General features: G+C 37.7%; 1 protein-coding gene and 1 long non-coding RNA gene across 2 annotated transcripts; both read left to right on the forward strand.

Annotated features, from left to right (window-relative positions):
* Window positions 1–7,067: 7,067 nt before the first annotated feature.
* LOC110696772 (pescadillo homolog) lies at window positions 7,068–16,683 on the forward strand. Its single transcript, XM_021874117.1, has 12 exons — window positions 7,068–7,294; window positions 7,391–7,476; window positions 7,832–8,080; window positions 8,160–8,285; window positions 8,399–8,483; window positions 8,799–8,909; window positions 9,184–9,277; window positions 10,818–11,059; window positions 11,602–11,709; window positions 12,891–13,012; window positions 14,512–14,731; window positions 16,070–16,683. Exons 1-12 carry the CDS (start codon window positions 7,271–7,273, stop codon window positions 16,370–16,372), a joined length of 1,770 nt encoding a protein of 589 aa, XP_021729809.1. The 5' UTR covers window positions 7,068–7,270; the 3' UTR covers window positions 16,373–16,683.
* Window positions 16,684–17,377: 694 nt separating this feature from the next.
* On the forward strand, window positions 17,378–19,371 carry LOC110696536. The gene is made up of 3 exons (XR_002506311.1): window positions 17,378–18,705; window positions 18,792–18,866; window positions 19,313–19,371. It is a non-coding gene; the product is annotated as an uncharacterized LOC110696536 (long non-coding RNA).
* The last annotated feature ends 52,718 nt before the right edge of the window (window positions 19,372–72,089 follow it).

Consider the following 72,089-nt stretch of genomic DNA (forward strand, 5'->3'; position numbering starts at 1 on the left):
CGCGCTACACTCTTTTTCCCTTAACCATGATTTTGTCCCACTGGATTTTCCTGATAAGGTTTTTGATGAGGTAGCATCTCAAGTGTATTAGGAAGAATGATGTACTCTTTTTCCTTCACTAGATTTTTATCCCACGGGGTTTTTCCTAGTAAGGTTTAAACGAGGCACAATCTTCAATATGAACATCCAAGGAAATATTTATGCGCATTAGCATCATATATTAGAAGATTATGGACATCTAAGGGGGAGTGTTGTAAAATATATATTTATGTATGTCCATTATACCTTTGTAACCACCTTAACATAATTAGGACTTTTTACCAAATTGAGCTTTTTTGGCAAAGTATTTACCAAATTGGTCTCGTGGCAAAAGTATTTCCCAAACTAAGCTTTTAGGGTAAAACGCTGTCTCGGACAGCGTTTTACACCCAGTTTTTTTTTTTAAAAAAAATTCAAGACATAAAACTCTGTCTTAGACAGCGTTTTATGGTTAATTGACTTTTTTGTATGTATTTTGCTAAAATATATTGGAATACATGTATTTTGTGTATGTAAAAAGTAAAACGCTGGCGTTTAAGTAAAAAATGCATCACTTATATTCTTATACCTAGAAGCACAAATAGCTTCCTATGAAAGGAAAGCTAAAATACTTTCAACAAGCAGTACTACAATGATATACTCATGAATATTTCGAAGGATCAGAGCAAGAAAAAATAGCTTAATTAGAACAATAGTTACAACCCTACTACACCAGTAGTAAAATAGCTTGCATGAGTTCTATCTCACTTTGGGAAATAAAAAATTGACATTAAATCTACTCATCTAGTTTATATTGTGTTCTTACACCAATGTATGATGAGAATTTGTCATACTAGCCAATGCGCTCAAGAATTTAACAAATATCACAAGCATTTTTGGTGGATTAGTTCTAAGAAGGTTTTAAGTTTTTCATACTACATAACATTGACAATCATAGTGAAACAGAGTAAACTAACAAATTATCATAGGGGCCAAGCTAATTAACATAGTAACATCAAAATACAAACACACCAACTAAATTAATCACAACAAAATTATTCAATAAAACCGCACATAAATCACACAAAAAAAATGGTAAAATGACGCAAAAAAATAAGAGTCAAACAATAATAATCAAGAGTAGCACTGAAATTACGTAATATCGCTGAAATTCGAACACTGAAATCACTGGAATTCGAACATTAAAATCGTTGAAATTCGAACCTTAAATCCGGTTGAAAATTCTAGCCCTCAAATCGCTGAAGTTTGAACCCTAAAATCGCTGGAAAAATATTGAAAATCAAATCAAAAAATCAAAATCGACTTGAACTCATTCGAAATCAAAATCCCAAAAACATGTTTCAAAATCGATATTAAATTGAAATTTACATACCTTAACAGATTATCACAAAAAATTGATGAGCAAAAGCAAATAAATTGAAGAGCAAAGAAATGGAAGAGCGTAGAAATGGAAGAGTGTAGAATAACATGGAGGAAGAGAAAGAAAATCTAAAGAGGAGAGAGAAAATCTCAGCGGTTGGATTTGATCTAATCTAGCGGCTGAGATTTGTCCTCACATAAGGTGTGAGTTCTCAAATAAAGGGTGGTTCGCACCGGATCTCGACCCTATATATATATATATGACCTCTAGAAGAAGGTACAAGTAAGTCAAATATATATAAATGAATAAGAACCGTAATATTTTATATGAAGATATGTGTTATTATAAAGATATATTTATTTGGAATTTTGGCAAAAACATTGGTACATAAGAAAGAGATATATTCATCATTACATTCGATGTGTATTATTCTCATAAGTCAGATGACAAAGAAGATGATTTAACAATTCAAGTGAAGAAATGAAGACTCAAGTAAAATTTGAAAAATTAATTATCAATGAAGATTTTGCTGCTACACAGTGAAGTTCCTTGTGTTAGTCTTCGACTCATTGCATTGACGATCTTAGGTGATGTAAAAGTTAGGGGGAGAAAATACGCGCTACACTCTTTTTCCCTTAACCATGATTTTGTCCCACTGGATTTTCCTGATAAGGTTTTTGATGAGGTAGCATCTCAAGTGTATTAGGAAGAATGATGTACTCTTTTTCCTTCACTAGATTTTTATCCCACGGGGTTTTTCCTAGTAAGGTTTAAACGAGGCACAATCTTCAATATGAACATCCAAGGAAATATTTATGCGCATTAGCATCATATATTAGAAGATTATGGACATCTAAGGGGGAGTGTTGTAAAATATATATTTATGTATGTCCATTATACCTTTGTAACCACCTTAACATAATTAGGACTTTTTACCAAATTGAGCTTTTTTGGCAAAGTATTTACCAAATTGGTCTCGTGGCAAAAGTATTTCCCAAACTAAGCTTTTAGGGTAAAACGCTGTCTCGGACAGCGTTTTACACCCAGTTTTTTTTTTTAAAAAAAAAATTCAAGACATAAAACTCTGTCTTAGACAGCGTTTTATGGTTAATTGACTTTTTTGTATGTATTTTGCTAAAATATATTGGAATACATGTATTTTGTGTATGTAAAAAGTAAAACGCTGGCGTTTAAGTAAAAAATGCATCACTTATATTCTTATACCTAGAAGCACAAATAGCTTCCTATGAAAGGAAAGCTAAAATACTTTCAACAAGCAGTACTACAATGATATACTCATGAATATTTCGAAGGATCAGAGCAAGAAAAAATAGCTTAATTAGAACAATAGTTACAACCCTACTACACCAGTAGTAAAATAGCTTGCATGAGTTCTATCTCACTTTGGGAAATAAAAAATTGACATTAAATCTACTCATCTAGTTTATATTGTGTTCTTACACCAATGTATGATGAGAATTTGTCATACTAGCCAATGCGCTCAAGAATTTAACAAATATCACAAGCATTTTTGGTGGATTAGTTCTAAGAAGGTTTTAAGTTTTTCATACTACATAACATTGACAATCATAGTGAAACAGAGTAAACTAACAAATTATCATAGGGGCCAAGCTAATTAACATAGTAACATCAAAATACAAACACACCAACTAAATTAATCACAACAAAATTATTCAATAAAACCGCACATAAATCACACAAAAAAAATGGTAAAATGACGCAAAAAAATAAGAGTCAAACAATAATAATCAAGAGTAGCACTGAAATTACGTAATATCGCTGAAATTCGAACACTGAAATCACTGGAATTCGAACATTAAAATCGTTGAAATTCGAACCTTAAATCCGGTTGAAAATTCTAGCCCTCAAATCGCTGAAGTTTGAACCCTAAAATCGCTGAAAAATATTGAAAATCAAATCAAAAAATCAAAATCGACTTGAACTCATTCGAAATCAAAATCCCAAAAACATGTTTCAAAATCGATATTAAATTGAAATTTACATACCTTAACAGATTATCACAAAAAATTGATGAGCAAAAGCAAATAAATTGAAGAGCAAAGAAATGGAAGAGCGTAGAAATGGAAGAGTGTAGAATAACATGGAGGAAGAGAAAGAAAATCTAAAGAGGAGAGAGAAAATCTCAGCGGTTGGATTTGATCTAATCTAGCGGCTGAGATTTGTCCTCACATAAGGTGTGAGTTCTCAAATAAAGGGTGGTTCGCATCGGATCTCGACCCTATATATATATATATATGACCTCTAGAAGAAGGTACAAGTAAGTCAAATATATATAAATGAATAAGAACCGTAATATTTTATATGAAGATATATGTTATTATAAAGATATATTTATTTGGAATTTTGGCAAAAACATTGGTACATAAGAAAGAGATATATTCATCATTACATTCGATGTGTATTATTCTCATAAGTCAGATGACAAAGAAGATGATTTAACAATTCAAGTGAAGAAATGAAGACTCAAGTAAAATTTGAAAAATTAATTATCAATGAAGATTTTGCTGCTACACAGTGAAGTTCCTTGTGTTAGTCTTCGACTCATTGCATTGACGATCTTAGGTGATGTAAAAGTTAGGGGGAGAAAATACGCGCTACACTCTTTTTCCCTTAACCATGATTTTGTCCCACTGGATTTTCCTGATAAGGTTTTTGATGAGGTAGCATCTCAAGTGTATTAGGAAGAATGATGTACTCTTTTTCCTTCACTAGATATTTATCCCACGGGGTTTTTCCTAGTAAGGTTTAAACGAGGCACAATCTTCAATATGAACATCCAAGGAAATATTTATGCGCATTAGCATCATATATTAGAAGATTATGGACATCTAAGGGGGAGTGTTGTAAAATATATATTTATGTATGTCCATTATACCTTTGTAACCACCTTAACATAATTAGGACTTTTTACCAAATTGAGCTTTTTTGGCAAAGTATTTACCAAATTGGTCTCGTGGCAAAAGTATTTCCCAAACTAAGCTTTTAGGGTAAAACGCTGTCTCGGACAGCGTTTTACACCCAGTTTTTTTTTTTTAAAAAAAATTCAAGACATAAAACTCTGTCTTAGACAGCGTTTTATGGTTAATTGACTTTTTTGTATGTATTTTGCTAAAATATATTGGAATACATGTATTTTGTGTATGTAAAAAGTAAAACGCTGGCGTTTAAGTAAAAAATGCATCACTTATATTCTTATACCTAGAAGCACAAATAGCTTCCTATGAAAGGAAAGCTAAAATACTTTCAACAAGCAGTACTACAATGATATACTCATGAATATTTCGAAGGATCAGAGCAAGAAAAAATAGCTTAATTAGAACAATAGTTACAACCCTACTACACCAGTAGTAAAATAGCTTGCATGAGTTCTATCTCACTTTGGGAAATAAAAAATTGACATTAAATCTACTCATCTAGTTTATATTGTGTTCTTACACCAATGTATGATGAGAATTTGTCATACTAGCCAATGCGCTCAAGAATTTAACAAATATCACAAGCATTTTTGGTGGATTAGTTCTAAGAAGGTTTTAAGTTTTTCATACTACATAACATTGACAATCATAGTGAAACAGAGTAAACTAACAAATTATCATAGGGGCCAAGCTAATTAACATAGTAACATCAAAATACAAACACACCAACTAAATTAATCACAACAAAATTATTCAATAAAACCGCACATAAATCACACAAAAAAAATGGTAAAATGACGCAAAAAAATAAGAGTCAAACAATAATAATCAAGAGTAGCACTGAAATTACGTAATATCGCTGAAATTCGAACACTGAAATCACTGGAATTCGAACATTAAAATCGTTGAAATTCGAACCTTAAATCCGGTTGAAAATTCTAGCCCTCAAATCGCTGAAGTTTGAACCCTAAAATCGCTGGAAAAATATTGAAAATCAAATCAAAAAATCAAAATCGACTTGAACTCATTCGAAATCAAAATCCCAAAAACATGTTTCAAAATCGATATTAAATTGAAATTTACATACCTTAACAGATTATCACAAAAAATTGATGAGCAAAAGCAAATAAATTGAAGAGCAAAGAAATGGAAGAGCGTAGAAATGGAAGAGTGTAGAATAACATGGAGGAAGAGAAAGAAAATCTAAAGAGGAGAGAGAAAATCTCAGCGGTTGGATTTGATCTAATCTAGCGGCTGAGATTTGTCCTCACATAAGGTGTGAGTTCTCAAATAAAGGGTGGTTCGCACCGGATCTCGACCCTATATATATATATATGACCTCTAGAAGAAGGTACAAGTAAGTCAAATATATATAAATGAATAAGAACCGTAATATTTTATATGAAGATATGTGTTATTATAAAGATATATTTATTTGGAATTTTGGCAAAAACATTGGTACATAAGAAAGAGATATATTCATCATTACATTCGATGTGTATTATTCTCATAAGTCAGATGACAAAGAAGATGATTTAACAATTCAAGTGAAGAAATGAAGACTCAAGTAAAATTTGAAAAATTAATTATCAATGAAGATTTTGCTGCTACACAGTGAAGTTCCTTGTGTTAGTCTTCGACTCATTGCATTGACGATCTTAGGTGATGTAAAAGTTAGGGGGAGAAAATACGCGCTACACTCTTTTTCCCTTAACCATGATTTTGTCCCACTGGATTTTCCTGATAAGGTTTTTGATGAGGTAGCATCTCAAGTGTATTAGGAAGAATGATGTACTCTTTTTCCTTCACTAGATTTTTATCCCACGGGGTTTTTCCTAGTAAGGTTTAAACGAGGCACAATCTTCAATATGAACATCCAAGGAAATATTTATGCGCATTAGCATCATATATTAGAAGATTATGGACATCTAAGGGGGAGTGTTGTAAAATATATATTTATGTATGTCCATTATACCTTTGTAACCACCTTAACATAATTAGGACTTTTTACCAAATTGAGCTTTTTTGGCAAAGTATTTACCAAATTGGTCTCGTGGCAAAAGTATTTCCCAAACTAAGCTTTTAGGGTAAAACGCTGTCTCGGACAGCGTTTTACACCCAGTTTTTTTTTTTAAAAAAAAATTCAAGACATAAAACTCTGTCTTAGACAGTGTTTTATGGTTAATTGACTTTTTTGTATGTATTTTGCTAAAATATATTGGAATACATGTATTTTGTGTATGTAAAAAGTAAAACGCTGGCGTTTTACTTAAAGAATTAAACGACAAAAGTATTATTCCCAATTAAACGTAGCTGCAATTCGATATAAGTCCCGCAATATTGTACGGAGGCAAACGCTGCCTCAGGCTGCGTTTTATTTTATACAATAAAACACTGCCTGAGGCAACGTTTATTGGGATTTTTTTTATATAAAATATGAAATACGAAGTTTAAGAAAAAAAAATCTGGGTATAAAACGCTGTCCGAGACAACGTTTTACCCCAGAAGCTTAGTTTTGGAAATACTTTTGCCACGAGACCAATTTGGTAAATAATTTGCCAACAAAACTCAATTTGGTTAAAAGTCCACATAATTATTTATCTTGTAACCCTCATTTAACTCTCTTTAGTTTTATCATCTACTTTGTAACTTTTGCATAAATATGACTCTTTATTGCTTTAGGGCGTTACTATACTCATATGTATAAACATTGCCTAATGAAGAAATTGATCCGACAATAATACTCTCTTCAACTTCCTCTTTTGTTCTATGTTTAATAATGTCCTCTATTTCATAACAGTTTTGTTGTTTATTAGGTGTTGTTGGATTTATTAGATTAGGGTTTAGGGGTTTTGTAAAGTAGTTTCATCAATCTCTTTCCTCCTTTGTTGCAGCCTTCACATTCAAAGCTACCATGCCGAAGCATTACAGACCAGCGGTCAGCTTTATCCCTCTACTCTAACCTTATTGTTTCTTCACATTCAGTTTCTTCACATTCTTTCAATGCCTCACATCATTCTCACCATTTTTTCAGGGCAAGAAAAAGGAAGGTAACGCCGCCAAATACGTTACTCGTTCTCAGGCTGTCAAGAGTCTCCAAGTCACTCTCCCTCTTTTTAGGTCTGAATTTCATTCACTTTTTTTATTCAAACTTTTTTTTTTTGAATTTGAGTTTCTGTACCTTAATTATTGTATGCATTGTGTTTTTTTTTTTTTGTTAAAACCCTAAATTTTAATGTTTTTTTTTCGCAATTTATAATATTGGGTTTATCTTCAATTGCTATGAAATTTCTGTTATTGGAGAGCTAGTATGGTATAATTTCCAGAATTTATATTGGTTATAGTTATTAATTGATAATGAGAATGATTGTGGAGGGAATCAGGGAATTGGGAATTTCTCGATTTGTTGGAGGAGTAATTGGTTTTGTAGCTGCATCTGTTACGTTATTAATTTGATTAATGCTTGGTTCTCCAGGAAAATATGCATTTGGAAGGGTATTTTCCCTCGTGATCCGAAGAAGAAAATAAAAGGGAATCATCAGACTTATTATCATACTAAGGATATATCTTTCCTTCATCATGATCCACTTGTGGATATACACCGTGATATTAGGGCGCATGACAAGAAGATTAAAAAGGCTTTATCGAAGAAGAATAAGCCCCGTGCTGTTCGTCTTGAAGAACATAAACCTTCTTACAGTTTAGATAGGCTTATCTTAGAGAGGTATGTATTTGTGTTTATGACCTTGTTTGGTTTATAGTGTTTTCATCGATCTCAATTTCTTGTTCTGTGTGGTGATTAGGTACCCGAGGTTTATTGATGCACTTGGGGATTTGGATGACTGTCTTACTATGATCCACCTGTTTGCTTCTTTGCCAACATTACAAAATGAAAAAGTTGATGTAAAACGTATCCATAATTGCCGTAGGTCAGTAATGGTGATTTATTTTTCTTTGTTTGCTCATAATATTTACCTTCTCACTGCTTAACTTGTCATTGACTCATTGACTTTCATACTCATGTTTTGTCGGCTTTGTTTAGGTTGAGTCACGAATGGCAAGCATACATTTCTCGAACCAACAAGTTACGCAAGACTTTCATTTCAGTGAAAGGCATCTATTATCAGGTACTTAGGCATGTCTTGACAATATCTATTCCCAGTTTTAATCAGGGTATTGAATTTCAGCCACATCACTGCACTGCTACTATAGCGTAAATGTGGAGCTTACCTTAGCTGTGATTTTAGGCTGGAAAAACTTGAAACATCTGCACTGCCCGTAATAGTGGCTCTTTAACTTATATTGCAATTGTGATTGAATCTGAGATTTAATACCTTGGTTGAATAAATCCAACATCGATTCCTTTGATTTTACACCATATTTTAAGTCCTACATAGTTTATATCTGCTAATCATGTTCAAATTAACTTGTATATGTGTTAGGTAGAGGTGGATGGACAAAAAATAACATGGATTGCCCCTCATTCAATTCAACAAGTCGTGACTGATGATGTTGATTTTAATGTCATGCTAACCTTTCTGGAATACTATGAGGTAACGATGCTTCAGTTTCTTTTCTGTCTTTCCTATTTTGGGTTTATGGTTTTTTTTTTAGCTATTTGGACAGAAAATATCTAACTGTGCCAAAAGTAAAAGTGTAATACCTGATTGTACTGCTATTGATTGATTTACTCCATGACTTGCATCAAGTAAACAGTATATCTATAGATTTTGGCAGTTTGTGGACTTTATTGGGATTTGGCATACTAAAAAATATTGCCAGCCTCTCTGTGCTTGTAATCATTATATTTTATTATTATTGCTGCAGACTCTTCTTGCTTTTGTGAACTTCAAACTTTACCACTCCATAGATGTGAAGTACCCACCAATTCTTGATCCTCGATTGGAAGCATTAGCAGCAGGTAACAACCCCTTCCAGCTCTCTCCCCCTCCTCCCCTTTCACTTAATTAGACATTCTCAAGACTAGTAGTGTTAAAATTTCCAAAATTGAGCCAATGTTAAATACGCCTTTGTTGAATCTGCAATGGTATTAAATATTCCATGGCCTGAGATAGTTACATGGAGTCTTAACCTGGGTTAATATGGTATTAAATTTGGATTAAGTAAGTAAATTAGTCCTTTTTTAAGACAAGGATGGAGTAACTTAAATCCATTTTCACATCTATTTAGTGAAACCATGTAAAGTACCAATGTTTGGGCTTTAAGGAGTAGTAAAGCTTTAAGTTTTCTGATTTGCAAGAGCATCCTTTGAAAATTGTAGCTAGTGTTATGGCTTTATAATATTTTTAACTCAACATGTGAAGTTTGTTAGTTTTCATGTGTTCTATTACTTCTATAGCTGTATGTAATATTAAAAAAACCTTAATTTTGAAAAATTAACCATTGGGTATCAAATAATTGATGTATAATCTTGTAATTGCTTCCTACCGTTGGATTTGACTTGAATAAAGCTGAGGGTTCATGCGTTAGTTGTTGTTGTTGAAACATGAATAACCATTCGTAGCTGGTGGTGAAGTTGAGAAAGGCAACAATACCTCTATGATATCTGTTTTTGACTGGGAAGAGAGAGTCCATAAGTCCCTTCATGGAAGTTATATATTAATCAGGGGAGACTATTAATTGTATTGCTTAATTTGGTGTATACTTGGGTTAGATGTTTTTTTTAAAAAAAAAAATAAAAAAAATTGAAACTATATATCAAGGCTTATAGGTTACATTTTTTTTTTAATAATCTCATTTTAAACTTTTCTATTCTACATTAAAAGTAATCCTCTCTTAGCACCTTAGTTATGGGGGACTTTAGTAGAGGAAGTCTTTGAGGAATTGTTTTTCATATGAATCACCATGAGTAGCTGGTGAAGAAGCAGTGAAACTGAGAATAGCTAAAAGCTGGTGATCAACTTCATTTTTCATGTGGTTCACTCAAACAGAGATCACATCCCAATGATGACTTGCTTTCATTTATTGGGAGATTATAAGTGTGGGAAATATGTTGCTGACATGGTAATGCTTGAGTGGGAGATGTGTGTTTCTAGAAAATTTGAAATATTGTAAATTCTGAATACTGCATGGTAGAATACAATTCAGATATGGAACCTTGCCTTGCTCTTGGTAATTATAATTGATCTTCTTGGAAAGTAGTTTTAGGTTTAAATTTTTCATGGGATTATCATTTGCCTTATACAGGGATAATTTTTTGTGATTCGGCATGACCAGGGAATATTGTTTCATTGCTGAGTCTGGTAGAAAGGCTGTGAAATCACTGCTAGATTACAAACTTATTGTTGCAAAATCCACAATCAAATTAACAAATATGATATGGTTCATGAATCTTCAGAATGCTGTTGCAGGGTGCGTCATGTACATAAAGTTTCTTAAAGGCTAATATGTATTTATTTTTATAATCTTTTTTTTAATATTTATTTTCATATCTGCTACAGATCTATATGCACTTTCAAGGTACATTGCCAATAGATCCAAGGAGCAAGGAGGCAATGAATTATCTAGTAAACTAGATGAATCACAGCTAACGCTTGCACAACTTCAACATCAGCTGGTCCCTTGTGAGCCTGGAGTGTTAATGCATCTTGTTGAAGAAACTGAGATTGAGGATGATGCGGATGAAGAAACGAAGGAGTGCAGGTCACTTTTTAAGAACATGAGATTCTTCTTGGGGCGAGAGGTGATATATACAAGATCCATATTAGCAATATTTTTCTAGTCCTAGAATCGATGCAATTGAATATTTGTTTCCTTTCATACATCAAATGTATGCCAAATAACCTGAAGTGGTTACAAGACTTACAACCCTTAGCTAACTAATGATGAATTACTCGGTCACTAATTCTGATTCTGTATTTGCATCCTTGTGTGCTTCTCAGTGTCTGTAGATTGTAGATATAAATTTTTTTATAAAATTTGTGGCCGTGTGTTAGTCCTCCCCCAAGGGGAGGAGGTGATTATTTAAGTGGCCTGGCTTTATTCAGGCGTGGTCTATTTTTATGTTATTACTTGTTTGCTTTGTATGTTTTCTTGTATATATTCTTATTACTACTAATTGCTTGTGGTAAAGTTATTATTATTATTATTATTATTTTTTATTTAATTTAATTTAATTTTTTTTTTCCTGCTCATGTGTTCCAAGTTTTTGCTTTACTTCTCTTTATCTTATGTAATTGCATCAAAGTGGATTCACTTTGCATATGTCTAACTATTTGATTATAGGTTCCCCGGGAGCCGTTGCTTTTTGTGATCTCTGCCTTTGGTGGAATGGTCTCTTGGGAGGGAGATGGAGCTCCATTTGAGGAGTCTGACACAAGCATTACTCATCAGGTAAGCTGGCAAGCCTGATTTCCCATGTTCAGTGTAGTGATATTGGCACATGAAGGGTAGTTGTATCCTATGGTTTACGAATTGTGTTTCTAAATGTAGAATGTTGAATTATATAAGGTTAATGGGACCCAGCTAACGAAAGTTTGAGAATAATAAGAAAAAAAGGAACCTGTGAAATGGGATATAAAGCACGGAATAACAGAAGAGATTCTTTTTGTGTGTTTTTTTTTGGGTCCTCACTTAGTGCCTTTAGTGGTGAAGCAACTCCATTAAATACTCTCCATTTCAGAAGTACTTGATGATTATTGTTTGCTCACAAATTAATGCAATTGGAGAAAGTGTTGATGTAGTGAATGAGTGTAAGATGAAAGTAAATAAAATAAAAGAGTGTAAAAAGGTGGGTGGTTGCAAGTAAAACATGGATATTGTAGGAGCGATTGAGTGAAAAGATGTAAATATTGTGGGTGTAAGAGGGGTAAGATAATAAAACAAGTGTGCCAAAAATGGAATAAAAGGAAAGTGCTTCGAACTTTCTGAAATGGACAATAATAAAGTTTTAAGAACTTTCAGAACTGTGGAATCACATAGTTTATTCAGTATTTCTAGATTGATAGTGATAATAATGGTGAATCTGTTTAAATAATGAAATTTTTTTTAGGCTGGCATCTTGCATCTGTGATTATTGTAAAGTTTTATAAAGGGTCAAGAGTGTATCATGGTGGAAGTTATGGATTGATAGGAGTACTAATTTTGACAGGCAATTATTTGCTGAATAAAGAATGCCATCAAGTTCTTTTCTTTTTTGGTTACTTCTGCAACTCTTGCTTCTCTTTATTAAGTTAAAACTACAAAACTGGTATGCATTTGTTCACTAGACAAGATTGCATTACCATCAGGATAGAAATAATTTTGGTGTAAATACTCAATAATCCTAAAGAACATTTCCATTACCACATATCATGGTCCTTGCTGGTCTATTGATTTTCTTTTAAGTAGGATTGCTGGCATGCTATTTCATCATAGATTGTGTTTTAGGTCGTAGGACTTGCCTAAAATGTACATGGGTTTATGATGATTGTATCTTGTGGTCTCACCTGCCCCCTTCTCTTCTTTTTTCCTTTATTTTGCTGTTTGTACTTTTGAAATGGACTGTACTCTAATAGTATATTTCGTTCCTGTAGATTGTTGATCGTCCGACTCAAAATCATTTGTTTCTGTGTAGAGAATATATTCAGCCTCAATGGGTCTTTGATTCTGTAAACGCTCGTATAATACTGCCTACTGAGGATTATCTGGTGGGAAAGTATGTACTAAAATAGTTTTTAACCCCCCTTTGTGTCTCCGTTTAAAATTACGTTGATCCCAAGAATGCTTTATGGCTGCTATTTATGTGCAATATTTTGACCTGTCTTGTGGATTTCTCACTTATTTTGACTTTGCAATCAACTTGAAAAGGCATGTTTGGTCCTCATTTCAAGGCCTTGAGGGCCTTGGCACATGCTATTCTAAAAAATATGAAAGCATATTTGGATATAATATCTAGGGTTTTTCTACATTATACCCCTCTAGTATTGGATTTTCTAAGCTATACCCAATGTTTTTGAAAGTTACATGTTGTATGCGTTAGGTCCAATAAGTGAACACAATATAACCTTGCCGTCACCTCGTCATTAGGTTCCATCGTTTAGTTTATTATTCATTATCATCTTCCTCTAATTACTCCAATTTGCTGGAAAACATCATCATAAGTTTATCACCTCCTTTCTTCCTCCATCCCTCTTCTCACTCCTATCCCCCTTTTCCATTAAACTCCAACTTCCAAACCACTTCTAGCACAACTAGTAGAGCCACTAACACCCTCTTCCAATATTGCATCCACTGCCGCAACTAGCACCTCGCAACTAGCAGCACCTCAATGGCTATTCTATCGTACGGCTTATCAACTCGACTGTCATAGAATCGTCGCCACTCAACAATTGTTGATATGTACATACAATTCTTATGAATTCTCAATAAAAATCCACTTCCATGAAATAGTATTCTTAATTTATACACACATCAACATCTACATTTCCATTCAGCATTAACCCAATAATCAACTGAAAAAATGACAAAAATCAGCATTCCCTCTTTGTTGGCTATCCACCGCTCAAACGGTGACTTGTCAATTTTTCAAGGAGGGATGAAATCCTCGAGTTTTTTAGGTGGGTTGTGTTTTATTTTTTTTTTGGTGCAAGAAAGGTGAGTTGGGTAGTTGAGGAAAGAGAAAGTGGGGTTTTTAATAGTCAGAGTGGGAGAGGATTATGGTAGTGGGTTTGAGGAAGAGAGAGAAAGGAGGGAGGTGGGTGGTGCTGGTTGCTGCAGTGGGAGTGTAGTGAGGGTGGTTAAGTTTTATTGTATGTTTTTTTTAAATATGAATTATTGCAAAGGATATGGTGTGTTCACTTTTTGCATCTAAAGGGTACTACACGTAACTTTTAAAAACATTGGGTGCTGCTTAGAAAGTGCAATACTGCTGTGGTATAATTTAGAAAAACCCAAATATTCTATAAGGTCAACTTGTAGAGAAAGAAGGGTATAAGGTCAACTTGTGAAAGCTGATGTTGCCTGTAAGACTGTCTTATGTGTTTGTTTATTAGTTGTTAGTGCTAAGCCTCATGATCCAAGGGATAAATAACGTCCATATTTTTTTTATCATGAAAATCTAATCTGCAGTTCAGGTTTATTGGCATGTTACAGCAAGTTAATGTAAGACTGGAAGAAACTTTAGGTTTGCTGTAGATTAATGCAATTTATGTGCAGGGTCCCGCCACCACATCTCTCTCCCTTTGTTGACAACGATGCAGAGGGGTACACCCCTGATTATGCACAGAAAATTAAGCAGCTTCAGGCTGCTGTTAGAAAACAAGTATTGCCAGTACCATCAATTGGGAATGAAGATCAGAATGACACTCAGAATCTATTGTTGGAGGGTGTTGCGGGTCGTGTAGAAGCTAACAAGGCAGCTGAGAGAAAGAAAGAGGTACATTCCTTTTTGAAGTTTGTTTGCTTACAATTGAATTGACTTCCACTTTATCCAATTTCATTGAAAGGTTTTGTGGTTTAGAAGTTTTAACTGTGGATGGCATGCTATTAAAGGCTAGTCTAAGCTAAATTCTCTTTTCCTTCAATCCTTTATCCCATTTATAATGATTAGCCTGCACTTGAGATCTGACTATACTTTATTGGTTGGCTGCAAAATTATACTTCCTCCGTTTTATATTTGCACCATTTTTCTTATAGGGAAGCTGCATATTAATTGCACCAATTCTATAATGGGTATACTTTCATTCACTTTTTGTTTGTGTTCACACACCAAGTACCTATTTCACCCTTACTCACATTTGATATTTACCCTTGTTACCTCACTTTTACGCTCTTCTTTATTTTTAGTCCCATCATTCACATGGGCATTTTGGTTTTTTTATTCCTTTCTTAAACTTTGTGCCCAACCCAAATGGCGCACTTAAAAAAATAAAAAAAATGAGGAAGTATTTGATATTCTGTTACCTGCCTATGTTTCTTTTTAGTTGACACTACTTTCGTTACACTTGCTAATGTATACCTTATTAATATCTATAATTATCAAAAAATAAAAAAATTATAAAGGTGGTTTTATGAATTTATGTATCAAGATGAATATAACAAGATCCTAAGTGATTATGTCGTCTTTTTGTATAACTCACAAATGACAGTCAAAAGGGAGGGTGAACAATGCATAAGTCAAAATGTGTCGATTAGAAAGAAATGGAGGAAGACTTTATCAATTATCATTGTTTTAAAATATATTGTGTCAATTTTGGCAATTGGCAGTTAGAGGCTAGACTATAGCAGTTTATAAGAAAGCTACAAAAGGGGTACAGTGCTTCCTAATTTGCAAAATTAGGCCATATATGTACCACTTTCACTTATATTTTGCCTTATGTTCATGAGCGATTATTGATTTAACTAAATGTGGGTTGATCAATGATTTTGACATTTTATCTCTAGCCTAATACAAATACTAATGCGCATTATACGGTTATTGCTGAAAAGGGCCTATTTGGTGACTTTATTATACTGTCATTTGTGGCTAAACCTAATTTCTTCATTTAATATGGAATTCATATTGAGTAATTTTTTGTTTTTCGTCTTTTTTTTGGTGATTGTGTATTTACTATTAACAATGGGCGGGGCAAAAAATGACCGGATAACTTGTGCAACTCACTTCATAATCCTATTCATAACTTAATGTCCATTTAGGGACAAAATCATATCTTTAGTTTTGCCTTTGTGTTGCTTTGCTCTATGTAATCTTAAAGCTCCTGATTGATGGGTGCAGATGTCAAAACAAGAGAAACAGCATCACGAAGAGATGAAAATGGAACTTCAGGGTATTAGCCCTGCAACTGGTACTATTCAGAATGTTCAGGCTCCAGATCAAGATCAAGATCAAGATCAAGATCAAGATCAAGATCAGGCGGATAACGATCAGATGTCTGAGGAGCCTGACATGTCAGAATTGACAATGTCTCGACGTAAAAGAGGGCTTTATGAATCGATACGTATCAGTAAGCAACGAAGGAAGGCTAAGGTTGACCATCTTGAGTATAGAAAACGAAGTATTGCTAAAAACCAGAAGTGAGGAAAAGATTGAAGCAGCTCCAACATGCATTGTTACTGAAGCTTTGCATTTTTGGTTCTGGAAATTAAGTAAATCTGTGAGGAAAATGTAGTATAATTTGTGGTTTAACAGAGGGATGCATTCTATGTTATTGTCCTGAAATTTTGGTAGCAGTTTTGCCTGAGACACAAATCATTTCTTAATTTTCTTCTAGTAGCTGTTTATTTCACCTTTTTATTGCAAGGGTTGTTTCCAGATCTCTTAGCGTATGCTCCATATTAGCGATGTTAATAGAATAAGTCGAATATAGATGTTGGTCCCTTGGTAGCCTACCTACTTTGTCCACTGAAAACCCATCTAACATGTCAAACCATGATTTTTTATTTATTTTTGTTATTATTTTTTAATATTATTTATTTAAAAAAAAAAATATTTTGCAGAGCAATACCATAGGTAAATCACTATAACTGCTTTTACCTAGCAAGCAAAACTGCTACTCATGATGGTAATTTTACCTCTCATAATAGCAGATTTATCCAGTAAATTCGTTAAAATTAGTACAAGTTAAAACCACCACCACAATAAGCGGTTTTACTAAGTGTAACAGACTTGTAATTAATTTCATACCAGAAACCTCTAGGTTGAATGGGTATAGAATTTGTTAGTTGATATGACCTAGAAAAAGAAATTCATAAAACTTATTCCACAAAACTAATGGATATCAAGACAGTTGCAAATAAACGCTTTAAAGCTTGTGGCATGTGGGTTTCAGAGAGTCCATATCAGCGCATAACAGCTTGGGCATAGCAAATGTATAGGAGGGCAGAAGCATCATTTACCAAGCATTAACAACAAAAGTGGAAGGTTGACTGTGTTGTATCCCGTTATTTTTCAAAAACCAATTACATTTCCTTTAAAGCTTATTATCTCTCCTCCGTTTCTAGTTTTCTCTCCACTCTCTCTCCTCCCTGAAGGTCCTGTACTCAGTTCCAACGAAGACGCTGCAATGGTGGTTGTCGCCGGAGAAAGAGCAGAAGTTTACTGCGGTGTAGTTGGTGTGTAAATTGTAGGTAGCTGCTACTAACTTCGTCGTTTGATTGAAGGTATGGGCGCAAAACACTTCTCTAATTATGATTTTCTGTGTAAATGTTGTAGTTGTGACTTTTGTTTGTTGTTATGAAGTTTTAGTTTATGTAATTTAGGGTTTTCCAGTGAATGTAGCGATTTAGGGTTACCTGTGTTGTTCATTTGTTTAATTGGTAAAAATTGTTAGTGGGCGTCGTCCTAAAACCCTTAATTGGTTGAATTTGTTGTTATGATGTTTTAGTTTATGTGATTTACGGTTATCCAGTGAAAATAACGAAGTAGGGTTTCCTTTGTTGTGCATTTTTATTGTTGGAATTAATTTGAGGATGTGAAACCCGTAATTGGAATGAAATGAATTTGTTGTTAAGATGATTTAGATTATGTAATGCTTTGTTTACCACTGAAGATTTGCGACCCGTTGTTGTTTAACTGTAATGACCAAGCGAAATTGTTTTGGGTGTGGTGGTAGGATTGTTGAATTAAAGTATTTAATTTAATTTGAATCCATGTAAATGAGTGATTAATTTTGAGTTTTTTTTTTTTTTTTTTTTTTTTTTTTTTTTTTTGTGGTGGAAGACGTATTGAATTATGAACAAGTGATATTGTTACATTAAGAAATTATGACTGTTGTGGTGTGTATATGTGAATATAGTGGAGAAATTACATGTGAAGAGTTAAGGATTTGTTGAAATGGTTTTATGTAGTTGGGAAATCCCATTTATCGAGCGTTCATTTGAACTTGGCAGGAGGAAATAATGCTGCCGATGAAGAGCAAGGGATCAGGAATGGTGAGTTATTGTTTGTTGAAATTAAAAGATTGTATGTTTGCTGGATTTGCTTAGTGGTGGTTGTGTGTTGTAGTTGATTTTTGGTGGCAAATATTTGTGCTTGTGTAGGTGCGGTCGAAAGCCGTGAATGAAGAGGTGTCTAAAAAGAAAGCAACTAGTAAAGGGAAGAAGAAACTGAAATCTAATCCAGTTTTTGAGGTAGAGTATTTAAAGGGCTTTGATGAAGCTGGTTCTGATGATCGTGGTTATATTGAATCTAGTAGTGATGAAGCTGATTCTGATGATGCTGTTTCCACATCTGGTGATTATGCGGAAGATGAGGATGCGGAGGACGATGGTCAAGGTAGTGAGGAAGAACTAGAACAGGACAAAGTGAGCTACCAGGATCTCCTGATCAAGTTATTGCGGGAAAAGGTTGAGAAAGGGAAGCGCAAGCGAGGTCATATTGAGAAAAGGACAGGAAAAAGGGGCAAGCTAAAGGTATGTCATGTTAGATGGAAATAATAAAAGCTAATTTGTTGTGTAATACTTGGATGGAGAAATGAAATGTGTAATGTCATGTGTAGGTCGAGAAGACGAAGGGAGAAGTGGCGAAGGAGAAAGGGGTTGTCGTTAAAACCCAATCAAGAAGTACGCAGAAGGTACTCTGTGAACATTATTTGTTGAAATCCATGACATGGAAATGTCTGTTGGGAGTTCTGTGGTTGGTCCTTTGTTTTGTTTAGGTAGTTGGGTAAATAAACTCAATTATTACAGATTAATTGTAAATTGTAGTTTAGCTGTAAGTTAAGTATGAATATTGTGAGTCCTTAATTGGATGTGCAAGATTAAATTCCTTTATACAATATTCACAAGTAATTTGAATGGGATTGTATAATTAGTTTCTATTTAGGTGATTTAAATGGAAGGACAGTTGTTGTAATTTAGTTGGAAATGTAAAAAATTAAGGTAACCTAGAAAAGAATTAGTTGGAAATGAAGAATTTGAGTAACCTAGAAGGAATTTAATCGGTTAGTGGTGTTATTTTGTGAGGCTTGGGCCGGTGTCATTTGATTGAAGTTTGTGTTGTTTGAATGTAATGTTGTAGGCCCCAAATTTGCATGGTGTGAAGGCTTTTGCAACTGCAGTGAAGAAGTTTGATGACTCTAGGAAGAAGCTGGTCACATAAATGGGTTTTGGAGGGTTGTTAAGTATACCCCCGACTCTTGTACCCCGGAAGTTTGTGTACTAGTTGTTGACAAGGGTGATGGGTGATGGTTCCATAACTTTTGGAGATGAGTGTGTGCTTCCTTCGAGTCCTGTGCAAGTCGAGTATGTACTTGGGATTCCCATAGGGTCGAAGGAATTGCCGTGTACGATTCCTGAGACCATAGCAGAATTTTGGAGAAGTTTGGGAAAAATGAAAACATTTCATTAGTAGCTGCTTTGGGGGCACTGATTCGAAAGGATGAGGAAGGTAATGTGTTGCCGCTGTCGTATGACGAGAAGGCTGATTTCAAGATAGCCTTTCTCATAGCAGCTATGGGCTACTTATTGTGTGCTACGGCGAAATCAAGCTATCTTGGGGTGAAGCTTGTACCGTCGTTATTGGTTTACGATGAAGCGGATGAGTATGACTGGTGCAGTTATGTATTTAGCTGGATGGTTGTTGCAGCCAGGAGTTTCTAAAAGATATTTGCTCATGATGGATATGTTGCAAGTTGTGGGGGTTGTATCCTTTTTTTGTTGGTGAGTAAAATTGGGTATTTGCCACCGTACACCAAAAGCTTTTTGAGTAATTTTATTAAATTTTGCAGTCTTCTCGTTTGTAATGGTTAATTGAACTAAATCATCCATCCTGTCCTTTTTTTGTAGTTTTTTTTTATCTATATCACCTAAGCCGTGTCCCTATGAGGTGGGATGTGAGACCGAGACTGGAGGTATGGCCCGAAGAAAAGATCAATGAGGCGGTTGGCGATGACAAAAAAGAATCTGGGAATTTCGGAAAATTGCCGGTTAGTATTAGTTTGACTTTCATTTGATGTGAATACATCCCTGCTGAAGCTGCTGTGTTTGATTCTTTTTCAGTCTCTAGATGTAGCATATGGGGAGCCGCATCCGTTGACTCTTCTGGAGGTTCAAAAGCAAAGGGTGGAAAGCGTAGATGTGCAACAGACTATGCAGGAGGTAGATGTGGAAAATATTATGCAGCAGGTATAATGCAAGTCAATGATAGTGTTAGATGTAGCTCTGTAATTTATAAAATAAGTGACATGTCCTATGGCAGTTGTTAATAGTTTTTATTTATGCTTTCCTGAAGGTGTTGGATAGAATTACTTCGAAGTTGGTGGCTGTGATGGATTTGAAATTAGCTGGCGTTATGAAATCAATGCATAAGCTGATGTCATAGTGTGTTGACGTAGCTAACGCCCGGAGAGTGAGTAGGGGGAACCCAACTGAGAGGGGTAAGCCAACAGAGAAGGAAGTTGTTGTGCATGAAGATGCGACTTTAGGAAATTGTTTGTTGGAGAAGGAAAAACTAGAAGAAGGTGCGAACGTAGTTGGTGGGAAAGAGCCTCATGCTGATGTAGTTTTAGGTGAAGATGACCTGGACCGTGTGGTTCAAAAGATTTCGGATGATCCACTGTTTGCAGAGGCTGGGGGTGTGGTGAAGGTGGTTGGGGCTGATGAAGGTGTTTTGTCATATTTCCAAGCCTGGTTTTCTGATCATGAAGTGGATGATGAGAACATTGTGTCTGGACCTAAAATAGTTGTGGGCTTGCTTGGGACGAGGGGAACTAGTGAGTTGGTTGATGCTCGGTGCAGTTTAGCAAATTCATCTTCATCTGATGAGGAAGATGAGTCTGCTGGGAAGGGGTCGAAACTGGTGATAAGAGGGTGGTGAAACCTACCAAGGCAGCCTTGTCATCCATGTTCACCAATGTGTCCAACACCCGTCGCCATACAACGGTCAAGGCACGTCTGCAACAGTTTGTAAAGCGCTGGAAGGACCTGAAGGATCCACTTAGGTAATTCAGTAACGTGTAATTGAGTGAAAAGTCTTTTTTGTGCATGCTTTTTGTAAAATTTTGGTTTAAATTGCAAATTCTAATATGTTTATGTGTATACTTGGTGTTATGTTGTTGTTTCACTTCATAGCCATGGTATGGTGTTGATAAAGTGTGACCACATGGAAGCCAACCAGAGGGATTGCTATGAAGTGGTGCACCATAAATCGCGGGTTTCCAGTGATTACGTTAGAATGACCAGTGTGCGATACACCAAGCAATGGGCCACCAAAGACTTTTGGAACAGAAGCAAGCGTATTTTGCTTGACCTAAGCTTTTCGGTAAGTGGTTCGTGGTTAATTTCATCTCTGGGGTGTCATATTTACGTGCACAATTGATGATCATGCTTGTTGTGTTTTTTTGTCTGCATCATAGAATCGACTGTTGTTGAACGAAGAAAAAGAAGAACATATTTGTACCAAGTATGCCAAATTTCTCCTGAGCTTTAAACTGTCGCAGATTCGAGCGGTCAGCTACTTACTCTCATAATTCAATATTGTAGGTTTAAATGTGTTTCATGCATATACTCTAAATTGTGCTTATGGCATTGACATTGTCATTTTACCAGGTTTTTGTCCCAGTGCTCGAAGTTCCTGAGGATTACCCTGACGAGTCGCACTGGTGGTGCTTAGCATTAGACATGAAGGCTCAACAGTTGTGGATGATAGATTCTATGTACCCTGACCCGTTCACCACACATGCCAAAGAGTTTGATCTTTTGGTACTAATACTAATGCCTTTCATTCTAAACAAACATGGTATTTACTGGGACCATTTAGTTATGTGTAATGTGTTTGTGAAAGTACAGATTAGTGGTATCGACGTCCTTTTCCGACTCTGTGACCCAGCATGGAAGGCTGGTTAGCTACATTCTTGGACGAGATGCACTGTTGAGATCTTAGAGCCAAAAGTAAGCATTTGTTTCCTTATTTTCTTACTGTGCCAATAACTTTCAGCCTAGCTTTAAGGTCAAAAGAACGTATGTTCAACTTTTATGTTGATTGTGGTCCTCCAATGTGCAACTCATACTATGGTGTTCTAATGCTGGCATGTATTAAGTTCTTTGCCAGAAGATTCACCACGAGGTTCAGTGTGGTAAGTGGTGTATATATTTGTGTTTTGTGTTAAGATGTCTGGAGTGGTTGGCTACAGTGTTTGTTCATACATTTACAGGGGAAGATACCTAGTGCTCGGGCAAATTTGTTCTTGGACAACGTGTAGTGTGAAGTGAATGAATTGAAAGATGGTCTAGGGGATTTGATTCCAGGTTCTAGGAAAACAACGCGAAAACTGTGATGTGTTATGTCGGTGGCCTGGGCAATGGTGTAATTATTTTCCGAGGTTGAAGTGTGGTGTCTCTGATTACTTTGTATTGAGCATTTAAACAGTTGCTGGCAAACGTACTCCTCCCTGCGGTGGTCTGTCCACTCAGGGGTAACTATTAGGTTGCTTTGGCCGTGGAGGTGGTCTGTCCACTCATGGCTAAGTGTTTGATGTGATGTCCTGATGTCTGCATTTGATGTTTTGTTGGGATAACTATTGGCGTGACTCGTTATAATAGCATTTTGCGAGTACATTATACAGCTACTGTACGCTAATTACTTTTTGCAATGTACATGAACAGGCTAATTTAAAATCAACATACAGTGCCATACATTGTAAGTGGCACTGGTGGAATGTAATTGATATTGTTACAATTTAGCTCACAATAGTATAGTATAAGCCCATTTATCTTTGCAATGGTACATTAAATTGGTGTGGGTTGTACCATTTATTCGTTAATGTTTTCATGAATTAGGATGGAAGTGCAATTCAGTAAAAAAACACAACGACATTCAACATTACAATCCATAATTCATAGAATAATGCTAAGGATCGCAAATGGTAATCCAACTACAAAGAAAACATGGAAAGTAATCCAACAGTTCACCCTTCATTTAGATGACAAGTTTTGGACTGATTGCCCCTTATGAAAGGGTCAGTAATCTCCTACCACTGGTTTACTAGTGGTACAATTAAAAGTACTAAACGTACCACTTTGATTGCAGTTGTGCATATTCACTTCACGTACACAGCTTAGGTACGTCTCATGTGCACAAGATGCATATGAAAGGGTCATTATTCATGTACATAGCATAGGTACGTAGTATGTACACAACATAGGTACGTATCACTACGATTAAATGTACCAACTTCATTTCCTTTTCAGTGGTAAGTTTTCGAGAATTAAATGTACCACTATCACAGTAAAGTGGAATTCTGAAGGTTCCCCTTACTCGTAATAACTTCAGAGCTAATACAGGTATTAAACAATAAAAAATAAGGCATAATCGAACATAGTGAAGGCATAATCGAACATAGTGAAGGCATAATCGAACATAGTGAAGGCATAACCAAACATAGTCTTAGGCATACAGGAAAATAGTTTTAGGGAAAGGCAAATAAAACTACAGTACTAATTAAACAAAGACACAGAGCATTGAGGAGTATTTGATCCCTAACATCTTCATCATAGGTCTTTTCCAAATCCCCAGTGGTGGTTGGAGCCATCGAAAGCCAAACCAGAATTGAAGTAGTAACTACCTGGCTCTGCCTCCTTGTCCGAGCTAAATGGGTCATTGTTCAATTAAACTTGTTGCGGAGGCCACGATGGTGGTGGTGGAGCCTGTAATTGCAGGCAACATTTAGTTAGCTAAACAACTTACATTCCAAACATCCCAAACAATATTATAAAACAAACAAATTACCTGGAAAACATTCCAAACAACATCAACAACCATTTGGTTCACTCGATCTGTGCAAGAAATTAGCCCTTAGCATATTTGGTTTCCAAAATATCATAACTCCACCAGGCCTTGACTCCGGACCACATATCTCTGCTTGATATTCACCTGGGAGGCTATGAAAACCGCAATTGTTCACCTCATGTTTACCAATACGAGCTTCCAAAATGATGACCAAGATGGGGTTAAATTTTTCGTGTAGGGCCGCGAAGTGCTCTGCAAAGGAGGGCCTTGTGCACCCTCGGGCGTTCCAAAATAGAATGAGCAACTCCCAATCGACTACGCCATACTCTTCGGATGAGGAAATATGCTCTCCTTTATAGCTAACACGGTGGTACCGTTTACGAATGGGCCATCGATGGTTAAGCTTGGGATTAAAGGTACAACCTTCAACCTGGAACCTCAGGTGGGTGTTAGTAGTATCGACCGTCATGAGGTGGAGGGTATCTGTGAAAGAGCCAACAAATATGTGGCGCCAAAGCGTGGGGAAACTATAACGAGCTATGGAGTTGGTGTTAAGATTGGGCTTCAAGTCAATTGCTTCCTCTATCTCAGGTGGTACCGTGAGAGGGGACGACGAGGAATAGAACCTCTCTATGAGCCAATACAGCATGACACAAGATCCCTCGTCGTAGCAACCCACCAATTCCTCTAAAAGAAAAAGGTGTCCCGACATCGGCCTGTCATCTTGTAACAGTATGCAATCAGTTTGGCAGCACATTGATTGGAGGAGATGTGCTCTAATGGATTGCACAGGCTGGTGTATCCCATTATAAAAGTTGTAGGTGTTCCTAAAATACTTTACTAAATTTAGGTTTATTTCGGACACCCCCTAAGGTTTATTTGAAAGTACAATATTGGTTGACGTGGGTGGGGTAACAGTTAGTGACCTGAGCTACAGTGTGACAACGGAAGTTCCGGCCATTTTAGTTGCTTGTAACCGGGCAGGGGATGGAGATGAGATGAAATGAGAAATGGAAGGCGATGGATGCAGAGTATGGTTGGAAACAAAAATTTTGTTTTGATGAAATCGTTTCAAATTCTTTTAAACTGCCGCATCAGTTTCCCAATGTATTGTCTTCATACAAAAGTCTTGGAAATGGTACAATGTAGTCACTGGGTGGTACATTTGACTTTTGTATTCGCTGGAACTAAATGTACCACTCTATGTATTGTTAAAATTTTTACCTTCAGTTACGGTGGTGAATGTTGGAATGTTCACCCTGTTGCAGGCTACTTGGCCTAGGTCTAGTACTATGGCACAGAGCTGTCGTTTCAAAAGAAACACACATTCATTCCAGTGGAACAATTTAAAGTCACAAACATACAGGAACAGATGTAAAAATGTAATGGTACATTTTTTGTGCCACTGGACGTAACGGAAATAACACAAAGGAGTTTGCATGACAAAAATTAGTAATACTATTGCTGCACCTTGCATATGAACACGTATATAAAAACTAAAAAGTTGTACACAAAAAATTAACGCTTAGTAAGAACTAGTGCATTTCGTAGAGTATATGAAGGATGACTCTTAGTAGGAGTTGGTGATGATGTGGCAACAGATAGAGATTAAGAACCCCCCCATTTTAAGATGCTTCTCACTATTGATGCTCTAACGTAGAGTTAACTTAGTAGGACAAACATAAAATCACACAAAGTTGTCTTAAAATAAGTCTAAACAGCTGTCAGTGGTACACTAATCGTTCACGACATGTACCACTATGATCTGACATATTGAAATGACGGCTGACGAAAATGGCAGTTCCCCATATTATGCGTTACCCAAGGAGATGTCTTGTCAAAAGAAGCACAAAGTCTGGTTAATGGTAGAAGTTAATCACTGGTGGTACATTTGATTTTGTATTTGGTTGGTTGGTTGTACCATTGTATGTATTGTTTTAATTTTTACCTTCAGTTACGGTGGTGAATGTTGAGCCTGTTATAGGCTACGTGTACTATGGCATAAAGTTGTCGTTTCAAAAGAAACACACATTCATTCCAGTGGTATTCTTTATAGTCACAAAAATATACGCACACTTAATGTAAATATGTAATGGTACAAGTTTTATACCACTGGAAGTAACGGAACCTACACAACGTAGTTGGGAGTGAACTTAACGCATAGTGATATTTGCGAGTATAAGAAGGGTGGAAAGTATTAGTTCAAGGGTGGTTTCCTTTCCTTGGAGTATTAGAAGTTGCCAAAAAAAAGGGTGGCTAAAGAAGTAAGAAAGTGGTGGCTGATAAGGGAGTGGTTGGTGATAAGAGCCCAAGCCGCCTTATGAAGCGGTTGGAATTCATGAAAACAAATGGGTTTCACGACGTAAATGGTGTTGTTCGGGACTTTTACCTATCCAATAAAGGTAAACAAATGATGTTTGGCCACCAGTCAGCCATAACTGCTCGTGGAGGGCTTCAAAAATCCCATCAAGGGATAGATTTCCATCCGGAGTACCCTTTCCTAACTCCTTTTAAACTAGGAGGTCCCGGGTACTTTTGGATGGAAGCATTCTGTTTCATGCACTATGTTGTTGATGCTTACAAGATCGCTGTAAGTGTGAATCTCCGTGAGTTCCTGGAAAACATGATCTACTGGATGCAATATCCATACTATTGCAGACACTTGATAAAATTTTGGGAGCTTTTCCTCCCCATGTGTGAGTGGCATCAAAATGTTGAGTACATGCTCAATAACCACTGTGAGGAAGGTGATAAATTTGGTCTTCTACTACTTGGTCACGATTTCACGTCGGACTACGACAAAGACTTGATTCATGTGACGGTAGAGTGGCTGAATTTCTCTCCAGATGATCCTTTAGACATGATCCACACAAGCGAAGAACAATTCATGTATTTTAGAAGCAAGATGTTGGCTGAAAACGGGTACGATGAGATGCAACACTTAGATCTTATCATTAGGGAGCCATTTCAGTACGACGACTACCCATTTTGGTATGTGCGTCGTTTGACCGAGGAGAAGGATAGGTTCGAGAACAAGTCCAATCCTGATTTCGGTGACTGTTGGGATGGTTATGAGCCTAATTATGGTGACCCATATGGGGATCCGTGGGAAGGGAACCATGATTATGTGTTCGACTAGTTACGTAGTGTTGTGTTGCATTTTCTATGTAAGTTTCATATACGCATTACCTTCCTTCATTAGTCTTAGTATGTATTATGTACCACTGGTTACATGGCATCATTATGTACCATTCTCGTTACCACGGTACCTCTTGCTATGTGTTATGTACCAGTGGCCTGTTAATGGTACTAGGTTATGTTTGTTGTCATCTAAAACTACTTGGGTGTTCTTTTCAGGTGTCATCGTCTAGTGTACCAATATTGTATTAGGTGGTACATTCACAACACTAAATCCTGTTATGAGTTGACTATAATTTTATTCACATTGGTTATGAGACTTTTGTGTTTAGTACCAGACAACTGTTCTGTTTTGACATGAAATTGAACTATTGTATGATAGATCTGCATATGGAGTTTTAGCATACGGAAGCGCAAACAATGTTTCGATAACTATTAATGAAGTACGCCGCTAATAACTACAGTTGAACGAAAACGACTATTACAATTTAAAATAAACAAAAAGGGCAATTACATTTATAATTAGCCCAAATTTTTACGATCTTGATGTGTTGGTGCTCTAACACCTCTACCCGTCGAACAACACCGCCGTTGTTGGTGGGTGGACCATCCTTAATGAGGTCCGACTAAACAGCCCACTTCCAGTACCCGCAGTGGCGACATTTGTAGTACGACCGCTTTGGATTCTTCTCCGACATAGAGATCCAAAATTCCACAAGGGTTGCATCATCTCCCAAGCAGTTGCAAGTTTTGGCTGATATCCATGAGAAATCCGCGGATGCAAAGGGCCGGGAAATTGTTCGAATTCCTGTCGATGCAGAGGACATGGTTGACATTGGAAGTAATTTGTGAAGAAAGTGTTTGAGAAGGACGGTCACGTTTTTGGACAAATGACTTGTTTCACTCCAAACCAAAGCATATATAGTGGAGTGAAACCACAAAGAGCTGGAAACTTCCGTAGTTTAGGCGCCAGTTTTCCACCATGGGCCTCATTTTATATATAGTATCCTGTGGTTCATATAATGTACCACTCTGTCTACAATGATACAATCCACACGTGAAAAAGTACCACTGTAGTAAGGCCTGCACAAATTTCATTGTCATTAGGTTAACGAAGTCAGTGGTATGTCCAATTTCATAAGGAGGACTACATGAACACACTGTTAATTGAAGGGTGTAATTGGTTAAATCATTTAGCAATCGACAACAAGTAAGGCCATGAACGAACCAAGCAACAACTGAATTACTCAAACGAGTAACTGACTTCATTGGTGACGTAAATATGCGAAAGGTTGTGATTACAGATTTCATGTACGTAAGGGTTGTGCTTATGAAATCATTAAAAGTTTATGAACTAGTTACTAAGATAACCTGTTACATGTAGGTCTTATTAAAAAAATATTAGTGAAACCCAATATTGTCACTAAATAATATCCTACACTGTACTACTATCAACGTAAATCTCCCAAAGGTTGTGATTAACAAATCATGGTTGACCATGTAGTTTGTTAATGAGGTCTACTATAGTAATAAGTTGTTTGTGACCAATTACTGAAGCCTAATAAGAATGATATTAGTGATACCAAAACTCTGATTAAACAGTGTCCTCCTATGACGGTGTTGTACCACTGTGACGGACAAACATGCATTTTCCTTTTCAGTGGTTGTTTCTATAAGGTAATTAGTTCCACCTTGACTACAGTGGTACCCTAAGTGTCTTAGTGGTACACTCGAGTAGATGTATTGCATCTGGAACTTGAAACTAAGTTCACGTATTATATTCAATTTAAGTTGTCTGAATTACCGCGTTTTTCAATTATTATTGTCCCATACCAAAAATTGTAATTAGTAGAAAGTATACTTTACTTATAACGACCATGATAAAATGACACTTATTCTAGTGGTACTGTTATTGTTCGTGACTTGTACCATTAATTATTATGTGCATGCGTTTAAATGACGTAGTGAAATGATGGATTCATGACGTGTGACGGAAATTGCAGTTCCCCAGATTTAGCGTCTGTAACTCTTTTCCTTTTCAGTGGTCCCTTTTACTAGTTCATTTGTCCCATCCTGTGTTTAGTGGTACACTAATTAATACTATTGTTGTTTTTATATGAATTTTTAATTAAAATGAAAATGAATATTTAATAGTTGTTTTTTTTTTTTTTTTTTTTTTTTTTTTTTTTTGTAACAATAATAATGATAACAATAAAATGCAGTTTTTAGTATTAGAAGATAGTATCACGTTGTTTTTGTTTTGGTTTTTATTAAAAGGGATACGAATGTCTGCGACACAATAAAATATGTAGTTTCAACTTTAAGATTTAATGATAATTCAGTTTAAAATGGCATATAAACAAAGGAAAAAAAAACAATTGACGAAATCATAAAACGGTCCCAACAGTTGTGTTTAGGAATGAATTTTTCTTTCTTACCTTTTTTTTTTTTTTTTTTTTTTTTTTTTTTTTTTTCCCTTTTGTATGGAGTTGATACCCTATTTTCAGTTTTACTATAAATTAAAAGCTATGATTCCAATTCTTGTCAACATAAGTTACATTGCAAAATAATACCTGACTATTAGGATTGAATTGTTTAGTCAAAATGGATTGAGGAATATTATGAAAATTTAATTGTATTCATATTTTGTGTTAAATTGGGTCAAACATGTGTATACATAATTAAGACACTTTGACAACATGGTGTATGACTATTGTTAGTGGAATTTGCTTGTATATAAATACACGTGCTTCTTAACCATAAGATATTCAACATACTTTCTGAATCGTAAAGATGTATAGTAATTTGCCAAGTCATGTTGTTATGTTTGGAGATGAATGTAGACATAATCTGGTAGGTTGTTTGTCCATTTTTATACATTATGTATTATTTGTAACATGTTTTTTTTTTTCAGTTTGTAAATAACTTTGTGAATATTGTAGGTCCTTCCACAGGATTGGACTGCCTTGTTGACTGGAGTTTGTAGCCCTGTGGAAGTTCTTCGAGGCCCTAATAATCGTATATGGCCTATGCAGTTGGTGAAGGTCATTGAAGATACCAGAAGTTATATGTGTCTTGATATTGGCTGAGAAAGTTTTGTTAATGAAAATAGCTTGGTTGATGGTGAAACAATGATTATTTATTATGCTGGTAATAGAACATTTTATGTTAGGGTTTTTTCTCCGGCTATGGTTGAAAGACGTGCTAGTATTGAACCTCTTCAAGACGAAGAGGATGTTTAAATCAATGTAATTTTACCAATGGTGCATTATAATTGTGTGGCTTGTACCATTGATCTTTTAATGCAATAAAGAATTGAGATGGAAGTTCTGCTCGTTCCATAATTCAACCAACGCAACTAGTGAAATAAGTGCAAACAAAACCTGGAAATTTTTGGACTGCTCGGCCTATATGAAAGGGCCAGTAATCTCGTACCACTGGTATGTTAGTGGTATAAATGAAAGAACATAATGTCCCACCCTGATTGTAGTGGTGTATATTGTCTTCATGTACGCTGCATATGTACCCTTACCAGAGTTAACTCGAATAGTCCAGGTTTCCCCTGTTCGTAATAACTAATGACCTAATACACGCATTAAACAGGCAAAATCCAACATAGTAATTGCATAATCCAAAACTGGTACATGAAAATAGTGTTAGCGATATTAACGATACCAAATAATGAGGGTTCTGTACCATCCGGCATAAGAAACAAGCACTTTTCCTTTAAGTGCTCATTTTTATACTATAAGTTGTACCACCCTATTTAAGAAACATCCATTTTCGTGTACAATGGCTCTTTTTTTAAGGCGTTGTGTACAACCGTGACTAAAGTGGTACCCTTGTTGTTGTAGTGGTACCTTGGATCTAATGACAACGTCTACTCCGACCATGATACATTAACTTACTTAAATCGTTTAACAATCGATAACCATTAAGGGGAACGATCCATGCAACAACTGCATGAGTCGAAGAACAAGTTCAACCAGATGCACGTACATTATGAATTTAAGGTACAGGTTGACACTGCGACCTCATTAAAGGATTCCAAGTTCATTTTTGTGAAAAACTCTAGAACTCATAAATTTAAGTATGTGTACAGAATACATTATCGAAATTGAAAATTATTATTACATAATGTTGTACATTGTCGTACTAGTAACGTAAACATCCCAACATGTGTGGTTAACGAATCAGTAATAAACTATGACTTGGTTAGCGAGGTCAAATCTAGTAACTAGTTATTAGTGTCCCAACTAATTTAGTGAAACCTACTACTACAAATTATTGGTATCATACTGAACTTAGGTTGTTTGAAATAGCACATTGTTCAGTTGTTATTATCCCATTAAAAAAATTGTAATTAAGATAAAGTACACTTTACTTACATGTACAAACATAAAATCAGTTCGGTTTAATATAAGGCTAAACACACTTTAGTGGCACAAATAATATTTATAACATGTACCATTAATGATGAAATGCATGCGTGGAATGACGTATTGAAGTGACGGGTCGTGGAAATGGCGGTTCCCTAAATTTTCCCGATTTCCTTTTAATCTCCCCAGTAAACCACCATTTGTGCATAAGCTATATATTAAGAGTTATTATTACTTCTCTCTCCCACTACATCCACTTCTCAAGGATTTGAACCGTCACTTATGTTATGCACTCCTCTCTATATATCGGACAATTCACTGGTTTAGTTACTTACTTCAAACATTATCAAAATTAAACAAACACTCAAAAGTAACTCACTTGCTTTCTATCTCCAAAAAACCAAGTTGAAAATTCCCCAAAAACTCAAATATAAACATGGATATAGTAGCGAAAAGGTAACATATTTTATCTTCCATGGTTAACATTCTTCCCTCTGAAGTTTTATCCACCATTTTATCATGCGTTGCCAAGTCATCCCTGACTGACTTATTTCGGTGCAGATTAAGGTTGGATTTCAATTTTCTTACATTTTTTACTCTGTTTTACGTTTACATACACTCTGAGATTTAAGTACTTTCATTTCTTGTTTTGGTAATGTTGAAAGTTGCAAGACCCTCCAGAGGATATCCGAGGAGAAAAGGGTTCTTCAACAAATTCCCTTCTCTTGGATTCGAACACGAGTGTGGTTAGACCTAGAGGAGGCGAATACATTTTTCATGGAGTGCGTGGAGAATGACCATCCTGAAGCACTTCTTCACTTTGAATTTGTGAGGCTTCTTACTTATTGTCTTTGAGCTTTAGAAATTACAATAATAATGCTGTGTATAAAACTAATTACTATTTTCAATTCGCTGATTGACTATTTACTATAGCGCCGATTCTTCTCTACTATGGTGGTAGGTGAAGGTTTAAAGAGTCTGGAACGAGTGATGGAGTTACAAAATACGGAGCAACATATATATTAAGCCTCATATATATATTTACGGGAAATGAAGACAAAGGTGTTAACCTTTTGGGGAACACCATCAACATCATCGGATCGTCCAGTGCAGAAGGAAGCTACGTGAATTGACAACGTCAAATTGGATGAGAAACAAGTATCTTTTACAAAATATGCCGCAGCCGCGCCTGTTTTGCAAACTAAACTACAACACGAAAAGCACTTATCTTCTTGGGATGGTGTTTACAACGTAGCTGTTGAAAATAAAATAGCTTGTTTAACTTGTAAATGTGTTAGGGAGATAAGCATATTTTACACTATATTACATGGTCTAGTCGGGATGTAAGACATATGGGATAACTAGTTGGTTTAATGACATTTCTTTTTTTTAACTAATTGTATATGATTTGTTACATTTGTGTTTAACTTGTACATAATAATATGTTTCACAGATTAGAACAACTAGTATTTATATGAGAGATGTTCATAATTATAATAGGTGAAGGAGATGTTGTCAATGTAAATAAACTTACGTATATTAATAAGCTAAATATAGTATTCTCGCATTTTAAACAAGTATCTGTGTATAGTTCTGAACTACTTGGTCATTTAACTTACCAATATTATTTTACATTGTTTATGTAGTAGCAAATGCAAATGTTTAGCACACATAAACAAATCAACAAAAATAATTAATAGTCAACTATGCTACTAGTTCTAATAATACGATGTACCACCATGATTACAGTGGGACACATGTATGGTATACCATTATAGGAACCTATTCATGTAAATACCTATACTTACAACATATGGATATAAATGGCCGATGGTACAGTTCATTAATGATAAATGTACCACTGAAAGATGTTGTAACAACATATACAACAAAGAAATATGAAACCAGTAACAAACCAGTGGAATTAATAAAATTACAAGTGATTGGAACCTGATGTACCAGGAGTACCTAATACACTTGCCGAAAAACCCCAAAATTAGTTCCCCTACGGAAGGTGTAGTACCATAAGGAACCATCCAGATCACTCATTTGATATTAGTGATACCGAAATTCTGATTAATAGTGACCTCCTATGACGGTGTTGTACCACCGTGAGAGACAAACATGCATTTTCCTTTTCAGTGGTTGTTTCTATAAGGTCATTTGTATCACCCTACCTATAGTGGTACCCTAAATGTCTAAGTAACTTAAGGTACATATTGTATTACAAAGTAACTGAATTAGTTTATAAGGTAAATATCCAAAATGTCATGATTACGAACTTAAGGTACATATGGGGGTTGTGATTATAACTTCATGAATTCATACGCATACGACATACGTCTTTTTACTGAGGTAAACTGCAGTAGTCATACATGTACGTCTTTTTAACAAAATACTGCTGAAGCAACAACATGTCATTCAATAAGGGTTGTGAGTACCAAATTCATTGATAGATTATGAATTAATAATGAGGTCTACTCCAGTAATTAGTTGTTTGTGATCAAAGATATTATTGAAGCCTAATTACAATGATTTTATTGATACCAAAATTGTGATTAAACAGTGGCCTATGACGGTGTTGTACCACCATGACGGACAAACATGCATTTTCCTTTTCAGTGGTTCTTTGTATAAGGTCATTTGTACCACCGTGACTACATTGGTACCCTAAGTGTCTTAGTGATACCCTCGAGTAGATGTATTGCATCTGGAACTTGAAACTCTTTTTTTTTTTTAAAGCTGGAACTTGAAACTAAGTTCACATATTATACAAAATTTAAGTTGTCTGAATTACCGCATTATTCAATTATTATTATCCCATACCAAAAATTGTAATTAGTAGAAAATATACTTGACTTACAACGACCATAATAAAATGACACTTATTCCAGTGGCACTCTTATTGTTCTTGACTTGTACTAGTAGTTATTATCTGCATGAGTTTAAATGGCGTATTAAAATGACATGTGACGGATATTGCAGTTCCCCAGATTTAGCTTCTGTAATTTCTTTTCCTTTTCAGTGGTTCTTTTTATGAGTTCATTTGTCTCACCTTCATTATAGTGGTACACTAATTATTACGATTGTTGTCTTATTTGAATTTTTATGAAAAATGGATATGAACATTTAAGCATCGCTTTTTTTTTCGTACAAAAAATTAATGGTATTAATAAAATGCAGTTTTGGGTATAAAAAGATAAGAATGATAATATGAAGTTGTTTTTGTTTTTGGGTTTTTATTTAACAAATACGAATGTATGAGACACAATGAGCTATATAGTTTGCAACTTAAGATTTAAAGAGAATTCAATTTAAAATGGCGTACAAAAAAAAAAAAAAATAAAAAAAAGAAACAGGTAGTTTTATTTTGGGGTATAAAAATAGAAACGGTCCCAACACACGTATGTATAGATATCATGCATAAGCATAATAGGAAACATTGCAAAAGTTACTTTCTATTTATAGATTTTTAAAATGTTTGAACTATAATGAAACATTACAATGAATACGTATAGTTTTATTCTTTTTGGAAGACATAACTATTTTATTCTTCCAAGAATGTGTAATAATTACTGGACTTGGTTGTGATTGGTCATACTATGTACTAGAAACTCTTCTTTCTTTGTTTCATTTCCTTTTCTGTTCTTCTATTTTAATTTGGTTTTTTCCGTTTACTCTGTTTTATTCCTTTCATCTTCTTTCTTCCGGCAAAAAAAAAAAATAATCCAACAACAAAATGGCCAGTAGTGATAGTACTGCGACCTTTGGGAAAGTCTTCCAACCACCTGCTTGGCAGCCGAATGCAAGCATATCACAAGAACAGAATATTTCAAGTTGCTATATTTTGCCGATGTTACACAGAAGATGAACAATCATCTGGCCTTAATGCAACAAGGTACCTCTAAGATGGAGCGCAAAATGGAAGAAGGAGAACCCAGCAACAAAAGAAAGCGAGAGGTGGATGCTGATGAGGGTCAACAGAAAATAACTGTGTCTGAAACAAATAGTGATGGAGCTAAATTCGTCGTTGAGGAGGAAGGTGGGACCGAAGAAGAAAGCGAGAGTGAGGAAGAGGTTGAAAGTGACCTAAATTCTGATTCAGAAACCGAGACTCAGGAAGAAGCTGTTCCAAAATCGGATGCATCATTTGAATCAGACAATGGTTCATACTATTCTGATGATGATGATGACAATGATAGTGGTTTTGATTCTGATTTTTGGAACCACTATGAAGATGAAGGAACAAGCGAGGACTATGATATGTACAGAAGGAAATGTCCATGACTGAAGGCTGTAATAGGTCATTTTGTTTAATGTGATGCATTTTGGGTCTTTTGTCATTTCCTTTCCTTTACCGATCTTTAAAAGTTCTGACATGAAGCAACTGTTGTTTAAAGATTTTTTTTTGGTCTTTTACATTTGATTAGAGAAACTTATGAACTAGTTGTGAAGATGTAGTGTAATCCGTAGTTTATGTCATTGGTACATATGAACAGTATGTTGTAGTTGCTAAATGATTATGTTTATGATTTATATGTAAGTAATCGTTGACCTTGTTCTAAAGGCATTAGTTTTGTGTTGCATTTTATTATTTATATATGTTTTATTTACGCTTCGTATAGGTTAAATGATGATGCGGTCATTTGTGAACTTAGAGGGTTACATATGAGGTGGTTTGATTAATGGATATATTTTATTGTTTATGAATAGAAATTCAACATTTATTTGTAATCTTTTGTGATGGTTTATGGATATAGCAATTGATGCTTCTGTAGAGTAATTATTCTTTTTACACTACTCTGAAAGAATGATAAGGTAAAATATTTATTTGCTCTTTTATATAGTGATTCTAATAAGTAAAGAGATAACACACTTCAAGTACTTAACCATATAATATTTCACATTACATTTACATAATAAGCAGAAGGCCATATGGCTACAACCCACACAAACCTAACTTTAACCCTAATCCGAGCTTTGTGGAATAATTCGGAATGGAAAATCGTGTCTAAAGGAAGCTATCAAAGATCAATTTCCTTCACATATGATAAAACTGACTTTAAATTGCACAAAAAAATTATCGTCCAATGATAGTTGCCAGCGTGCGTGACAATCTCGTGGTGTCACGACAATTGCTCTGTTCTTTTTTACGTATTTTGTTTCTGTATATTTTGTAAATCCTATCTTTCTGTCGCACCAAATCATTTTATTCATGGCACGGGAAATTCCAACATGTGACGACAAATGCTAATGTGGTGCTACAAATTTTTTTCCGTTTTTATTCTTCTTCGTAAAATTGTAACAACATGTAACGACAAATGCTAGTGTGGTGCTAATGTAACTACATATAACGACAAATGCTAATGTGGTGCAACAAAGATAACCGTTTTTATTCTTTTGCGTAACATTCCAACGTCTTTCAATTTTTATTATCCCATGGCTAAAGTTGTAATCAGTATAACGTATACTTCACTTACAAGTACTAACATAAAATCACACAAAGTTCGATTATAATAAGCACAAACGTATTTCAGTGGTACACTTATTGCTTAAGACATGTACCATTAATTATTATATGTATTCCTCCTATGACGAATTTAAGTGAAGGGTCTGGGAAATGGCAGTTCCCCAGATTATGTGTGCCGGATTTATTTATCTCCCCCAGTAAATCATCATTTGCGCTTAACATTGATTAACCACCATCATTACATCTCCAACCCACTACATCCACTCCCTTGCAGAAAATCAATCGTCATTTTACAGTCTACAAATAAGGCATTTTCACTGACTAAGTTACACATCTCAAACATTTTCAAAGAAAAACAAAGATTTAAAAATACCTGACTTCCTTTTATTCCAAAAAACAGAGGTCAGACTCCACAAAAACGCAAAAAAAAAAAAAAAAATGGATGTATTAGCGAAAAGGCAAAAAATTTCAACTTCCATGGTAGACATCCTTCCGTCGGAAGTGTTAGCGACCATTATGTGTTGCGTTGCTAAGTCATCTCCTGCAGATTTATTTCGGTGCAAAATAAGGTAGGATTTCATTTTATTTATAATTTGTACTTTGTTTCCCATCCCCCTATACACAAAGAATTTAACAATGTAATTTCTGGCGTATGACATGAAAAAAAGTTGCAAGACCCTGCGAAGGATAGCCGAAGAAAAAAGGGTCCTTCAACAAATTCACCTCCCTTGGATTCAAACACGAAGGTGGTCACACCGAGAAGAGGCATACGCATTCTTCATGAAGTGTGTGGAGAATGAACATCCTGAAGCTCTGCTTGAGTTTAGATTTTAAGGCTTCTTTCTTATTACTTGACAATTTCATTGATTATAATATTACAAAAAACCTGTTGATAATTGTTAAAATTTTTCAATTTTACGTTACTGTAGCGACAATACTTCAACTACATGGAGGTTGAAGAAGGGTTGAAGAGGTTGGAAAGAGCAACTACATTGCAAAATACAGAGGCAACATACATAGTAAGCCTCATATATATATACAGTGAGGCAGAAGAAAAAGGTGTTATGCTTTTGGAGAACACTATCAAAAGCATCGGATCTGCAGGGATCGTCTAGTGCAGGAGGAAGTTACTTGACATGGCGAGGTCAAATTGGATGAGAAATAAGTTCGTTGTAGATTATATGCCACAGCCGCATTTATTTTGCAAACAAAAAATACAACACGAGAAGAACTTATCTGCATGGGCTGGTCTTTATAACGAGGATGCTGAAAATACAATATCTTGTTTAATTTGTAAATGTGTTAGGGAAATAGGCGTGTTTTATACAATGGTAAATGGTCTACTCATCCGTCATGTATGATAAATATTATATGTATAATAACATTTTTTTTTTTATTTTGCAGATTATGATTTGTTAAACTCGTGTTTCTGTTGTATGTAATAATATGTTTTACAGTTCAAAACAACACACCCAGACACAGTAGTTCACTATATTAGCTGTATTGTTCTCAGCTATTCCATAATCAAACAAAGATAATTCAGTTTACGTTGTATCAAATGCAGAAATTCAGGACATATAAACAGAACAACAACCCTAAAATTTTACAACACCACCAATAAAAGAATAGATCAATATGGATTTCAACTCTGACAACGTCTACTCTGACCTTCAAATCCTACATATGCTGAGAATGTACCACCCTGATTACAAGAACAATCTGCGAATCATAAGATGCACATTCACATGAAACTATTCATGTAACCACCTCTATTTTCAACACATGATTATAACTGCTCAATGGTACAGTTCATGCATGACAAGTGTACCACTAAAACATGTTTAATCAACAAATACATTCCAATGCATTAATCAAACAGTTGAATCGATTACATTACAAGTGATTGGAACCTGATGTACCAGGAGTACCTAGTACACTTGCTAAAAAACCACCAGAATTTGTTCCCCTAACAGAAGTGAAGTACCCGAAGGAACCATCCACATCCCTCATTTGAATCCCTCTAACCGATCGTACATAGTCATTCGTTGACAATGACATACTGTTCTGTGCCGCCGCAGCTTGCTTCTTTGCTGCGTTTTTCACCCTAGCAGCCTTTTCTTTTCCCTTTTTCTCTGTGCAAGATGGATACCTTACATTGGTTGTACGATGGGCCTTCTTCTTGGGCAACGGTGGATCCCTAATCACTGCTGGTACGGATCCATCACAACTCCCCACAACGGCACTAACTGGTGTAGGGATTGTATTTGGCAACCCATATGCATGTGTGGCTGGTGTATTTGTACAACCAGGCCCCTTGTTCAAAGCCACAGAAGAAGGCGTCCGATCAACACAATGTACGCCATCATCATGACCTTCATTTTCATTATCCTTAGCCGCCTGTTCCTGTTTTTGGCAACCATTGCCAACACTTCATCAACTCTGAGGTCCATCAATCACAACAACTCTGCCAGAGCCTCAACACCCTCCTTACAAGCTGAAGCCTTAGAGCGAATTGGTTCATACATCCCCATCAATTTGTGATATTTCCTGGTTTCATCGGTTTTAAGTGGATCATGGTAAGTTACTTTCACTCGTGTGTGTTTCCTTTGAATATCCTTCCTCCAACGATGTAGAATATACTTCTCAGGAACAAAAGAAACACCGCAATGGTCATACACAAAGATCATATGTCGACAAATGATTCCAAGGCACTCAAAGTGTTTATAGTCACAACTAGGTTCATATGTACTATTGTCATAGCACACCCTATAGCATCTCCGAGTCTTAGTCACATATTCTTTTTTTGCATTTTTTTGGCTTGATCCACATTCGGTCCTCAATAACAAACTCAACTTGATTCTCACTAACGTCATAATCATCTAGGCGACGTACGTACAACATCCTTTTGCACTCCTGCTGGACTTCTTTGAATTTTGCGTCCGTGTAACACTTCTAGAACACTTCCTCTGCTGGGAAATCGGTAGCTACATGCCTGATGTATCGTAGTGTTTTGGAGTCCGCCATTCTTTCTGACTCGGCCCTTACCTGCATTGCATCGCAGTATCGAAGCACAAATTCAGACAACGTTGTATGCTTGTCACCATAACCTTTGAAGAAGTGATTGAAACTTTCGGAACGTTGGGTCGTTCTCATCCCAGCCCAGAATAAATGCTTCAAATAGGCTGGGATCCACATGTGCCTTTCCTCATACAGCCCTACATTTCAAATAATTGCAATTAATGGACCATTTGATAACATACAAACCTCATACATCTGGACTTCTATGAATGGTAAATTCACTATCTTAGAATTGTGCCACAACTAAGAAACTTGCAACAAAAAAATTCAGTGGTACAAAAGTCTACCACTAAACCTGCTGCTACCCTAAATCAGAACTGAAACAACTTCCAGTCCCCTACACACAGACAGCTACACCTCTGCATATTCTAACAGAAATCAGCAACAATCACAAACAAAAAACAAAAAAAAAAGGGAAGAAAGGGAAGTGCAGTACCTTCAAGGCAACTGTTATCTCCTAGTTTGTAATAATCAACTGCGTCCATCAAACGATCTACAAATTCATCAGCATCTAAACTACCATAAATGATATTTTCAAACTCATCCTTTACAGCTTCATAGTCCTCATGTTTACCCACATACCTCCCAAACTTCTGAAGTATGTGCCATATGCACCACCTATGGCAACTCTCAGGCATAGTCAAGTTTACAGCTTTCCTAATCGCCGAATCTTGATCCGTTAGGATTGAGATAGGAGCTTTACCTCCCATTCAATGTAGCCAAGTCCTCAACACCCACTCATAGGTCTCTGCCGTCTCCCGAGAGATCAATGCACACCCAAACAAAATACTCTGTCCATGATGGTTCACACCGATAAACACAGCAAAGGGAAGGTGAATTTTTTTTGTCAAATACGTACTGTCAAAACATACAACATCTCCAAACTCCTCATACGTAGCTTTACTCCTCGCGTCTACCCACACAACATCTTGTAATGCCCCGTCCTTCCTAAACCGACATAGATGGAAAAAATTATGATTGTCGGCACTCATTTTGTTGAAGTACTCTATCATGCCATTCGCATCACCCTCAGTAAGCTCAAGTCTCATTTTATGAGCCACTGCATTCTCCAAGTCTCTTTGCGTAAATGTCATCTCCTCCACTCCATTACGCTCCCAAGCATAACAATTGTACATTTGAGATACCTTTACCTTAGACTTCTTCGCCGTATGCACCTGCTTCACCAAGTGATTAACTCGTGCTTCCGGTACATCTCTACATCCTTTGACTTTCCCAGAGTAACAATGTGATCTTTGTGCTCCAAATTCAGCCTTCGAACAATCCATTTCCTTTCCTCATTAACATTGGCATACAACTCCACAAGACACCCGCACTTTTTAGTCTTCCGATTCTGAACTGTCTCCTCATCTTGCAACAACCCTTCCTTAAGTGCATCCTGTTTACGCTTCCTTGAAGCGTAACCATAACAGTCACAAGTCCACTTTGCATTCCTTCTCTGCTTACAACACTTCCCCTTTTCCAATTCCTTCTTCACATCCACCCACCCAGAATCAGCCCTCACTATACCAAAACCCTTTTTCCTAGCATAACTCCAGAAATAGGTATCCAACTCATCCCAACTCCCAAATACCATGCCCAAACTTGGGGGTGGTACTTCCTCTTCCACACCAAACACAATGTGCACCATTATCGTGTTCTTCTTGGGGGTTATGAATAATGAACCTTCTGCACCAGCCCCATCAAATTCCACTTCAACACCAGGCTCAACTTCATCTTCCTCGTAATCTGCCCCCTTATCCTCAACCTCAAACCCTTCCCCCTCTTCATCCTCCTGCACTTCACCTTCTCTTAATCCATCATCACTCACTAATCCCACACTCTCTAATCCCTCCTCATAAACAGATACATCATCCTCCCCACCATCTTCATATCCATCAACAACATCCACCTAATTCACATACACAACCATGACTCATGAAAATACAACAATACAACAAACAACCAATAACCAAACACATACACGACAACACCAAACCCAACAAACTACATGATCACATAATTCATAAAAAAACTTTTTTAACCTTCTTTAACAGCAACTGGTTCGATAAATAACAAGTTCAAAGCTTTTTTTTTGGTTTGTACAATTTTTAACACAAACAGGTTCGACAATAACTCATACAATTAACAGCAACTCATCCTTCACTCCATTACCATTCTTAAACCAACACATTCCCAAACAATCATAATACATTAAACAAATTTCATCAACTCATCTACAACACCCATTTTATCAAATAACAATGAACAATCTACTTTCATATCAAAGATTATGGCAATTTAACATTACCAATTAGCCATTTACTCGCTCAATTACATGGATTGAAGTTCATATCTAATTTACAACAAAGGATCCTAACCATAATAAAGGTTCCTAAGCCTAACATCTTCCTTATCTAAATTATAGAGTCTACATTTTATAATTACCCAATTCAAATACTCATTTATAACCCTCAATTTTCAACTCCTTCATCTTCAACTCCTTCCACCACTTCAACTTCCTCATAATCTAACCCCCATTCCTCTCCATCATCTTCTGATCCCTGTTCATTCTCCTCCTCATCTTCTTCTCCATACCCATGCTCACTCTCAAATCCCTCCTCATTACCACATACATCATCCTCACCACCATCACCCCTCTATAACAATGATACAACCATAAAACAATCACATACACAACACCACCACAAGTAACAAAGAACAATATCTACATTATACATAACATCATTTTTATGGCTACAGAAACCACCATACCAATGAACAACCATTATCCAAGTATCAATTTCAGAATTTAAAGACAATCCTCACTATTAATTTCAACCTGCTCCAAAATCCAACAAACACAACACATATTAACCACACTCACCAATTGATCATGTTACAATCAACAATCTAACAATACCAACAACAATTGCTCAAAAAATGACTTACATTTAAACAATATGCCTACTTATTTAAACACTAAGACAATCACTATCAACAACAACTATAAATTGGCACGATACCAATAATTGAGAGACACAAAAAAACCCTACCTTTTCAGGTAATTCAATTTTGTTTACTCCCTCAACTCATGCCTTACTATCTGTTAACTCAAACAAATACCTCGTACTTAATAGAACGACCTACATAGGGGTTTCGAACACTTACATTCTCACTATCAAACCGCAACTCCCTTGCGCAACCATGGCCTTCTTCACCACCTTCACGCAATGCTTCCGTTAAATCAACTCCCAATAAATCAGTAGCTAACCGATTTCGCATTGTCAAAATGTAGTTCGGATTTACAAATTAACTGCTAACCATCTATAAACAACTACATCACACTTCCCCATTTCCAAAATTAATTACAAATCTACCTTCAAACTGAATAATTACAATAATGCATGTACGAAACTTACATTTTCACAATCAAATCACAGCTCCCGAGCGCACCCATGTCCGTCTTGTCCACCGTCACCAACTGCTTCAGCTACATACACGCCAAGAATGTAAGCTAACCTCGATCTCATCCTCAATTTCCAATGTCAAATTTACGGCATTTAAGTTGTTTTAGTGCACCTGGGACAGGATTTCAATGCCTTCAATTTCATTTCGCTTAATTCGCCATTGAACAGTAAAACTATGCTTTGGGAAGAAAGAGGAATGAAGGAGCTTTGGGAAGAAAGAGGAATGAAAGAGGAAAGTTGCTTTGTTAGAATTCATTTTGGTTTCCCGCTTACATTTTAGTTTCCCCGTTTTCACTTTCTTTTCCCCGTTATTTTTTCCTCCAGCTGGCACCTAGTCCCCACCCAACTTCAACATATTTACATAGATTGCCATCCTATTTGCTTCACTCATCGATAGCTCCTATACGCTGATAGTTATTCGGTTTTAGAAGCCTCAAGTATCAAGTATGTTTTTATCAACGTCAGTAAGTCACCATCTTCTTCTAAGAAACCAAACTTTTGGGGCATACACGATCATTTACTGTAAGTCGTCTTTAATGGGCATTGGCCCACGTACATTAACCAAGAATAATTTTTTGAAAGGAATGGTGTCCTTCCAACAAGTGTATTCTTCCGATAGAGGGTTCAGAATTATTACAGAATTAATTCTTCAGTAAGTTCAAGTGATCGGAATTCCTAGGTGAAGGCCGCTTCCGATCAGTAATATCAATGTATAATTGATGTTACATCTTAATCTTAACTGAACCCTTCGGGTCGAACCCAATCGAATTACCGATCCGAGACGACGAATTAATCCGAAAGGATTTAATGTGTCAGCAGAGTTTTACGAATACAGACGTCGGATATCGAGCCTAGGGCGTCGAGACCGAGCATCGCAAAATCACAAAGCGACAAGTATAAATGTAGCCGTAGCACCACAATGGTCTAACCATGTGGATGCTAGGCTAGTTCAAGCTAGCATGCACCTAGCATGGCTAGGCGCAAGCCTAAGCACGCTAGGTGTGCTAGGCGCACCATCGCAGCCTAGGCGCACCATCGCAGCCTAGGCGCACAATCGCAGCCTAGGTGCACCATCGCAGCCTAGGCGTGCACATGGCAGCCTATCGCAAACACCACAAGCCCCAGGCAGCCCATCGCAGCTAGCAGCGTGCTAGCCTGGGTGCCTGGGTGCGCATGGTAAGCAATCGTAAGCGCCACAAGCGCCACAAGCACCAGGCAGCCCATCGCAGCTAGCAGCGTGCTGGCCTGGGTGCCTGAGTGCGCATGGCAGGCTATCGCAACACCCTAGCACCACGCACAACACCATCGCAGTGCTAGGCACATGCGTGTGCGTGTGCACCGTCGCCCAGCAGCACGGAGCTGTGTGCATGCCTTCGCATGGCAGCACCAAGCACAGTGAGCTAGCAAGCAGCACTGGCCTTGCGTGTAGGCACCATCGCAGGCCACGCACAAAGCACAACGCACCTATGTGTGTGCGTGCCTCACACCAAGCATAGCAGTGCCTGGCACTGGCTGATGCGTGTGCGAGCGTTGCGTGGTGCATGGTGCGTAGCATGCTGCATGCGTGGTGCGTAGGATGATGCGAGGGAAGGCCAGCATGCGTGGCTCGCTAGCAGCACGCATGCTGGCCGTGCTAGCAATGGCGGGCAAGGAAAGAGTGGGGGCTAGCCTGTGCGTGGGCTGCTGGGGGCCAGTGCCAGCACTACGTGCTAGCAGCGCCCATCGCCAGCACACAAGCACCAGCACCAGCCCAGCAGCATCACGCACTAGCTGGCTGGCTGGGTGCTGGGCAGCAAGGCAGTGCTAGCTGGCAGCCAGCTAGCCTCCCTTGACCCGGTTTTGTGCAAGGTTGTGGGGACCAAATCAAGGCCTTGGGGAGCAAGGCATATGGTCCCCCACCTAACCTTGCCACCACTCTCTTGCATGAGAACATGCCACTTGTCGCAATATGATTAACTTGATTATTTATTTAATTTGGAAATTAAATAAATGATTGATTTTCAACACTCCCACATTGGTGGAGGATGAAAAACCAAGGGTTCATTTCCCTATAAATACCATGCTTGGGTATTGGGAAAAGAACAATCTTGAGTGGAATTAAAAAGGCAACTCTAAGTAAGAGTAAACCTTTGATTCGTAAAACTCATAGTTATTTTGTCCGAGTCTTGACTAACCTTCAAGACTTAGGACGCTCGGGTCGGGTCGAGGGTACGATCCGTCGGAGATCTCATGTTTTCGGGATTTTGAAGTAAGAGCTCTTTGGGAGCGAAGCACGCAACAAAGGTATAATTCTTGTTCTTAATCTTGTTTGATTAAGTTTAATATGCTTGTTAATTGTTTTAACTAAGGGGCGGGTCTTGGTGGGTTTCCTTCCGCGTAGTGTCAGGTCACTACGAAACCCTTTAGCAGTATCGGAGCCACGCTTCTTTTAATTTTTGCAATTATTTTTTAATTAAGGTCTTTTAAAAGAATTTATTTTTCTGGTTCATGTTCTTCTAATTAGATTAGATGCTCGTTTTAATTAATTTTAAAACTCGATTTTATTTTCTATTTGGCTGTCGAACCCAAATTTTGGCTCAAAAATAGTAATTTTTTGGTGGAATCGACATTCTGGAACAGATTCAACCCTTATAGGACTATCCAGAAGCCAAATTCGAGCCAGAAACCCAATTTTTCTGGGGTTTTTCGTTTTTCAACGAAAATTTTAATTCTTTTTAAATCTTGATTAATGCAAGCATTACAAGGTTAGATTAAATTCACATTTGCATCACTAATCTACTGGTTTTAAAATATCCTTAAGCATAATAATGGAGTTTTTATTGGTGCTTAAGTTGATATACCATTTTTTCACATAAACTTGTTTTTCACAAATTTTGCAAATAAATTGCAATAAAGTGTGAAAACTTGTTGTGATCTTGTAATTTTAAGTTCCCAAATAATGTTAAACTTCTAATCTTTAAAGGTTTAAATGATTGGAACCCTAACCCTAAATTCCATGTTGAACAAAGTTTGGATTTTTTCATTTTGGTTGATTAAAATCCATCAAGTTCAATTACTTGTGAGTAATATTTGATTAATATTCATATTGGAAGATGAATCTTGACATTTTACTTAAGTATAAAAGTTGGAAAATTTTTATCATTGGATGGTTAATTTATTTTTCCAACTCCCACTTGTCAAATTCATTATTAATTTGCATATTGGCAAGATTAATTTTTGGACATAGCTCATTTTATTTTAAGCATAAAGTTAGACCTAATTTTGTTCAAAATTGAAATTTTGGATAATTTAGGCTTGTGCACCAATAAAATGAATTTTATTTAATTAGGACTTAATTTTATTTTATTTCATTTTTCCTCATATTGATTCTAAAATATAATTTAGAATTAATTTATGTCACACATAAATCGGAATCAAAATCCCGAGAAATGCACGCAAATCGATGCAAAACCGCAAGCGTCACCAAGGCTAGCCGGGCTGCCTAGCAGCCCACATGTAGGCTGCCTGTGGTGCGCATATGGCTGTGCATCGTTGGTGCGTGGCTGTGTGGCGAGGAGGCATCTGCGTAGTGCGTGTGCTGGTGCATGGGCCTTAGGTTGCTAGTGCGCTTGTGCTGCTGCTGGGCAGTAAGCCCCAGCCAGCCAACCCACTGCTGCCTGCGCGAGCAAGCTGCTAGCATGCGTAGCGTGCTGCTGGTGCTAGCTAGCAAGGCAGGCTGTTCTAGGAACACTTGCTAGCTGCCAGCACCACGCACTATGGCGCAGGGCCATGGGCTGCCTAGCAGCCATGGTGCGCACCCTCAAAGGGCTTTGTGGGAAGTTTTGCTTAATGCTTGAGCTATGATTTTGCGAAATTTTTGCCGTTTTAATAATTTTAAGTAATTATTTTAACGAGGCTAAAAACCTCGATTTTTGATTTTGCAAAATTTTGATAAATTATGGGTTATGCCGACTTAATTAATCGGATTAATTAAGTACGGGTGCGGAATTTAGTGGGAGCTTAATTAAGTGCGTTAGCATTTTGCGTTTAGAAATAATGGATTCAACAACTTTGACTAGTTTTAATTAGGCGCGTTAATTGGTTTAACCACCTAAGTTAGTTACTAGTTTTGCGTGTTTAATTATGTATTTCGTAAAATTGCATGGGCCATTCACAAATAGTGAATGGGTGAATGGAAGATTGTTTTCAAAACAGGTCTTTGAAAATGGCAACTAGTGGGGCCCGACTAGGCTAGAAAATACGGATTGCGTTCCGTTATGTATTTTTGTAAATCTAAATACGGTTTGCGAACCGTTAAGTATTTTTGTACTATTAGATTAATCTTAGTCGTTCTAGCTAGCTTCTTTTATTTCATTTTGGCCAAGATGTCTCAAGACGGCGTTTCGATGAAGACGAGCCAAGATGAAGACCCATGGAAATTGAAGATTTCAAGGGGGTCATGCTAGTTGCCAAATGCATCTATTTTATGCCTTATATATATATATTGTTATTATTATATATGATTGCTAGATGCATGTCTAGGATTTCTATTATGTTGCGACGATTAGTTAAGTTCACTTAAATCAACCAACATAGAAACCCTAGGTCCCTTAATAATATTGAGCTAAAATTTGCCGTTCCAAGAACAACACTTACCGAACTAATGCGCGTACGTGATGGACTACGCCAAAGCGAGACATCACTACTTCCCTAGGAACGTAAGGTATAATAGGTATACAAGTTGTCTTGGTTAAGCTCAACAATATCAGTAAGGAGTCCTTAGATGTCGTGGCAAAAGAGATAAAATGTCATGAATGCATTAGATGCGATATTAGATGCGAGAGTAGTTTAGAGCTATTAGCAATTAGATTGCTTACCTTAAGATATTTAATGATTAAGACAAGTCAAAGCATGCTTAACCATTTCTTGATCTTTGGGATCTCGGAATCATTTTATTCTCGCCCATAAGGGACAATTTTAAATGCGTGGATAAAATCCTCAATAAGATTGAATATATGCATGAACGTTTTAAATTTCAACTTATTGATTTATGAATGATTTTTCACTTCAAATTCTTTCAATTGTAGAATCATGTCTGCAAGTAACTCAAATAACAACCAATTCTCTTTGCGCTCAATTCTCGACAAGGAGAAGTTGAGCGGGCCAAACTTTCTTGATTGGCAAAGAAATCTCCGCATTGTACTAATGCAGGAGCAAAAGGAATACATCCTTGATGAGGAAATGCCCGACGCTCCCAATGAGAAGGTCACTCAGGTTGCCCTTAACCGATGGCAAAGTGCCAATCGGGATGTCAAATGCATCATGTTGGCCACCATGTCTCCGGACCTTCAAAAGACTTTCTTTGAAAAGGAGACGACTTTTGAGATCATTTCTGAGCTTCAGAATATGTTTCAAGAGCAGGCCCGAACTGAAAGGTTCGAAACCCACAGGCAGATCCTTGAGAGCAAGCTCAAGAAAGGAGAGCCAGTCAGCCCGCATGTCCACAAAATGATTGGATTATTTGAGAACATGGAAAGGCTTGATGCTGGGTATTCAACCGAAATGGCAATTAACATCATTCTCCACTCCCTTCACAAAGGCTATGATCAGTTCAAAAGGAACTATAACATGCATAGTATGGAGAAAACCCTCACCGAGCTTCATGGTATGTTGAAGCAAGCCGAGCAAACCCTCAAGGATGAGGGCAAGCATGACATGCTCATGGTGAGGAAGGGCAAGCCATTCAAACGTCCGGGCAAAAAGAAGAGCTTTAAAGGGAAAAAGAAGAAATTCCCGCCTAAGTCAAAATCTGTCAAGGGCAGCAAGGACAAGAAGGCAGCCTCTTCTAAATCCGATTCCGAATGTTTTTACTGCAAGTAGAAGGGACATTGGAAACGGGACTGCCTCAAATTCAAGGAAGATAAGAAGAACGGCAACGTTGCTTCTTCATCAGGTATTTTCATTATAGACTTAAACTTCGCTAGCAAAACATCATGGGTATTAGATACTGGATGTGGCTCACACCTTTGTTCCAATGCTCAGGGACTAAGGATAAATAGGAGGCTAGAGAAGGGAGAGGTCGAGCTTCGGGACGGCAATGGAGCAAGGATGTCTGCCGTCTCTATTAGAACTCTCAGTTTGTATTTTCCCTCAGGGCTTATTCTAGAACTTGAAAACTGCTATCATGTTCCTAGAGTGACCAAAAACATTATTTCAATATCGGCGTTGGACGCCAAAGGATTCGAATTTCGAATCAAAAACAATAGTTGTTTTATTTATTTTGATAATGTTTTATATGGTAAGGCACATTCAGAAAATGGTCTTTATGTGCTTTCTCTAGAAAAACAGGTTCATAACATCGATAATACTTCCAAAAGGGCTAAGACCATTGAGTCGAATCAAACCTACTTGTGGCATTGCCGTCTTGGCCATATTAACATCAAGCGTATCAAGAAACTTCTTCAAGAAGGTGTTCTTGACTCATTCGACTTAGAGTCGTTTGAAAATTGCGAAGGATGCTTATTACAGCAAGATGATAAAACAACAATTCTCCAAGTTGGGAGAAAGGGCGAGTGACTTATTAGGTTTAATACACACGGATGTATGTGGACCAATGAGTACACCCGCGAGACAAGGTTACCGATATTTCATCACTTTCACCAACGATTATAGTAGATATGGCTATGTCTACTTAATGTCGAATAAATCTGAATCGTTTGATAAATTCAAAGAATTTCAGAAAGAAGTTGAAAATCAACTTGGCAAGAAAATTAAAGCACTTCGATCGGATCGAGGTGGCGAATATTTGAGCCATGAATTCGACGATCACTTGAAAGAAAATGGCATTCTTTCAGAGTTGACACCTCCCGGAACTCTTCAATGGAACGGAGTGTCCGAACGGAGGAATCGAACCTTGTTAGACATGGTTCGATCAATGATGGGTCTTAGTGAACTCCCTATCTCTTTCTGGGGACATGCGCTACAAACTGCAACACTAACACTGAATAGAGCTCCGTCAAAAGCTGTTGAAAAGACTCCATATGAATTATGGACTAAGAAACCTCCTAGGTTGTCTTTTCTCAAGATTTGGGGATGCGAAGCATATGTCAAACGATTAATTTCGGACAAACTTCACCCCAAATCGGATAAGTGTTTCTTTGTGGGATATCCAAAAGAAACCAAAGGGTATTACTTCTACAATAAATCCGAGAACAAAGTATTTGTTGCTCGTGATGATGTCTTTTTGGAGAAGGATCACCTTTCCAAAATGACAAGTGGGAGAAAAATCGAACTCGACGAAGTTCGAGAGAACGAGCAACAATGTCAACCTGACAAAACTGACAATCTAGAAGCTTTGGAAGCATCTAAGAAGATTGGTCAGAATTAAACAGACAATGTAAATGCTCAACCGATCACCCTTCGTAGGTCGCAACGACAAAGATCTCAACCAGACAGATACCTCGGTGTCGTCTTAACCGATGATCAGGACATCCTAGTCATTGGATGGTGATGAGCCGACGACATACAAGCAAGCTATGACGAGCCCCAACTTTGCAAAATGGCAAGAAGCCATGAAATCCGAGATGCACTCCATGTCTGAAAATCAAGTCTGGGACTTGGTGAATTTGCCCGAGGGTTATACCCCAATTGGTTGCAAATGGATCTTCAAAGTGAAGACAGACAAGGATGGAAATGTATCAATATACAAATCTAGAATGGTGGCAAAAGGTTATAAACAAGTCCACGAGATTGACTATGATGAAACTTTTTCACCAGTTGCAATGCTAAAATCCGTCCGGATCATCCTAGCGATTGCTGCATATTACGATTATGAAATATGGAAAATGGATGTCAAAACCGCCTTCCTTAATGGAATTTTGGAAGAAACTGTGTATATGACACAGCCAGAAGGTTTTGTCGATCTAGGCAACGCTGGAAAGGTTTGCAAGCTGAAGAAGTCCATTTATGGACTAAAGCAAGCCAACAGAAGTTGGAATCTGCGATTTGATGAAGCCATTAGCAAGTTTGGTTTTATCAAGAATCCAGATGAATCTTGTGTATATAAGAAGGTTAGTGGGAGTGATATTGCATTCCTAGTCCTGTATGTCGATGACATACTTCTCATTGGAAACAGCACAAAATTGTTGGAGTCCGTAAAGGGCTGGTTGGGAAAGTTCTTTTCAATGAAGGACTTAGGAGAGACACAGTACATATTGGGCATCAAGATCTACAGGGATAGATCTAAGAGGATAATTGGATTAAGCCAGAGTACTTACATTGATAAGGTACTGGCTCGATTCCACATGGAGAATGCCAAAAGAGGGAATTTTTCCAAATCCCATGGCATAACTCTCAACAAGAAACAGTGTCCATAGACACCTATTGAGCGAGAAAGAATGAATCAGATCCCATATGCTTCGCTAATTGGATCGATCATGTATGCCATGATATGTACAAGGCCAGATGTATCGTATTCCCTGAGTGCAACGAGTCGATACCAATCGAACCCAGGAGAGGAGCATTGGACTGCGGCCAAGAACATCCTTAAGTACCTGAAAAGGAACAAGGATAAATTCCTGGTATATGGAGGCCACAAAGAACTGGTTGTTGAAGGTTACACCGACGCTAGCTTCTAGACTGACAGAGACGACTTCAAGTTACAGTCGGGGTACATATTCTGTCTGAATGGAGGAGTGTTTAGCTGGAAGGGTGCCAAGCAGAGCACTGCAGACTCTACAACTTAAGCCGAGTACTTGGCCTCTTCAGAAGCTGCCAAGGAAGCTGTTTGGATTCGCAAGTTCATTAGCGAACTTGGTGTTGTACCCTCAATCAAGGGGCCGATAGACCTCTATTGTGATAACAATGGAGCTATCGCTCAGGCCAGGGAGCCGAGAGAGCACCAGAAGGTCAAACACGTGCAAAGGCGATTTCACATGATAAGGGAATGGAAATCCGAAGGTGAAATCATAATTTGTAAGATTGGCACAAATGATAATGTAGCCGATCCTTTGACTAAACCGCTGCCTCAAGTGAAACACAACAAGAACATTGAGGCAATGGGAATCAAACATGTTGGAGACTGGCTTTGAAATTCCCTGTACATGTGTTTTTAATTAAATAGGATATTTAATGTAAGACACTGTATTAAAACCATTCATTAATGGAGTAATTAATTTTTGTGCAAAATTATCATTCACTCCATTATTATTTAATTCTGGTTTAGAAATAAATAATGAGTCCATTCGATTTACGGAAATATTCAAAACAGGGTATCAAGACCATGTCTTGGATAAAGAAACACCTGTTAAGTGAACATTGAATATTTAAATCGAAAATTGTCCCTAATCGAGGTCATATAACAGATGGACGATTGATGACCGCCATAGATTAGTGTGTAGTATTATTTACAGCACCGTTTCTTGTGCTGCGAGGACGTGACGGTCATAAATCATTTGCACAGGCACAGTTTGGAACTGTACTGGATAAGACCTATGAGAGTACTTTAAGAAAATTTAAAATTTTGTCATAAGTACATTTCTCATTATGACTATCGGAACTTGTTTTCTCCGACCTTGAGTATTGTGAAGTTTTCTTGTTTGAGTACTAGACTCTTTGATGTTTCCTAACGTCTGCCGTAACTGGGGATCATAACGGGAAAAATCAGGAGACTATGTCCTCTTAGTAAGAGGAACTTAAAATACAAGACTGGGATTGTCCCCCTACTAACAATAGGGAAAATGTTTTGTTGTTTACAAGGCCGCTCGAAGAGCGAGACTGTGAAAATGCATGGCCGTGCTCAGATGGATTTTAGAAATCATCTGCTCATTGACAGTCGAACTCGGAGATCGAGAAACACTTCTGAACGTAGTAAGGATGACAAAGAATCTTACCTTATAGTCCACGAAGAAACATTAAGTGACATAGGAAATGGGCTATACACTGTATGCACACTTGTCCGGAAGGACAAGTGGGAGATTAAAAGGAATGGTGTCCTTCCAACAAGTGTATTCTTCCGATAGAGGGTTCAGAATTATTACGGAGCTAATTCTTCAGTACGTTCAAGTGATCGGAATGCCTAGGTGGAGGCCGCTTCCGATCAGTAATATCAATGTATAATTGATGTTACAACTTAATCTTAACTGAACCCTTCGGGTCGAACCCAATCGAATCACCGATCCGAGACGACGAATTAATCCGAAAGGATTTAATGAGTCAACAGAGTTTTACGAATACAGACGTTGGATATCGAGCCTAGGGCGTCGAGACCGAGCGTCGCAAAATCACAAAGCGACAAGTATAAATGTAGCTGTAGCACCACAATGGTCTAACCATGTGGATTCTAGAATAGTTCAAGCTAGCATGCACCTAGAATGGCTAAGCGCAAGGCTAAGCACGCTAGGTGTGCTAGGCGCACCATCGCAGCCTAGGTGCACCATCGCAGCCTAGGCGTGCACATGGCAGCCTATCGCAAAGCACCACAAGCCCCAGGCAGCCCATCGCAGCTAGCAGCGTGCTAGCCTGGGTGCGCATGGCAAGCTATCGCAAGCTCCACAAGCAATAAGCAGCCCATCGCAGCTAGCAGCGTGCTAGCCTGGGTGCCTGGATACGCATGGCAGGCTATCGCAGCACCCTAGCACCACGCACAGCACCATCGCATTGCTAGGCACATGCGTGTGCGTGTGCGTGTGCACCGTCGCCCAGCAGCACGGAGCTGTGTGCTTGTGTGCGTGCCTTTGCATGGCAGCACCAAGCACAGTGAGCTAGCAAGCAGCACTGGCCTTGTGTGTAGGCACCATCGCAGGCCACGCACCAAGCACAGCGCACCTATGTGTGTGCGTGCCTCGCACCAAGCATAGCAGTGCTAGGCAATGGCTGATGCATGTGCGAGCGTTGCGTGGTGCATGGTGCGTTGCGTGCTTCGTGCATGGTGCGTAGGATGATGCGAGGGAAGGGCCAGCATGCGTGGCTCGCTTGCAGCACGCATGCTGGCTGTGCTAGTAATGGCGCACAAGGAAAGAGTGGGGGCTAGCCTGTGCGTGGGCTGCTGGGGGCCAGTGCATGCATACAAGCACCAGCACCAGCCCAGCAGCAGCACGCACTGGCTGGCTGGCTGGGTGCTGGGCAACAAGGCAGTGCTAGCTGGCAGCCAGCTAGCCTCCCTTGACCCGGTTTTGTGCAAGGTTGTGGGGACCAAATCAAGGCCTTGGGGAGCAAGGCATATGGTCCCCCACCTAACCTTGGCCACCACTCTCTTGCATGAGAACATGCCACTTGTCGCAATATGATTAACTTGATTATTTATTTAATTTGGAAATTAAATAAATGATTGATTTTCAACACTCCCACATTGGTGGAGGATGAAAAACAAAGGATTCATTTCCCTATAAATACCTTGCTTGGGTATTGGGAAATGAACAACCTTGAGTGGAATTAAAAAGGCAACTCTAAGTAAGAGTAAACCTTTGATTCGTAAAACTCATAGTTATTTTGTCCGGGTCTTGACTAACCTTCAAGACTTAGGACGCTCGGGTCGGGTCGAGGGTACGATCCGTCGGAGATCTCGTGTTTTCGGGATTTTGAAGTAAGAGCTCTTTGAGAGCGAAGCACGCGACAAAGGTATAATTCTTGTTCTTAATCTTGTTTGATTAAGTTTAATATGCTTGTTAATTGTTTTAATTAAGGGGCGGGTCTTGGTGGGTTTCCTTCCGCGTAGTGTCGGGTCACTACGAAACCCTACATTTTTTAATTATATCGCTTGTCTTTTGTAGGAACAACGAATGTCCGCAATTTCTATCTTACTCCTGGATTACCATGCACAAGGTACTCTAGGTTTATACAATTTATGTTATTTTGATGTTAATTTCTTATTATTTTAATTTATATATTACCTCCGTTAAATGTTTTGTGCAACAAAATTGAAGTGCACGGTTGCCAATGCAAAAGATAAGGGGCAAAGTTTAGGGATAGTTTTAGAAATTAATTAAAGTAATGAAGGAGAGAGAAAGTAGGACCCCCACTCCTTTTACATGGTGGGAAGTCAGAAAAAAGGAGGGAGGTGTTTTCCCTCTTAAATTTTCACCAAAAAATTGAAAACATTTGAAAATCCAAATTTTTGAATTTTTAGAAAATTTCACTCATGATTTTCGTCCACTTTTAGGTGGATTCAACAGCTAGTATTCATAGTTTGCAAGGCATATAAAACTAGAATTCAACCACCTAGCATTTAATGTTTATAAAAACACAAGTTCTCCCAAAAAATGACATTGTTCAAGCACTTCCTTAACTGATTTCCTTACAAAAACTTTCCCTAAACTACAGTTAGTGCTGCACATCTTCAGTCTTGATCACCAATATATATCCATTGACTACGTATTCACAAAGGGCAACTCAGTCTCCCAAAAACAGAAAAACAACAGCCACCCCTTTTTCATCTTCTTATGAATCTGCACACACTTAAATAAAACAGGAAACATGGTAGAAATAGGTGAAGGGTTGTTTTTTGATGTTGATCAGCTTCTAACTGAAGAAGCACTGGCAGAGCTGTATTGTGATCAACATGAAGCAATGCAAGATGAAGATTTCGAGCACTATGAATCAGAAAATGAGATGATGCAAGAAGAATCAAAAGAAACAACCAATCAACAACAAGGCACACAAGCTGATGATGCAAACCAAGAGAACCAACATGAAACAGACCATGGGACTGAAGCTGTCAGCAGAAAACAACTGACTATGCAACAGAGAAGGGAGATTGTTGATGCAATGCTCCTTACAATGCAAGATGGCCACTTACCCAAGGGTCACAGGAAACACTTATCCATCCAATTCAGAGTTCATAAGTCAACAATCACCAGAATCTTTATTGACATTAAAAAACAGATGTCACAAGGGAATATGATTGATGTCAAGACTAAGAAGTATGGAAGAATTGGTCCAAAGCCCATGGAATTTTCTGATGAATTCCTACAATTAGTCCCTCTGTATCTTAGGCAGACAAAGAGAAGTTATGCAGTTGCCCTAAAGATTTCTCATGTCACTCTTCACAATTTGAAGAAAAAAGGGAGGCTCAGAACACACACAAGTAGTAACAAACCTGCCCTAACATCAGACCACAAGGTTGCTAGCTAGAATCAAATGGGTGTTGTCACATATAAATCTAGTTACAGCAGATGGGGACCCCACTTTTGTTGACATGAACCATGTCATACACATAGATGAGAAATGGTTCTATCTCAATCTTGACAAGAGAAGATTTTATCTCCTTCCAAGTGAGGAAGATTCATATATGGCACATCAGTAAAAAACATTCAAGCTAAAGGCAATGTTCATGGCCTTAATTGGGAAGCCATTGTATGACACAAATGGGGAACTACTCCATGATGGGAAGTATGGCATATTCTCATTCACAGTGAAAGAGTTAGTAAAGAAATCAAGCAAAAACAGAGCAGTAGGCACATGTGAACAAAGAGGTTATTAGGGAGATGTTGCTCACAAAGGTCATACCAACAATTTAAACTAAATGGCCAGAAAGTCTGCCAAAAAATGTCATCATTCAATGGGACAATGCAAGGCCTCACCAAGTGCCTAAGGATGGAGAGTTTATTGCAGCAACAACAACAAATGGGTTCAATATTTAACTTGTCTTTCAACCAGCACAATCACCTGATTTAAATGTGTTGGATTTAGGCTTATTTAGGTCAATTCAGTCTTTGCAATATCAATTTTTCCCTAAGAACCTAGATGAGCTTGTGGAGAAAGTGATTGAGTCTTATAACACATTCAAGCCTTAAGTGAACAAGTACATTTGGGTGACTTTGCAAAGGTGTATGATCAAAATTCTCAAGGCACAAGGAGGGAACAAGTACAAAATACCACACATGAACAAAAAGAAGCTTGAAAATCCGGGCATTCTACCAGAACAAGTACAGGTGAGGAAGGAAGTTGTTGTGGAAGCTGTGGAGTACCTAAACACAATGTTTAGGCTAGCAAGTCAAGGGACTCAGGATGATGCAGAGAATATGGAGGTAAATGCAAATTAGGGGACTCATCAAACCAACCCAAGGAGGATGAACAACATGGACTGCCACACATAACCACTTAGCTGTTTCTATTAGGTTTTGTTTTTTTTTTTTAAATTTTTGTTCATGAATAGGTGGTTAGGTGTATTTTGTTGATTATGATGATGCAACCATGTAAGGCAGTCAAATGTAACTTCTTTTGTACCTAAATTCAAATATGGAATGAAAATGAAAATGACTTTTGATGTCTGGCCAATTTATCCATCAGAACAGGTTATCACATTGTTGAATATAGCACTTGATACAAAAGTTATCTCAACAAAAATCTCAAACAAGAAATTGTTGGAGCAAAACTCTAGTGTGAAGTGGAATTCAATGGAGTCCCTTCATCATTTTGATGAAGACAAAAAAGCACTCAAGTGTTATCAAAACACAGATGGGGGACTCACAACTTGAGTGTATCAAGACAAAACCAATTAGGACTCCTCATTTTAAACATCACCTAGGGACTAAAATTGTAGCCCTTACTTACAAACCATACCACAAAGTAGCCTCATCATTTATCAATCACATTCCCCTAATCAAGATGACATATCCAACATGCCAACAACAATAACCAGAAGTAACCAGCAATCACCATCACTAACCAACAACACCAATAAATAACCAACAACCAGCTTACTCAGGAAGGAAAAACCAACAAGCCAACACCAATCATGAAAAGGAGAGGGACTATTTATGGCCACAACATAGAGAAAACAACAACATCATTCACATTACCAGAGAACATTGGACTTCTAACATGCCAACAACAATAACAATCACTACTAAACACAAAAAAAAAAAAAAAAAACCAACAATGACCACACTCAGGGAGACAAAACCAACAAGGTAGCAACAATATGAATCAAAATGGGACTTCCACCAGCCAACAACAACAACCAACAGTAACCAACCATAACCATGAGTAACCAACAACACCCAAAAAACAACCATCAATCCACACACTCAGGAAGACAGATCCAACAAGGCAGCAATAATCAAGACAAGGTGAGGGACTCATTTTAACCATCAATAACCAATAATACAAAAAAACAGCCATCATTCAACACACTAAGGAAGACAGAAACAAGGAAGGAATAACCAATACAAGGAGAGGGACTCCTTATAACCATCACTAACCAACAATTCCAAAAAACAGCCATCAATCAACAAACTCAAGAAGACAGAAAACAAGGCAGGAATAACTAATACAAGGAGAGGGACTCCTTATAACCATCACTAACCAACAATTCCAAAAACACAGCCATCAATCAACACACTTAGGAAGACAGATCCAACAAGGCAGCAATAATCAATGCAAAAGATGGACTCCTTATAACCATCACTAACCAACAATACCAACAACAACAACAATACCAACAATACTAAAAAAACAACAACAACAGAAAAAAAATCAGAGAACATGGGACGCAAATTCAAAATTAAATAAGTTAGGGTTAGGGTTAGGAATCGTTACGGAAGCAGTCATTTGGAGGGTTGAACCCTAGGGTTCATCCGCTTCACTTCATCTTCTTCAAATGGAGGGCCACCTGAACCAGCCTTCTTTGGAGGAGGCGATGAAATCTCTACCTTTTCAGGCTCTTCGCCAGAGGACAAAACAATCCACTCCTGTTCCGGCAACCCACGGATTCGCCTTTGAGCCACCCTCGCCGCCTTCCTTGTATCTCGAATCTTCAGGGGTGGCCTAGCCCTCTTAGATCTGGGATTTTGGGTGGGCACAGAACTACCCTCATCGCTATCACAGACTTGATCTACAGCCACAGCACTGAAATCTAGCGATTTCTTCCCACGAGACTCACCCTGACCCTCAGCCCTCTCCAAGCGCCCTCCTCCTCAATGCTTTCAAGAACCTTACCCAAAGCTTTGTAGGTGGTCGAACTACAGTAAGGACCAGCCTCGCGAAATTCATAAAATTGGCGAGGAAAGGGAGACCCAGTCTCAAAGGATTGAATGAGGGAGATAATCAACTTCCCCTCACCTTCGTCATCAGTGGCAATATATGCATCATGGAGTGGTTCAAGGTTAACCATGGTGTTATGGGACTCGATTTTTCAAAGATCTGATGTACGAAGTTCAGATCTGGAGACCAAAAGTTTAGAGAAAATGAAGGACGAAGAGGAGAGAGGAAGACGAAGAAGATGAACATGAACTAGGGTTCATCTGGAAGATTCTAATGAAGAACGTATGAAAAATACCAGCCATCACATTAATTGTTGGTGGTTGGGATTGGGAGTGAATGTGAGTAGTTGGGGGGAAATGGGATAATAAATGGAGGGAGTAGTTAAATTAGGGTAATATGATTAGTTTTAGGGTAATGTAATTAAAATAAGATAAGGGTAAAATTAAGAAAATTAGAATAATTAAGTAAGGGTAAATATGTAATTTCTAGGGGTTTTTTTTTGCTAAAAAAGGAAAGAAAACAGAGAGTTGCACATAACCCTGATCATCCCGAAATGGCAAAAGTTGCACATAACATTTAACGGAGGTAGTATATGTTATTTTGAAATAAGTACATGTTATTATATGCTTGCATGCTTTTTTTTTTTTTTTTTTTTTTTTTTTTTTTTTTAAATTTTAATATTCAACATCAATTATTTCACTCTACTCTAAGTTTATAAAATTCATGTTATTATTATATGGACTCCTTATTATATATATATATATATATATATCTTATTTTTAAATAACTACATGTTATTTCATTCTTGCACAATATCTTTTTATACATGTTGTTGAAGTAAATAAATAAATAATAAACTGTTTTAGCAAAATAACATAAGAATTAAGCAAAATAACATAAGGTTTAGGCAAAATAACTCAATCATAATTGGTATGGAGTACATGATCTAGGAGTATATAACTTGGCAATGTTTCATTAAAATTTTTCCCTCCAAAGTATTTACTAAAAAAAATAAAATAAATTCTTAGACTAAATAAGGATTATATCAAAATTATTACATTTGCTTAATATAAAATCTAAACTAAACTTATTGAATATTATAACTATTGGTTGTGGTTATTTATTTTTTAAAAAAATCGTACTCTTTAATAATTGATGTGTCGAGTCCTTAACTTTTATATTGTTTTTATAATTTTGTTGTCATTAAAAGTATTTAACAACCGTGTCTTTGCACGGGGTTTAACCTAGTTTTTCTTAAAGTGAAACGTTTTGATTTCCACTATTTATCCAATCTAATTTGACTGATGTTAGTGATATATATATATATATATATATATATATATATATATATATATATATATATATATATATATAGTGTTGTGAGTACTTGTTGAAATCATTTCAATGAATATATTGTTAATATTCAATTGTTATAATTTTTACTTATTGATAATTAAAGATATTATTAGTTAAAATTTTGCATCGACATACGTGCATAAGAGAAATGTTTTACTTTATATACGGGGACTATAAATATTTGGGTTCATTTGGAAAGCAGCATTCATTGCGAAAATTTTTGTCAGAGATGTCTTATGCCTTTACTGATCAACAACTGAAGAAAGATGTTCAGTAATTTGAATCGAACACTCTGTGAATTGGCATGTGTACTCGCAGTGCCAACACTAGTGAATACATCTCAAATAGCCCAAATCCAAAAGTCCACCATGTGGCTCACATGGAGAAACCCATCCACCTCACTGGTATTGCTCTATTGTCTATCTCATCTCTAGGTTTTCACAGATTAGATGAGGCAACATTAAAAGACACACGATCATGTCGCTAGTAGACATCCCTACCTTTTTAATGTTTAACTAAACGCTTATATATAGTGTTATGTCAATTATATCCCTAAAAATATCTATATACATATATACCCCATTTATGCATGTGAATCATATATAGTCTGGTTATTTTGAGCATGCTCATCGGGTGCAAGTTCTTGCTTTCTTTCTGATCAATTCACATTGCAAACCATTGTTATGAACAAATCTGGCTTTCCATATCTCTAAACAAGCGCAATTGAATTTAAATACCGCTGGTTCAAATCACGTGCATGGACTACCAAGAAAGGAAGGTGGTAACTTAAACCGTTTCTAAGATTGATTGCAAGTAAGCCATAGTGTATTTGATTATGAAAACTTAAATCGTTGATGGTGGGTAATGTTTCTAATATGAGTATTTTGTTCTCCTTTTTACATTAATCTTCAATCTACTAGTTTATTTCAACTGCCATTATATTAATAGCTCTTAACCATTTCTCGTGTTCTATCAACTAATCACACCCAACTCACTAATAAGATTTTTTTTATCCTTTTTTTTATGTTGCTTCCTGCAGGTGAAAATAACATGTTGATTTAAGACCGGAAGTTAGGGTTGGTGTGCATGAATTCATTAGTTTCTTATTATGCTCATAACTTTATTAGAAAACGACGCGAATATGGAGAGGAATCAAAAGGATAAAGGATCTAAATCACTAAACTTGATGGAGAAGGATGCATGGATTGCTACGGAATTTACTAGGCTTTTTTTGAACAGGAATTTATTGAGAAAATCCAAGTTACTTAATATGGGTTGAAAGTTACTCAAAAGACACTCTCGTCTTTTCGCTACAGTAGTTGGGGGTAAAATTGTGAAGTTTGGTAAAAGTCATGCAAATGGCAGTTTGGTGGAGTGGTGAACCACACGCTTTCTGTGATATCAATAATAGAAGTTGAGGAATCCTCAATTCTGCAACAATGGAGCTTGAGGATATCAATGGAAGATGGAAAACTCACAAGCAAATGATATATATCTTTGCCCTAAATTTGTATACTTTTCTTCAGGTTTTCGTTGTTTCGCCGTCGAAATGGTGGTGTTGTGGTTGAGGTTTGTTGTAGTGTTGATGGTGTTGGTTTTGTTGTTTGATTTGCTCCTATGAAATAGAATAATAGCTCCTAATTTTATTATTTCTTTCATTGCAAAAATTGCTCCCAATCATCCTTCTTTGTTATTCCTATTTATTTCTCCTCTCATGACTACATATTCTCAACATGGTGATTGGAAATAAATGGTGCAATGGGTAAGATATTCGGATTTTAGAATGTGGATCATTTCTTCTTAGTTTCTACTTCTCTTCTCTTTGAAATTTTTCTTGAAATTAGTGTCTCAATTTGAACTATGGTAAATTAATTTTTTTGAAATAACCACCTACTACTGTTCTCATTTTATAATTAACCACCAACAATTATTTATTTTGAATAATTTTACCATCTACTATTTTCAAAAACATAAAATTCTCCCACTAGATTGCCCAAAGCCTCTTATTTGATGTCATTGTGGGCCCCATCAACTGATTTTTATTTTTTTCAATTTTTTCGTTTATCTACTCTATGTTTTTTAGTTTCTTAATTACAAATCCAAATTATAGAAATAAAACACAAAATTAGGTATCTAATTTATGAAACTGGGGCTAATTATATGATGGTGTTCTTCATTTAGGGGTTTTAAATGAAATTGAGGGTTTGTTATTTGGTGATTAATTTATGAAAATAGGACTAATTTGCATCAATTTAATGTATTAAGCCTTAATTTAGTACTACAATTGATATTATTGTTAAAAATTATGCATAATAATTGTTATGAATAATTCAGGTTCATACTTAAATTGGGGTTTTCTTAAATTCAATCATTTTTCTAAACTATGATTTATAATCCTTAATTGAGAATATACATAGTTCAATATAGAGTTGATTAACGCAAATAACTTTTAATTTGAGATAAACCCTAAAGGAAAAACAAAAATCTATAATTGATAAATGTTTAGTGACTTAATTATCATCGCGTGAGCTTGAATAATTAAATTTAAATTGACTATCAAATGCTTTCCCCTAACCCAGGTTTAATGTTTGTTTAAAAATAACCAATCAAACATGAGATTCGAGGCCTCAGTGGAGAAGAACACCATAATGACGTTGTCGAATGAGGATTGGGTGAGGGAAGTTCCAGATGTACCCGGGTCAAACAGACTTGCTGTACTGCATAAGAAAGATCAGGCCTTGTGAATATGACTTTCATTGATTTTTCTTCGTTTTTGCGCAGAAGCAATTTCCAGCCTAAGGTTTTCTTCAATCTGCAAAAAAAACAAACGTTAGAGAGCAGATTTCGATAACCACGTACAACTAATTTGATTTTACTTCGCAAGTGATCTACAGTTGGTGCTTCCGGTTCCCCGACCTCGGCGGGTTGACCAGGAGCCTCCTCTCCTTGCGGCAGGTGCCCCAGAGGCATTTCCCTCGTTATCTGAAGGGAGGTTATTATATTGCCTCCAACTTCCCAAGCCCGAGGAGGATGCCTCATTCCTGTTTGGCCCTTGGTCTACGCTCGTCGCTTCCGAGCTTGATGATCCCGATCAAATAGCCGATGAAGGGGATGAGCAAAACAAGATGCCAATGAGCAGGGCAGGGATGGAAGAGATCAAACACGGGAATAAGAAGTCACTTTTGTGACCTTTTTGATCATTTTGGTAGGGGGGATAGGGAAAGTGGACAAAAGAGACTCGCATTTCCCAGTCGAAAAGAGGGGTTCCTTTTTCGTCTCGAATTTTTCATCGAACAAATAAGCCGTTAGCTCCGCTGGTATAGATAGAATCATCTGAGACACCGAACCTATTCCCTAGAAGTTACGCATATACCTCTCGGAATGACAAGACGATAGTGGTTGTGTAGCCGGTGATTTATCGGCTTCTCACCCTAAAAGCAACTCTGTCTGTTCTAAAGCTAAAGGAATTTTACACAGTTCGGCAGTTTGAAAGATAGGACGGGGTAGCGCCTACTAAACAAAACTTTCTTGAAGAGGCTTAACTGGTTCCTTTTCGGCTAAAGCCCCTTATTTAGATGTTGGGGTCTAGGAAAGTCTAGGTTGGCTCCCAGCTCCATCTCGACCGGCAGCCTGCTCTCCCTAAATGAGCAGGTGAACTTTCGCTTTAAAAAAACAGCAAAACAGAACGCGACCCCCCAACCCCACAGGGGAGAGTTTTCCCAAGAAGGAAGCGGAAAGCAAAAGAAAAGGATTTATAGAGCTACAGTCTGGCGCCGGCGGCTGACTCAAGTGCCCCCCGAACCGCGCATAATGGTCGCCTATTACACGGCTCACTAACTCTACTTGGGGTGAGGGTACCTATTATTCGTCGGCGGTCCGGCGCGCTCGCACGGGAATCGAGTACTTCTTAAGCGGGAAGTCTTGTTTAGTACAAGAGTAGGAGCCTTTTGAAGCGGAAAGCAAAAGAAAAGCTCCTGGAACGATAGAGGAAAGATATCAGTAGCAGAAGAGAAATCGGGGAGCCATGAAGTAACTAGGGCAATGCGAAAAAAAAGTACTCCCACATAAATTAACACCACTTTTTAGAACCTACCACATAGGGGAGACCTACCTCCGTTCTCTTTCAATATACAGAATGGACATGATCCCATGAGGGTCAGTTCATCCATCCATTGAATTGGTTAACGCAAAAACCTGTGTCGGAAGATTGAACCTGTCCCCGGGCTAGCAAAAGCAGTAGTTGACTACTTTACTAAACAAGCGAGAAAAGTCCTTTCTATCTTAAAAGCCTGGCTCCTTTACTTGAAACCTTTGAATTGAGTCAGTCAAAGAGTTTTCAACTCCGATCCTTTCAGCCCCCTGTCCCACGAATTATCCATTCTCTAGAGATACCTCTAGTACGAGAGTTCGTGGAGGAAGAGTAGCTGTTGTTTCTTTCCCCGCAGAGCTTTGACAGCCCTAACAAGTCACCGGAAGCGGAATCAAGTCTTCTTCAATGGCTCACTTCGCCTACGCAACGAAGAGAAGTAGTTTACTTGCTTGCTTAGCTCGAACATGCCCTTTTGGTGTAAGAGACAGAGACAGGGGCTTAAACTGGCTTAGACGTCTACGTAGTCGGCCCATAATTTTTTCTTCGTTCTCAACTAGGCGAACCCGCCAGGTTAGTCACCGGGGAGCTCTTGGCGAGGAGACCTTAGGATAGGTTGCTAAAATAAAACAAACGGGAGGAGAGGATCGACCCGTTCAGTGCCATGCATGCATGAGGGAATCGGGCAATTTATTGGTAATATGTTATGTTTTTAGAAATAGTAAGTGGTAAAATTCAAAAAGAATAATTGTTAGTAGTTATTACTAAAGTAGAAAGAATAATTGATGCTTATTTCCAAAAAAAAAAAAAAAAAAAAAAACCTGAATTTTCTAAAGAAATAAATTCAACATATCGTGTATTATTGTTGGTTACAATTCTTGTGTATGGTCTTCTTTTCATCTTATACAATAATTTTTTATAACCCTTCATTTTGTAAAGATGCAATCAATTAAAAACTTTTTCTTATTTTTTGTTCAAATTTTAGTTTTATGTTAATTAGATAGCTCTTACATACTCCCTCCGTATTTTTTATAGGCTAGAGATAAGGATTGCGGAGAGTTTTAGGTGGTTTAATAAAATAAGATGTTAGTGGGGTAGATAGGATTATTATTTTAATTGAAAAGTGGTGTGAGAGGGAGTGGGGACTATTGGAGGAGTGAGAAATGATAAAGTAAGAATGAAAGAGTGGGGACATTAGTGGGTAAAGATATATTATTAAATTGTAAGAGATTTTCAAAAATAAAACTCTAGATTATAAAAAAAACGAACGGAAATAGTAACACTATCTTATAAAAAAAAACCGAGGGAGTATATAGTATGTGATTTTTATTCTGAAATAGCAATTAAATATAAAAGAGAAGCACTAATTTCAAAGTTTTCCAATGTATTCTACTACTCACTAAGTAAATACAAGTAATAGTTTTCTTGCTTAATCTTTCATATTTTCACATGGAAAAGCTCCAAAAATAAGAAAATTCAAACTTGTAGTAATATTGATTTTATTTATGATAAGTAGAGTAATGGTTGTTAGGTATTAGGCTGATAAATGACGCAGTTTAATGGGTTATTTTGTTGTATTTAACTTTTGTGTGTTTCCAGTATCGAAGATCATGAAGATTGAATAGAATATTATAGTTGCAATATATATTTTTGCACATACGTTCAAGGTAAGATTTTCATAAAAAAAGTAAAGATTAAGGAAAATATAATTTGAAAAAATCTATAGTAGTAATATTATTAGTAAAATAATAAATCTAATATTTAATTTATATAAATAAATGAGACATTTTTCAAGAACATCCGGCATGCCACATAAACAAAGATATTATTTCAACCCGTCCAATGATAAAGTAAAATCATATTTTACTACATAAGCAAAATAACGAATAAGATTTGAGAGTTTAATATAGTGTGCCACGTACGGAAAAAAAAAAAGAATATGAATAATGATTTAGGATGGGAAAAATTGTCTAGATTAACTCCAACTTTGCTCCGTCCGCCCAAAATGATACCAACTTTTGTTTATTTATTTTTTATTTTTTTATTAATTTAAACTTTTTACCCAATTCGCTACCATTGCTCCCTACTGGTCATCCAATTTGATATAGCAAGTTACCAACCACGTGTTACCACCTGATTGGTCCAAAAACAAATTTTAAAAAAAAATCTAGTTTATATATATATATATACATATATATATATAGAGTAGACATTTTTGGAGAGCATACGGAGCGCCACGTAAGAAATATACTTATTTCGACCAATAAAAAGAAAGATTTAAATTTTATTTTGAGTTAAAAAATTATGTCGCCACCTAGAAAAAAGTAACGAATTAGATTTGATATATCTAAAATTTTAATGCTACGTAGATTATAATCTACGAATTAAATTATTTTAATGAAAAAAAATAAAGTAAAATATAGGATAAGATAAATTTATTAATTCAATACTACGAGTAAGATAAATGTTGATAGTATTTATGATAAGAAATAAAAATTTTTCATTAATTATAATTAAATTAAAATTTGTGATACCTATTGATTAGGGGAGTTCTCCCGCCACGTGGACCAATTAAACTCTGCCACATGTCATCCATGTAGACTAACCAGAGCACTGATGGAGGCGGACCGCCTATATACAAGCGACCGAGCTCTACAACATCAGTAAACTGTCGGACTCAAAGAAGTCTGACAAAAAAGAGAGTTGGTCATTAGCCGGCTAAGAAAAGAAAAGAAGTCTGGGTGGCTGATACTGAACAGCCGTCTTAGAAGAAAAAGAGAGAAATGAAAACGTACTCCCCAAAGTATGAATTCAATAAAGACTGTCACTCCATCCTCATGGAGATTAAGGACCGAGTCTCCATTGACAAGCCGGCTGCTATGAAAGGTTCTGCCAAAAATCGGAACAAAAATAAATATTGCCACTACCATGAGGATATTGGCCATGACACCAATGAATGCTTTAGTCTCAAGCGGCTATTGGACCGTCTGGCTGATAAAGGAGTTCTCAAGTCTTATATTTTGAGGTCCAAGGTTACCCTGCAAACTAACCCTGGGCAGTCGTCTAAGAAGAAGCCTCACTTTGATAATAGTTCGGACACTGAAGAAACTCCGATCTATACAACAGCAGGCGGCTTTGCTGGAGGCGGCCCAACAATCCGGGGTAACAAGGACTACATCAGACGGCTCGACGAAGGGCAGGCGTACAAGGACTCCTTCCCCGAAGTTGTAATTACTGAGGATGACAGGGGCAAAGTCAGGAGGCTGCATGATGACCCTATTGTCATCCAATGCAAAGTGGCCAACCAAAGAGTTGGCCGAATCCTCATTGACATAGGGAGTTCGTTTGATCTCATTAGTCACAAGTGCCTGGCCAAGCTCAAGTACACGCCCGGGAGCATGCACCAGGTTTCTCATCCCTTAGTGGGATTTGGAGGTGGTATGGTACATCCGGTAGGTCGAATAGACCTACCCATTCTTCTAGGCGAAAAAGGGGAGGGACGCCACATGGTGGTCCGGTTCTTAGTTTTTGAAGAGCTGACGAACTATAACATGATTTTGGGGCGTCCCACCCTAAATAAATCTAAAGTTGTTATCATTCCTTCTCTTATGCTCCTCAAGTTTGAGAAGGATGATGGAACAGTCGGCTCCCTTCGGGGAGACCAGAAGATGGCCAGGGAGCATTATCTCTCTGATGTCAAACCCACTATGGTCGCAACTAGCCCTAGTGGATAACTACTGACCTTGACCAAGTCTTAGGAAGCCGCACCTGCTGACACAGAAGTCGGCAAGAATAGAAAGGCCAGCCAAATAATGGCCGAGAGAAATGACAAGCAATAGCAATCATTGACTGGTGAACGACCGGATGAACTCCGTCCCCAGCCGGCTGGTGAGCACATGGACATCGTTCTGGATGCCTCTTGATTAGGGGATTTTTCCCTGCCACATGTCACCTTGTGAGACGTCCAAGGTGGACCAATCAGGCCATGACACGTGGCAGACAGATAACCCATCAGGAATCTAACTTGATCGTCGGAGGCGGATCTCCCACCCACTGGACATCTAAAAAACCCTGAAACATTTGGCGCCGTCTGTGGGGAGGGTACTTCTAAGATGACTTCACAAGAACCTGTACCACCTCTTAATGAGAAACGACCTATGGACGATGTCTAGGTCTTCTCAAACCAAGATACGGATGACGACTATGAAGTCGCCACCCACACGGCCCCTGACGGGTCCCTCAGAACACGGCGCATCCGTCCCACCGAAAGGAGGGAACGAAATACCGACCAGGCGAGGCCTAGTGAAACAATCGGCCAGCCGGCTGGTTAGCTCCAGGTGGCTGTAGGATCCACCCCCATCACTAGAAACGAGCTCATGACTCTCATTATAAGTTTTAAAGGGGAGATAAAGGATCTAATCGATAAACGGACGGCTGTCCCTACCAAGGAACAATCGGCCAAAAAGCCCTCTAATTCTGGGTGGAATAAGCCGGTTAAAGACCGAGAGGCCACTCCTTACCCTAAACCAAGGGAGGGACAAAAGCCCTTAACAAACTTGGCCAGACTTCGGTTCCTTGAGCTAGGGAAGAGGAAGGCCATCCGGCATGTATAGCCGAATGGTTCCAAGAAAACATATTTCGATGCTCGGATGTTAATCAAGCAAAAGAAGAATACGCAACTGTCAGAGTCGGCCTCAACGTCGAACTTCAATGACAACTTTCTGAATACCTCAATGAGGTATTCTCAATCAAACCAAGAAGACCAGACAGGCGGCATGTCCGCCCACTTTAGTCCTCTGATGTTTCAAGCGGCCCCATATGCGCCTTCGTAGACATACATGCCGTATGGACAACCATATATGCAGCCTACCCTCTTAGGGGGCAGGCGGCCCATAACGTCTAGCCCTTGGACTGGCAGCTCCGACTGCTAAGACTTGGAGAACAGCTCACTGCATTCTCTAAGGAAATAACTGAGGCCGCACAGCCGGCCAAGGTGAAGAATGTGTTGGTAGGCACTTATGATGGTACCACCAACCTAGAAGACCACCTAATGGCATATACCAACCTTATGTATCTTCAAGGGTTAGATGATGCGGCATGGTGTAGATGCTTCCCGTCAACATTGAAGGGTATCACCCAACAATGGTTTGGCAACCTGCCAGCCGGGTGCATAAATAACTTCAAGACGCGTGCATACTTGTTCGCGTCAAACTTTTCAATGAATATCCCTGCAAAGAAAACAAGTCTTGACTTGGGATCCATACAACAAGGAGAGAAGGAGGGGCTACGCTCATATATCAGGCGGTTCAACCTGATGAGAATTCAGATTCAAGGACTGTCTGATGAGGTAGCCTACACAGAATTTTTCAAAGGTCTGAAGGACGGGTCGGCCTTCGAGTTCGACCTTGTCAGAAAGAGGGTGGCTACCCTCCAAGTGGCACTGATGGAGGCGGACGCCTATACACAGGCGACCGAGCTCTATAACATCAGTAAGCAGTCAGACTCAAAGAGGTCTGACAAAAAAGAAAGTCGGCCATTACAGCTGGCTAAAAAAGAAAAGAAAAGAAAAGTGGTCTGGGTGGCTGATACTTCGGAACAACCGTCCTAGATTAAAAAGAGAGAAGCCGGCTCCAAAGTACGAATTCAATAAAGACTGTAACTCCATCCTCATTGAGATTAAGGACCAGGTCTCTATGGAGAAGCCGGCTCCTATGAAAGGTTCCGCCAAAAATTGGAACAAAAACAAATACTGCCATTACCATGACGATATTGGCCACGACACCAACGAATGCTATAGCCTCAAGCGTCTGTTGGACCGCCTGGCTGACAAAGGGGTACTCAAGTCCTATGTTCTGAGGTCCAAAGTTACCTTACAAACTAACACTGGGTAGCCGCCCAAAAAGAAGTCCCACTCTGCTAATAGTTCGGATACTGATGAAACTCTGATCTATACAATAGCAAGCGGCTTCGCTAGAGGCGTCCCTACAAACTGGGGTAATAATGACTATGTCAGGCGGCTCGATGTTAACTCAGTCGACGAGGGTCAGGCGTCCAAGGACTCCTTCCTCGAAGTCGTTATTTCTGAGGATGACAAGGGCAGAGTTAGGAGGCCGCATGATGACCCTATTGTCATCGAATGCAAAGTGGCCAACTTAAGTGTTGGCCGTATCCTCATTGACACCGGGAGTTCGTCTGATCTCATCAGTCACAAGTGCCTAACCAAGCTCAGGTACAAGCCCGAGAGTATGCACCAGGTCTCTCATCCCTTAGCAGAATTTGGGGGTGGCGTGGTACATCTGGTAGGTCGAATAAACTTACCCATTTGTCTAGGCGAAGAAGGGGAGGGACGCCACATGGTGGTCCGGTTCTTAGTTGTTGAAGAGCTGATGGCCTACAACATGATTTTGGGGCATCCCACCCTGAATGAATCCAAAGCTGTTATCATTCCTTCTCTTAAGCTCCTCAAGTTTGAGAAAGATGATGGAACAGTCGGCTCCCTACGGGGAGACCAAAAGATGGCTAGGGAGTGTTACCTATCTGATGTCAAGCCCACTGTGGTAGCAGCCGGCCCTATTGGAGAAACTACTAACCTTGACCAAGTCAAGGAAGCCGCGCTTGCTGCAACAGCAGCCGGTAAAAAGAGAAAGCCCAACAAGATGGTGGCCGAGGAAAAAGACAGGCAATAGCAATCACTGACCGGTCAAAGGCCGAATGAACTCCGTCCTCAGCCGGCTGGTGAACACGTGGACATCGTCCGAGATGACTCTCATCCTGACCGGACTGTTAAGGTTGGGACGACTTCTTTTGCTGAACTCGGTGCAGACTTGAACCACTTGTTAAAAGAATTCAAAGACATCTTTGCTTTGAGGTGGACGAGATGCCAGGCATCAGCCCGGACCTAGCCGTCCACAAGCTTGCTGTGGATCCCAAAATAAAGCCGGTAAGGCAAAAGAAGAGGAACCATGGTGAAGAAAGAAGCCAGGCGGCAGCCGCCGAGGTTAAAAAATTGTTATAGGTTGGGTTCATTTGGCAATGCTACTTCCCTGATTAGGTTGCCAATGTTGTCCTTTTAAAGAAGCCGAATGGAACCGGGCGCATGTGTGTAGACTACACAGATTTGAACAAGGCATGTCCG

This window comes from Chenopodium quinoa, unplaced genomic scaffold, assembly GCF_001683475.1.
Source record: "Chenopodium quinoa cultivar QQ74 unplaced genomic scaffold, ASM168347v1, whole genome shotgun sequence".
NCBI lineage: Eukaryota > Viridiplantae > Streptophyta > Magnoliopsida > Caryophyllales > Amaranthaceae > Chenopodium > Chenopodium quinoa.

Coding starts and splice junctions, on each gene's coding strand:
- LOC110696772 (XM_021874117.1), top strand. CDS start 7,271: ATGCCGAAGCATTACAGACCAGCG. Junction 8,286..8,398: donor CGTATCCATAATTGCCGTAG/GTCAGTAATGGT, acceptor GGCTTTGTTTAG/GTTGAGTCACGAATGGCAAG. Junction 9,278..10,817: donor ATTGGAAGCATTAGCAGCAG/GTAACAACCCCT, acceptor TATCTGCTACAG/ATCTATATGCACTTTCAAGG.